Source organism: Macaca fascicularis, chromosome 20 (assembly GCF_037993035.2).
Source record: "Macaca fascicularis isolate 582-1 chromosome 20, T2T-MFA8v1.1".
Lineage (NCBI taxonomy): Eukaryota > Metazoa > Chordata > Mammalia > Primates > Cercopithecidae > Macaca > Macaca fascicularis.
Window position 1 is genome coordinate 33,414,543 of NC_088394.1, and position 72,089 is coordinate 33,486,631.

Consider the following 72,089-nt stretch of genomic DNA (forward strand, 5'->3'; position numbering starts at 1 on the left):
CACTAAGTTACATCTGTATTTCGTGTATCTCTTTGCTCGCCTTATTTCTGTGGAATCTGAGAACAGATATTACGGATCTCTTTGAAGACTATAGGGCCAAAGGAAATATCCTCCGATAACAAAAAGAAAGAAGCTTTCTGAGAAACTTCTTGGTGTTCTGTGAAATCATCTCACAGAGTTACATCGTTCCCCTCAAGAAGCCTTTAGCTAAGACAGTTCTTGTGGAATTGGCAAAGTGATATTTGGAAGCCCATAGAGGGCTATGGTGAAAAAGGAAATATCCTCAGATGAAATCTGGAAAGAAGCTTTCTGAGAAACTGCTCTGTGACGTGTGACTTCCACTCATAGAGTTACATCTGTATTTCGTGGATCTCTTTGCTAGTCTTATTTCTGTTGAATCTGAGAACAGATATTAAGGATCCCTGAGAAGACTATAGGGCCAAAGGAAATATCGTCCGATAACAAAGAGAAAGAAGCTTTCTGAGAAACTTCTTTGTGTTCTGTGAAATCATCTCACAGAGTTACAGCTTTCCCCTCAAGAAGCCTTTGGCTAAGACATTTCTTGTGGAATTGGCAAAGTGATATTCGGAAGCCCAGAGAGGGCTACGGTGAAAAAGGAAATATCCTCAGATGAAATCTGGAAAGAAGCTTTCGCAGAAACTGCTTAGTGTTCTATTAATTCATCTCACAAAGTTACCTCTGCATTTCGTGGATCTCTTTGCTACCCTTATTTCTGTGGAATCTGAGAACAGATATTTCGGATCCCTTTGAAGACTATAGGGCTAAAGGAAATATCCTCCGATAACAAAGAGAAAGAAGCTTTCTGAGAAACCTCTTTGTGTTCTGTGAAATCATCTCACAGAGTTACAGCTTTCCGCTCAATAAGCCTTTCGCTAAGACAGTTATTGTGGAATTGGCAAAGTGATATTTGGAAGCCCGTAGAGGGCTATGGTGAAAAAGTAAATATCCTCAGATGAAATCTGGAAAGAAGCTTTCAGAGAAACTGCTCTGCTGATGTGTGACTTCCACTCATAGAGTTACATGTGTACTTCGTGGATCTCTTTGCTAGCCTTATTTCTGTGGAATCTGAGAACAGATATTTCGGATCCCTTTGAAGACTACAGGGCCAAAGAAAATATCGTCCGATAACAAAGAGAAAGAAGCTTTCTGAGAAACTTCTTTGTGTTCTGTGAAATCATCTCACAGAGTTACAGCTTTCCCCTCAAGAAGCCTTTCGCTAAGACAGTTCTTGTGGAATTGGCAAAGTGATATTTGGAAGCCCATAGAGGGCTATGGTGAAAAAGGAAATATCCTCAGATGAAATCTGGAAAGAAGCTTTCTGAGAAATTGCTCTGTGCTGTGTGACTTCCACGCACAGAGTTACATCTGTATTTCGTGGATCACTTTGCTAGCCTTATTTCTGTGGAATCTGAGAATAGATATTAAGGATCCCTGAGAAGACTATAGGGCCAAAGGAAATATCCTCTGATAACAAAGAGAAAGAAGCTTTCTGAGAAACTTCTTTGTGTTCTGTGAAATCATCTCACAGAGTTACAGCTTTACCCTCAAGAAGCCTTTCGCTAAGACAGTTCTTGTGGATTTGGCAAAGTGATATTTGGAAGCCCATAGAGGGCTATGGTGAAAAAGGAAATACCCTCAGATGAAATCTGGAAAGAAGCTTTCTGAGAAACTGCTCTGTGATGTGTGACTTCCACTCATAGAGTTACATCTGTATTTCGTGGATCTCTTTGCTAGCCTTATTTCTGTGGAATCTGAGAACAGATATTTCGGATCCCTTTGAAGACTATAGGGCCAAAGGAAATATCCTCCGATAACAAAGAGAAAGAAGCTTTCTGAGAAACCTCTTTGTGTTCTGTGAAATCATCTCACAGAGTTACAGCTTTCCCCTCCAGAAGCCTTTCGCTACGACAGTTCTTGTGGAATTGGCAAAGTGATATTTGGAAGCCCGTAGAGGGCTATGGTGAAAAAGTAAATATCCTCAGATGAAATCTGGAAAGAAGCTTTCAGAGGAACTGCTCTGTGATGTGTGACTTCCACTCACAGAGTTACATCTGTATTTCATGGATCTCTTTGCTAGCCTTATTTCTGTGGAATCTGAGAACAGATATTTCGGATCCCTTTGAAGACTACAGGGCCAAAGGAAATATCCTCCGACAACAAAGAGACAGTAGCTTTCTGAGAAACTTCTTTGTGTTCTGTGAAATCATCTCACAGAGTTACAGCTTTCCCCTCAAGAAGCCTTTCGCTAAGACAATTCTTGTGGAATTGGCAAAGTGATATTTGGAAGCCCATAGAGGGCTATGGTGAAAAAGGAAATATCCTCAGATGAAATCTGGAAAGAAGCTTTCTGAGAAACTGCTTAGTGTTCTGTTAATTCATCTCACCAAGTTACATCTCTATTTCGTGGATCTCTTTGCTAGCCTTATTTCTGTGGAATCTGAGAACAGATATTTCGGATCCCTTTGAAGACTATAGGGCCAAAGGAAATATCGTCCGATAACAAAGAGAAAGAAGCCTTCTGAGAAACTTCTTTGTGTTCTGTGAAATCATCTCACAGAGTTACAGCTTTCCCCTCAAGAAGCCTTTCGCTAAGACAGTTCTTGTGGAATTGGCACAGTGATATTTGGAAGCCCATAGAGGGCTACGGTGAAAAAGGAAGTATCCTCAGATGAAATCTGGAAAGAAACTTTCTCAGAAACTGCTTAGTGTTCTATCAATTCATCTCACATAGTTACCTCTGTGTTTCGTGGATCTCTTTGCTAGCCTTATTTCTGTGGAATCTGAGAACAGATATTAAGGATCCCTGAGAAGACTATAGGGCCAAAGGAAATATCGTCCGATAACAAAGAGAAAGAAGCTTTCTGAGAAACTTCTTTGTGTTCTGTGAAATCATCTCACAGAGTTACAGCTTTCCCCTCAAGAAGCCTTTCGCTAAGGTAGTTCTTGTGGAATTGGCAAAGTGATATTTGGAAGCCCATAGAGGGCTACGGTGAAAAAGGAAATATCCTAAGATGAAATCTGGAAAGAAGCTTTCTCAGAAACTGCTTAGTGTTCTGTTAATTCATCTCACCAAGTTACATCTGTATTTCGTGTATCTCTTTGCTAGCCTTTTTTCTGTGGAATCTGAGAACAGATATTTCGGATCCCTTTGAAGAGTATAGGGCCAAAGGAAATATCCTCCGATAACAAAGAGAAAGAAGCTTTCTGAGAAACTTCTTTGTGTTCTGTGAAATCATCTCACAGAGTTACAGCTTTCCCCTCAAGAAGCCTTTCGCTAAGACAGTTCTTGTGGGATTGGCAAAGTGATATTTGGAAGCCCTTAGAGGGCAATGGTGAAAAAGGAAATATCCTCAGATGAAATCTGGAAAGAAGCTTTCTGAGAAACTGCTCTGTGATGTGTGACTTCCACTCACAGAGTGACATCTGTATTTCGTGGATCTCTTTGCTAGCCTTATTTCTGTGGAATCTGAGAACAGATATTTCGGATGCCTTTGAAGACTATAGGGCCAAAGGAAATATCCTCCGATAACAAAGAGAAAGAAGCTTTCTGAGAAACTTCTTTGTGTTCTGTGAAATCATCTCACAGAGTTACAGCTTTCCCCTCTAGAAGTCTTTCGCTAAGACAGTTCCTGTGGAATTGGCAAAGTGATATTTGGAAGCCCGTAGAGGGCTATGGTGAAAAAGGAAATATCCTCAGATGAGATCTGGAAAGAAGCTTTCTGAGAAACTGCTTAGTGTTCTCTTAATTCATCTCACAGAGCTACATCTGTATTTCGTGGATCTCTTTGCTAGCCTTATTTCTGTGGTATCTGAGAACAGATAATTCGGATCCCTTTGAAGACTATAGGGCAAAAGTAAATATCCTCCGATAACAAAGAGAAAGAAGATTTCTGAGAAACTTCTTTGTGTTCTGTGAAATCATTTCACAGATTTACAGCTTTCCCCTCAAGAAGCCTTTCGCTAAGACAGTTCTTGTGGAATTGGCAAAGTGATATTTGGAAACCCATAGAGGGCTAAGGTGAAAAAGGAAATATCCTCAGATGAAATCTGGAAAGAAGCTTTCTGAGAAACTGCTTAGTGTTCTGTTAATTCATCTCACAAAGTTACATATTTATTTCGTGGATCTCTTTGCGAGCCTTATTTCTGTGGTATCGGAGAACAGATATTTCTGATCCCTTTGAAGACTATAGGGCAAAAAGAAATATCCTTCGATAACATAGAGAAAGAAGCTTTCTGAGAAACTTCTTTGTGTTCTGTGAAATCACATCACAGAGTTACAGCGTTCCCCTCAAGAAGTCTTTCGCTAAGACCGTTCTTGTGGAATTGGCAAAGTGATATTTGGAAGCCCTTCGAGGGCTATGGTGAAAAAGGAAATATCCTCAGATGAAATCTGGAAAGAAGCTTTCTGAGAAACTGCTCTGTGATGTGTGACTTCCACTCACAGAGTTACATCTGTATTTCGTGGATCTCTTTGCTAGCCTTATTTCTGTGGAATCTGAGAACAGATATTTCGGATCCCTTTGAAGACTATAGGGCCAAAGGATATATCCTCCGATAACAAAGAGAAAGAAGCTTTCTGAGAAACTTCTTTGTGTTCTGTGAAATCATATCACAGAGTTACAGCTTTCCCCTCAAGAAGCCTTTCGCTAAGACAGTTCTTGTGGAATTGGCAAAGTGATATTTGGAAGCCCATACAGGGCTATGGTGAAAAAAGGAAATATCCTCAGATGAAATCTGGAAAGAAGCTTTCTGAGAAACTGCTCCGTGATGTGTGACATCCACTCACAGAGTTACATGTGTATTTCGTGGAACTCTTTGCTAGCCTTATTTCTGTGGAATCTGAGAACAGATATTTCGGATCCCTTTGAAGACTATAGGGACAAAGGAAATATCCTCCGATAACAAAGAGAAAGAAGCATTCTGAGAAACTTCTTTGTGTTCTGTGAAATCATCTCACAGAGTTACAGCTTTCCCCTCAAGAAGCCTTTCGCTAAGACAGTTCTTGTGGAATTGGCAAAGTGATATTTGGAAGCCCATAGAGGGCTATGGTAAAAAGGAAATATCCTCAGATGAAATCTGGAAAGAAGCTTTCTGGGAAACTTCTTAGTGTTCACTTAATTCGTCTCACAAATTTACATCTGCATTTCGTGGATCTCTTTGCTAGCCTTATATCTGTTGAATCGGAGAACAGATATTTCGGATCCCTTTGAAGACTATAGGGCCAAAGGAAATATCCTACAATAACAAAGAAATAGAAGCTTTCTGAGAAACTTCTTTGTGTTCTGTGAAATCATCTCACACAGTTACAGCTTTCCGCTCAAGAAGCCTTTCGATAAGACAGTTCTTGTGGAATTGGCAAGGTGATATTTGGAAACCCACAAAGAGCTAAGGTTAAAAAGGAAATATCCTCAGATGAAATTTGGAAAGAAGTTTTCGGAGAAACTGCTTAGTGTTCTGTTAATTCATCTCACAGAGTTACTTCTCTATTTCGTGGATCTCTTTGCTACCCTTATTTCTGTGGAACCTGAGAACAGATATATCGGAACCCTTTGAAGACTATAGGGCCAAAGGAAATATCCTCCGATAACAAAGAGAAAGAAGCTTTCTCAGAAACTTCATTGTGTTCTGTGAAATCATCTCACAGAGTTACAGCTTTCCCCTCAAGAAGCTTTTCGCAAAGACAGTTCTTGTGGAATTGGCAAAGTGATATGTGGAAGCCCATACAGGGCTATGGTGAAAAAGGAAATATCCTCAGATGAAATCTGGAAAGAAGGTTTCTGAGAAACTGCTCTGTGATGTGTGACTTCCACGCACAGAGTTACATCTGTATTTCGTGGATCTCTTTGCTAGCCTTATTTCTGTGGAATCTGAGAACAGATATTTCGGATCCCTTTGAAGACTATAGGGCAAAAGGAAATATCCTCGGATATCAAAGAGAAAGAAGCTTTCTGTGAAACTTCTTTGTGTTCTGTGAAATCATCTCACAGAGTTACAGCTTTCCCCTCAAGAACCCTTTCGCTAAGACAGATCTTGTGGAATTGGCAAAGTGATATTTGGAAGCCCATAGAGGGCTATGGTGAAAAAGGAAATATCCTCAGATGAAATCTGGAAAGAAGGTTTCCGAGAAACTGCTCTGTGATGTGTGACTTCCACTCACAGAGTGACATCTGTATTTCGTGGATCTCTTTGCTAGCCTTATTTCTGTGGAATCGGAGAACAGATATTTCCGGTCCCTTTGAAGACTATAGGGGCAAAGGAAATATCCTCTGATAACAAAGAGAAAGAAGCTTTCTGAGAAACTTCTTTGTGTTCTGTGAAATCATCTCGCAGAGTTACAGCTTTCCCCTCCAGAAGCCTTTCGCTAAGACATTTCCTGTGGAATAGGCAAAGTGATATTTGGAAGCCCCTAGAGGGCTATGGTGAAAAAGGAAATATCCTCAGATGAAATCTGGAAAGAAGCTTTCTGAGAAACTGCTCTGTGATGTGTGACTTCCACTCACAGAGTTACATCTGTATTTCGTGGATCTCTTTGCTAGCCTTATTTCTGTGGAATCTGCGAACAGATATTTCGGATCCCTTTGAAGACTATAGGGCCAAAGCAAATATCCTCTGATAACAAAGAGAAAGAAGCTTTCTGAGAAACTTCTTCGTGTTCTGTGATATCATCTCACAGAGTTACAGCTTTCCGTCAAGAAGCCTTTCGCAAAGACAGTTCATGTGGAATTGGCAAAGTGATATTTGGAAGCCCCTAGAGGGCTATGGTGAAAAAGGAAATATCCTCACATGAAATCTGGAAAGAAGCTTTCTGAGAAACTGCTTTTTGTTCTATTAACTCATCTCACAACGTTACCTCTGTATTTCGTGGATCTCTTTGCTAGCCTTATTTCTGTGGAATCTGAGAACAGATATTTCTGATCCCTTTGAAGACTATAGGGCCAAAGGAAATATCCTCCGATAACAAAGAGAAAGAAGCTTTCTGAGAAACTACTTTGTGTTCTGTGAAATCATCTCACAGAGTTACAGCTTTCCCCTCAAGAAACCTTTCGCTAAGACAGTTCTTGTGGAATTGGCAAAGTGATATTTGGAAGCCCATAGAGGGCTATGGTGAAAAAAAAATATCCTCAGATGAAATCTGGAAAGAAGCTTTCTGAGGAGATTGATTAGTGTTCTATTAATTCATCTGACAAAGTTACCTCTGTATTTCGTGGATCTCTTTGCTAGCCTTATTTCTGTGGAATCTGAGAACAGATATTTCGGATCCCTTTGAAGACAATAGGGCCAAAGGAAATATCCTCCGATAACAAAGAGAAAGAAGCTTTCTGAGAAACTTCTTTGTGTTCTGTGAAATCATCTCACAGAGTTACAGCTTTCCCCTCTAGAAGTCTTTCGCTAAGACAGTTCCTGTGGAATTGGCAAAGTGATATTTGGAAGCCCATAGAGGGCTATGGTGAAAAAGGAAATATCCTCAGATGAAATCTGGAAAGAAGCTTTCTGAGAAACTGCGTAGTGTTCTCTTAATTCATCTCACAGAGCTACATCTGTATTTCGTGGATCTCTTTGCCAGCCTTATTTCTGTGGTATCTGAGAACAGATAATTCGGATCCCTTTGAAGACTATAGGGCAAAAGTAAATATCCTCCGCTAACAAAGAGAAAGAAGATTTCTGAGAAACTTCTTTGTGTTCTGTGAAATCATTTCACAGAGTTACAGCTTTCCCCTCAAGAAGCCTTTCGCTAAGACAGTTCTTGTGGAATTGGCAAAGTGATATTTGGAAGCCCATAGAGGGCTATGGTGAAAAAGGAAATATCCTCAGATGAAATCTGGAAAGAAGCTTTCTGAGAAACTGCTTAGTGTTCTGTTAATTCATCTCACAAGTTACATATTTATTTCGTGGATCTCTTTTCGAGCCTTATTTCTGTGGTATCGGAGAACAGATATTTCTGATCCCTTTGAAGACTATAGGGCCAAAGAAAATATCCTCTGATAACATAGAGAAAGAAGCTTTCTGAGAAACTTCTTTGTGTTCTGTGAAATCACATCACTGAGTTACAGCTTTCCCCACAAGAAGCCTTTCGCTAAGACCGTTCTTGTGGAATTGGCAAAGTGATATTTGGAAGCCCTTAGAGGGCTATGGTGAAAAAGGAAATATCCTCAGATGAAATCTGGAAAGAAGCTTTCTCAGAAACTGCTCTGTGATGTGTGACTTCCACTCACAGAGTTACATCTGTATTTCGTCGATCTCTTTGCTAGCCTTATTTCTGTGGAATCTGAGAACAGATATTTCGGATCCCTTTGAAGACTATAGGGCCAAAGGAAATATCCTCCGATAACAAAGAGAAAGAAGCTTTCTGAGAAACTTCTTTGTGTTCTGTGAAATCATCTCACAGAGTTACAGCTTTCCCCTCAAGAAGCCTTTCGCTAGACAGTTCTTTTGGAATTGGCAAAGTGATATTTGGAAGCCCATACAGGGCTATGGTGAAAAAGGAAATATCCTCAGATGAAATCTGGAAAGAAGCTTTCTGAGAAACTGCTCTGTGATGTGTGACTTCCACTCAGAGAGTTACATCTGTATTTCGTGGATCTCGTTGCTAGCCTTATTTCTGTGGAATCTGAGAACAGATATTTCGGATCCCTTTGAAGAATATAGGGCCAAAGGAAATATCCACTGATAACAAAGAGAAAGAAGCTTTCTGAGAAACTTCTTTGTGTTCTGTGAAATCATCTCACAGAGTTACAGCTTTCCCCTCAAGAACCCTTTCGCAAAGGCACTTCTTGTGGAATTGGCAAAGTGATATTTGGAAACCCTTAGAGGGCTATGGTGAAAAAGGAAATATCCTCAGATGAAATCTGGAAAGAAGCTTTCTGAGAAACTGCTCTGTGATGTTTAACTTCCACTCACAGAGTTACATCTGTATTTCGTGGATTTCTTTGCTAGCCTTATTTCTGTGGTATCTGAGAACAGATATTTCTGATCCCTTTGAAGAGTATAGGGCCAAAGGAAATATCCTCCGATAACAAAGAGAAAGAAGCTTTCGGAGAAACTTCTTTGCGTTCTGTGAAATCATCTCACAGAGTTACAGCTTTCCCCTCAAGAAGCCTTTCGCTAAGACAGTTTTTGTGGAATTGGCAAAGTGATATTTGGAAGCCCATCGAGGGCTATGGTGATAAAAGAAATATCCTCAGATGAAATCTGGAAAGAAGCTTTCTGAGAAACTGCTTAGTGTTCTGTTAATTCATCTCACAGAGTTACATCTGTATTTCGTGGATCTCTTTGCTAGCATTATTTCTGTGGAATCTGAGAACAGATATTTCGGATCCCTTTGATAACTAAAGGGCCAAAGGAAATATCCTCCGATAACAAAGAGAAAGAAGCTTTCTGAGAAACTTCTTTGTGTTCTGTGAAATCATCTCACAGAGTTACAGCTTTCCCCTCAAGAAGAATTTCGCTGATACAGTTCTTGTGGAATTGGCAAAGTGATATTTGGAAGCCCATAGAGGGCTATGGTGAAAAAGGAAGTATCCTCAGATGAAATCTGGAAAGAAGCTTTCTGAGAAACTGCTCTGTGATGTGTGACCTCCACTCACAGAGTTACATCTGTATTTCGTGGATCTCTTTGCTAGCATTATTTCTGTGGAATCTGAGAACAGATATTTCGGATCCCTTTGAAGACTATAGGGCCAAAGGAAATATCCTCTGATAACAAAGAGAAAGAAGCTTTCTGAGAAACTTCTTTGTGTTCTGTGAAATCATATCACAGAGTTACAGCTTTCCCCTCAAGAAGCCTTTCGCAAAGGCACTTCTTGTGGAATTGGCAAAGTGATATTTGGAAGCCCTTAGAGGGCTATGGTGAAAAAGGAAATATCCTCAGATGAAATCTGGAAAGAAGCTTTCTGAGAAACTGCTCTGTGATTATGGACTTCCACTCACAGAGTTACATCTGTATTTCGTGGATCTCTTTGCTAGCCTTATTTCTGTGGAATCTGAGAACAGATATTTCGGATCCCTTTGAAGACTGTAGGGACAAAGGAAATATCCTCCGATAACAAAGAGAAAGAAGCTTTCTGAGAAACTTCTTTGTGTTCTGTGAAATCATCTCACAGAGTTACAGCTTTCCCCTCAAGAAGACTTTCGCTAAGACAGTTCTTGTGGAATTGGCAAAGTGATATTTGGAAGCCCATAGAGGGCTATGGTGAAAAAGGAAATATCCTCAGATGAAATCTGGAAAGAAGCTTTCTGAGAAACTGCTTAGTGTTCTGTTAATTCATCTCACAGAGCTTCATCTGTATTTCGTGGATCTCTTTGCTAGCCTTATTTCTGTGGAATCTGAGAACAGATATTTCAGATCCCCTAGGAGACTAGGGCAAAAGGAAATATCCTCCGATAACAAAGAGAAAGAAGCTTTCTGAGAAACTTCTTTGTGTTCTGTGAAATCATCTCACAGAGTTACAGCTTTCCCCTCAAGAAGCCCTTCGCTAAGTCAGTTCTTGTGGAATTGGCAAAGTGATATTTGGAAGCCCATAGAGGGCTATGGTAAAAAGGAAATATCCTCAGATGACATCTGGAAAGAAGCTTTCTGGGAAACTTCTTAGTGTTCACTTAATTCGTCTCACAAATTTGCATCTGTATTTCGTGGATATCTTTGCTAGCCTTATATCTGTTGAATCGGAGAAGAGATATTTCGGATCCCTTTGAAGACTATAGGGCCAAAGGAAATATCCTACGATAACAAAGAGAAAGAAGCTTTCTGAGAAACTTCTTTGTGTTCTGTGAAATCATCTCACAGAGTTATAGCTTTCCCCTCAAGAAGCCTTTCGCTAAGACAGTTCTTGTGGAATTCGCAAAGTGATATTTGGGAGCCCCTAGATGGCTATGGTGAAAAAGGAAATATCCTCAGATGAAATCTGGAAAGAAGCTTTCTGAGAAACTGCTCTGTGATATGTGACTTCCACTCACAGAGTTACATCTGTATTTCGTCGATCTCTTTGCTAGCCTTATTTCTGTGGAATCTGAGAACAGATATTTCGGATCCTTAGAAGACTATAGGGCCAAAGGAAATATCCTGCGATAACAAAGAGAAAGAAGCTTTCTGAGAAACTTCTTTGTTTTCTGTGAAATCATCTCAGAGAGTTACAGCTTTCCCCTCAAGAAGCCTTTCGCTAAGACAGTTCTTGTGGAGTTGGCAAAGTGATATTTGGAAGCCCATAGAGGGCGATGGTGAAAAAGGAAATATCCTCAGATGAAATCTGGAAAGAAGCTTTCTGGGAAACTGCTTTTTGTTCTATTAATTCATCTCACACAGTTACCTCTGTATTTCGTGGATCTCTTTGCTTGCCTTATTTCTGCGGAATCTGAGAACAGATATTTCGGATCCTTTTGAAGACTATAGGGCCAAACGAAATATCCTCCGATAAAAAAGAGAAAGAAGCTTTCTGAGAAACTTCTTTGTGTTCTGTGAAATCATCTCACAGAGTTACAGCTTTCCCCTCTAGAAGTCTTTCGCTAAGACAGTTCCTGTGGAATTGGCAAAGTGATATTTGGAAGCCCATAGAGGGCTATTCTGAAAAAGGAAATATCCTCAGATGAAATCTGGAAAGAAGCTTTCTGAGAAACTGCTTAGTGTTCTCTTAATTCATCTCACAGAGCTACATCTGTATTTCGTGGATCTCTTTGCTAGCCTTATTTCTGTGGAATCTGACAACAGATAATTCGGATCCCTTTGAAGACTATAGGGCAAAAGTAAATATCCTCCGATAACAAAGAGAAAGAAGCTTTCTCAGAAACTTCTTTGGGTTCTGTGAAATCATTTCACAGAGTTACAGCTTTCCCCTCAAGAAGCCTTTCGCTAAGACAGTTCTTGTGGAATTGGCAAAGGGATATTTGGAAGCCCATAGAGGGCTATGGTGAAAAAGGAAATATCCTCAGATGAAATCTGGAAAGAAGCTTTCTGAGAAACTGCTCCGTGATGTGTGACTTCCACTCACAGAGTTACATGTGTATTTCGTGGATCTCTTTGCTAGCCTTATTTCTGTGGAATCTGAGAAGAGATATTTCGTATCCCTTTTAAGACTATAGGGCCAAAGGAAATATCCACTGATAACAAAGAGAAAGAAGCTTTCTGAGAAACTTCTTTGTGTTCTGTGAAATCATCTCACAGAGTTACAGCTTTCCCCTCAAGAACCCTTTCGCAAAGGCACTTCTTGTGGAATTGGCAAAGTGATATTTGGAGGCCCTTAGAGGGCTATGGTGAAAAAGGAAATATCCTCAGATGAAATCTGGAAAGAAGCTTTATGAGAAACTGCTCTGTGATGTTTAACTTCCACTCACAGAGTTACATCTGTATTTCGTGGATCTCTTTGCTAGCCTTATTTCTTTGGAATCTGAGAACAGATATTTCGGATCCCTTTGATAACTAAAGGGCCAAAGGAAATATCCTCCGATAACAAAGAGAAAGAAGCTTTCTGAGAAACTTCTTTGTGTTCTGTGAAATCATCTCACAGAGTTACAGCTTTCCCCTCAAGAAGAATTTCGCTGAGACAGTTCTTGTGGAATTGGCAAAGTGATATTTGGAAGCCCATTGAGGGCTACGGTGAAAAAGGAAGTATCCTCAGATGAAATCTGGAAAGAAGCTTTCTGAGAAACTGCTCTGTGGTGTGTGACTTCCACTCACAGAGTTACATCTGTATTTCGTGGATCTCTTTGCTAGCATTATTTCTGTGGAATCTGAGAACAGATATTTCGGATCCCTTTGAAGACTATAGGGCCAAAGGAAATATCCTCTGATAACAAAGAGAATGATGCTTTCTGAGAAACTTCTTTGTGTTCTGTGAAATCATCTCACAGAGTTACAGCTTTCCCCTCAAGAACTCTTTCGCAAAAACACTTCTTGTGGAATTGGCAATGTGATATTTGGAAGCCCTTAGAGGGCTATGGTGAAAAAGGAAATATCCTCAGATGAAATCTGGAAAGAAGCTTTCTGAGAAACTGCTCTGTGATTATGGACTTCCACTCACAGAGTTACATCTGTATTTCGTGGATCTCTTTGCTAGCCTTATTTCTGTGGAATCTGAGAACAGATATTTCGGATCCCTTTGAAGAGTATAGGGCCAAAGGCAATATCCTCCTATAACAAAGAGAAAGAAGCTTTCTGAGAAACTTCTTTGTGTTCTGTGAAATTATCTCACAGAGTTACAGCTTTCCCCTCAAGAAGCCTTTCGCTAAGACCGTTCTTGTGTAATTGGCAAAGTGATATTTGGAAGCCCATAGAGTGCTATGGTGAAAAAGGAAATATCCTCAGATGAAATCTGGAAAGAAGCTTTCTGAGAAACTGCTTAGTGTTCTGTTAATTCATCTCACAGAGCTTCATCTGTATTTCGTGAATCTCTTTACTAGCATTATTTCTGTGGAATCGGAGAACAGATATTTCTGATCCCTTTGGACACTATAGGGCAAAAGGAAATATCCTCCGATAACAAAGAGAAAGAAGCTTTCTGAGAAACTTCTTTGTGTTCTGTGAAATCATCTCACAGAGTTACAGCTTTCCCCTCAAAAAGCCTTTCGATAAAACAGTTCTTGTGGAATTGGCAAAGTGATATTTGGAACCCTACAGAGGGCTATGGTGAAAAAGGAAATATCCTCAGATGAAATCTGGAAAGAAGCTTTCTGAGAAACTGCTTAGTGTTCTGTTAATTCATCTCACAGAGTTACATCTGTATTGCGTGGATCTCTTTGCTAGCCTTATTTCTGTGGAATCTGAGAACAGATATTTCGGATCCCTTTGAAGACTATAGGGCCAAAGGAAATATCCTCCGATAACAAAGAGAAAGAAGCTTTCTGAGAAACTTCTTTTTGTTCTGTGAAATCATCACACAGAGTTACAGCTTTCCCCTCAAGAACCCTTGCGCAAAGGCACTTCTTGTGGAATTGGAAAAGTGATATTTGGAAGCCCTTAGAGGGCTATGGTGAAAGAGGAAATATCCTCAGATGAAATCTGGAAAGAAGCTTTCTGAGAAACTGCTCTGTGATGTGTGAATTCCACTCACAGAGTTAAATCTATATTTCGTGGATCTCTTTGCTAGCCTTATTTCTGTCGAATCTGAGAACAGATATTTCGGATCCCTTTGAAGACTATAGGGCCAAAGGAAATATCCTCCGATAACAAAGAGAAAGAAGCTTTCTGAGAAACTTCTTTGTGTTCTGTGAAATCATGTCACAGAGTTACAGCTTTCCCCTCAAGAACCCTTTCGCAAAGGCACTTCTTGTGGAATTGGCAAAGTGATATTTGGAAGCCCGTAGAGGGCTATGGTGAAAAAGGAAATATCCTCAGATGAAATCTGGAAAGAAGCTTTCTGAGAAACTGCTCTGTGATGTGTGACTTCCACTCACAGAGTAACATCTGTATTTCGTCGATCTCTTTGCTAGCATTATTTCTGTGGAATCTGAGAACAGATATTTCGGATCCCTTTGAAGAGTATAGGGCCAAAGGAAATATCCTCCTATAACAAAGAGAAAGAAGCTTTCTGAGAATCTTCTTTGTGTTCTGTGAAATCATCTCACAGAGTTACAGCTTTCCCCTCAAGAAGCCTTTCGCTAAGACAGTTCTTGTGGAATTGGCAAAGTGATATTTGAAAGCCCATAGAGGGCTATGGTGAAAAAGGAAATATCCTCAGATGAAATCTGGAAAGAAGCTTTCTGAGAAACTACTTAGTGTTCTGTTAATTCATCTCACAAAGTTACATCTGTATTTCCTGGATCTCTTTGCTAGCCTTATTTCTGTGGAATCAGAACACAGATATTTCGGATCCCTTTGAAGACTATAGGGCCAAAGGAAATATCCTCTGATAACAAAGAAAAAGAAGCTTTCTGAGAAACTTCTTTGTGTTCTGTGAAATCATCTCACAGAGTTACAGCTTTCCCCTCAAGAAGCCCTTCGCTAAGTCAGTTCTTGTGGAATTGGCAAAGTGATATTTCGAAGCCCATAGAGGGCTATGATGAAAAAGGAAGTATCCTCAGATGAAATCTGTAAAGAAGCTTTCTGAGAAACTGCTCTGTGTTGTGTGACTTCCACTCACAAAGTGACATCTGTATTTCGTGGATCTCTTTTCTAGCCTTATTTCTGTGGAATCTGAGAACAGATATTTCGGATCCCTTTGAAGACTACAGGGCCAAAGGAAATATCCTCCGATAACAAAGAGAAAGAATCTCTCTGAGAAACTTCTTTGTGTTCTGTGAAATCATATCACAGAGTTACAGCTTTCCCCTCAAGAAGCCTTTCGCTATGACAGTTCTTGTGGAATTGGCAAAGTGATATTTGCAAGCCCCTAGAGGGCTATGGTGAAAAAGGAAATATCCTCAGATGAAATCTGGAAAGAAGCTTTCTGAGAAACTGCTCTGTGATGTGTGACTTCCACTCACAGAGTTACATCTGTATTTTGTCGATCTCTTTGCTAGCCTTATTTCTGTGGAATATGAGAACAGATATTTCGGATCCTTAGAAGACTATAGGGCCAAAGGAAATATCCTGCGATAACAAAGAGAAAGAAGCTTTCTGAGAAACTTCTTTGTTTTCTGTGAAATCATCTCAGAGAGTTACAGCTTTCCCCTCAAGAAGCCTTTCGCTAAGACAGTTCTTGTGGAATTGGCAAAGTGATATTTGGAAGCCCATAGAGGGCGATGGTGAAAAAGGAAATATCCTCAGATGAAATCTGGAAAGAAGCTTTCTGAGAAACTGCTTTTTGTTCTATTAATTCATCTCACACAGTTACCTCTGTATTTCGTGGATCTCTTTGCTAGCCTTATTTCTGCGGAATCTGAGAACAGATATTTCGGATCCCTTTGAAGACTATAGGGCCAAAGGAAATATCCTCCGATAACAAAGAGAAAGAAGCTTTCTGAGAAACTTCTTTGTGTTCTGTGAAATCATCTCACAGAGTTACAGCTTTCCCCTCTAGAAGTCTTTCGCTAAGACAGTTCCTGTGGAATTGGCAAAGTGATATTAGGAAGCCCATAGAGGGCTATTCTGAAAAAGGAAATATCCTCAGATGAAATCTGGAAAGAAGCTTTCTGAGAAACTGCTTAGTGTTCTCTTAATTCATCTCACAGAGCTACATCTGTATGTCGTGGATCTCTTTGCTAGCCTTATTTCTGTGGAATCTGACAACAGATAATTCGGATCCCTTTGAAGAATATAGGGCAAAAGTAAATATCCTCCGATAACAAAGAGAAAGAAGCCTTCTCAGAAACTTCTTTGTGTTCTGTGAAATCATTTCACAGAGTTACAGCTTTCCGCTCAAGAAGCCTTTCGCTAAGACAGTTCTTGTGGAATTGGAAAAGTGATATTTGGAAGCCCATAGAGGGCTATGGTGAAAAAGGAAATATCCTCAGATGAAATCTGGAAAGAAGCTTTCTGAGAAACTGCTCCGTGATGTGTGACTTCCACTCACAGAGTTACATGTGTATTTCGTGGATCTCTTTGCTAGCCTTATTTCTGTGGAATCTGAGAAGAGATATTTCGTATCCCTTTTAAGACTATAGGGCCAAAGGAAATATCCACTGATAACAAAGAGAAAGAAGCTTTCTGAGAAACTTCTTTGTGTTCTGTGAAATCATCTCACAGAGTTACAGCTTTCCCCTCAAGAACCCTTTCGCAAAGGCACTTCTTGTGGAATTGGCAAAGTGATATTTGGAGGCCCTTAGAGGGCTATGGTGAAAAAGGAAATATCCTCAGATGAAATCTGGAAAGAAGCTTTATGAGAAACTGCTCTGTGATGTTTAACTTCCACTCACAGAGTTACATCTGTATTTCGTGGATCTCTTTGCTAGCCTTATTTCTTTGGAATCTGAGAACAGATATTTCGGATCCCTTTGATAACTAAAGGGCCAAAGGAAATATCCTCCGATAACAAAGAGAAAGAAGCTTTCTGAGAAACTTCTTTGTGTTCTGTGAAATCATCTCACAGAGTTACAGCTTTCCCCTCAAGAAGAATTTCGCTGAGACAGTTCTTGTGTAATTGGCAAAGTGATATTTGGAAGCCCATTGAGGGCTATGGTGAAAAAGGAAGTATCCTCAGATGAAATCTGGAAAGAAGCTTTCTGAGAAACTGCTCTGTGGTGTGTGACTTCCACTCACAGAGTTACATCTGTATTTCGTGGATGTCTTTGCTAGCATTATTACTGTGGAATCTGAGAACAGATATTTCGGATCCCTTTGAAGACTATAGGGCCAAAGGAAATATCCTCTGATAACAAAGAGAATGAAGCTTTCTGAGAAACTTCTTTGTGTTCTGTGAAATCATCTCACAGAGTTACAGCTTTCCCCTCAAGAACTCTTTCGCAAAGGCACTTCTTGTGGAATTGCCAATGTGATATTTGGAAGCCCTTAGAGGGCTATGGTGAAAAAGGAAATATCCTCAGATGAAATCTGGAAAGAAGCTTTCTGAGAAACTGCTCTGTGATTATGGACTTCCACTCACAGAGTTACATCTGTATTTCGTGGATCTCTTTGCTAGCCTTATTTCTGTGGAATCTGAGAACAGATATTTCGGATCCCTTTGAAGAGTATAGGGCTAAAGGAAATATCCTCCGATAACAAAGAGAAAGAAGCTTTCTGAGAAACTTCTTTGTGTTCTGTGAAATCATCTCACAGAGTTACAGCTTTCCCCTCAAGAAGCCTTTCCCTAAGACAGTTCTTGTGGAATTGGCAAAGTGATATTTGGAAGCCCATAGAGGGCTACGGTGAAAAAGGAAATATCCTCAGATGAAATCTGGAAAGAAACTTTCTCAGAAACTGCTTAGTGTTCTATTAATTCATCTCACAAAGTTACCTCTGTGTTTCGTGGATCTCTTTGCTAGCCTTATTTCTGTGGAATCTGAGAACAGATATTTCGGATCCCTTTGAAGACTATAGGGCCAAAGGAAATATCCTCCGATAACAAAGAGAAAGAAGCTTTCTGAGAAACCTTTTTGTGTTCTCTGAAATCATCTCACAGAGTTACAGCTTTCCCCTCAAGAAGCCTTTCGCTAAGACAGTTCTTGTGGAATTGGCAAAGTGATATTTGGAAGCCCGTAGAGGGCTATGGTGAAAAAGTAAATATCCTCAGATGAAATCTGGAAAGAAGCTTTCTGAGAAACTGCTCTGTGATGTGTGACTTCCACTCACAGAGTTACATCTGTATTTCTTGGTTCTCTTTGCTAGCCTTATTTCTGTGGAATCTGAGAACAGATATTTCGAGTCCCTTTGAAGACTATATTGCCAAAGGAAATATCCTCTGATAACAAAGAGAAAGAAACTTTCTGAGAAACTTCTTTATGTTCTGTGAAATCATCTCACAGAGTTACAGCTTTCCCCTCAAGAACCCTTTCGCAAAGACACTTCTTGTGGAATTGGCAAAGTGATATTTGGAAGCCCATAGAGGGCAATGGTGAAACAGGATACATCCTCAGATGAAATCTGGAAAGAAGCTTTCTGAGAAACTGCTCTGTGATTATTGACTTCCACTCACAGAGTTACATCTGTATTTCGTGGATCTCTTTGCTAGCCTTATTTCTGTGGAATCTGAGAACAGATATTTCGGATCCCTTTGAAGAATATAGGGCCAAAGGAAATATCCTCCGATAGCAAAGAGAAAGAAGCTTTCTGAGAAACTTCTTTGTGTTCCGTGAAATCATCTCACAGAGTTACAGCTTTCCCCTCAAGAAGCCTTTCGCTAAGACAGTTCTTGTGGAATTGGCAAAGTGATATTTGGAAGCCCACAGAGGGCTATGGAGAAAAAGGAATTATCCTCAGATGAAATCTGGAAAGTAGCTTTCTGAGAAACTGCTTAGTGTTCTGTTATTTCATCTCACTAAGTTACATCTGTATTTCGTGTATCTCTTTGCTCGCCTTATTTCTGTGGAATCTGAGAACAGATATTACGGATCTCTTTGAAGACTATAGGGCCAAAGGAAATATCCTCCGATAACAAAAAGAAAGAAGCTTTCTGAGAAACTTCTTGGTGTTCTGTGAAATCATCTCACAGAGTTACATCGTTCCCCTCAAGAAGCCTTTAGCTAAGACAGTTCTTGTGGAATTGGCAAAGTGATATTTGGAAGCCCATAGAGGGCTATGGTGAAAAAGGAAATATCCTCAGATGAAATCTGGAAAGAAGCTTTCTGAGAAACTGCTCTGTGACGTGTGACTTCCACTCATAGAGTTACATCTGTATTTCGTGGATCTCTTTGCTAGCCTTATTTCTGTTGAATCTGAGAACAGATATTAAGGATCCCTGAGAAGACTATAGGGCCAAAGGAAATATCGTCCGATAACAAAGAGAAAGAAGCTTTCTGAGAAACTTCTTTGTGTTCTGTGAAATCATCTCACAGAGTTACAGCTTTCCCCTCAAGAAGCCTTTGGCTAAGACATTTCTTGTGGAATTGGCAAAGTGATATTCGGAAGCCCAGAGAGGGCTACGGTGAAAAAGGAAATATCCTCAGATGAAATCTGGAAAGAAGCTTTCGCAGAAACTGCTTAGTGTTCTTTTAATTCATCTCACAAAGTTACCTCTGCATTTCGTGGATCTCTTTGCTACCCTTATTTCTGTGGAATCTGAGAACAGATATTTCGGATCCCTTTGAAGACTATAGGGCTAAAGGAAATATCCTCCGATAACAAAGAGAAAGAAGCTTTCTGAGAAACCTCTTTGTGTTCTGTGAAATCATCTCACAGAGTTACAGCTTTCCGCTCAATAAGCCTTTCGCTAAGACAGTTATTGTGGAATTGGCAGAGTGATATTTGGAAGCCCGTAGAGGGCTATGGTGAAAAAGTAAATATCCTCAGATGAAATCTGGAAAGAAGCTTTCAGAGAAACTGCTCTGCTGATGTGTGACTTCCACTCATAGAGTTACATGTGTACTTCGTGGATCTCTTTGCTAGCCTTATTTCTGTGGAATCTGAGAACAGATATTTCGGATCCCTTTGAAGACTACAGGGCCAAAGAAAATATCGTCCGATAACAAAGAGAAAGAAGCTTTCTGAGAAACTTCTTTGTGTTCTGTGAAATCATCTCACAGAGTTACAGCTTTCCCCTCAAGAAGCCTTTCGCTAAGACAGTTCTTGTGGAATTGGCAAAGTGATATTTGGAAGCCCATAGAGGGCTATGGTGAAAAAGGAAATATCCTCAGATGAAATCTGGAAAGAAGCTTTCTGAGAAATTGCTCTGTGCTGTGTGACTTCCACGCACAGAGTTACATCTGTATTTCGTGGATCACTTTGCTAGCCTTATTTCTGTGGAATCTGAGAATAGATATTAAGGATCCCTGAGAAGACTATAGGGCCAAAGGAAATATCCTCTGATAACAAAGAGAAAGAAGCTTTCTGAGAAACTTCTTTGTGTTCTGTGAAATCATCTCACAGAGTTACAGCTTTACCCTCAAGAAGCCTTTCTCTAAGACAGTTCTTGTGGATTTGGCAAAGTGATATTTGGAAGCCCATAGAGGGCTATGGTGAAAAAGGAAATACCCTCAGATGAAATCTGGAAAGAAGCTTTCTGAGAAACTGCTCTGTGATGTGTGACTTCCACTCATAGAGTTACATGTGTATTTCGTGGATCTCTTTGCTAGCCTTATTTCTGTGGAATCTGAGAACAGATATTTCGGATCCCTTTGAAGACTATAGGGCCAAAGGAAATATCCTCCGATAACAAAGAGAAAGAAGCTTTCTGAGAAACCTCTTTGTGTTCTGTGAAATCATCTCACAGAGTTACAGCTTTCCCCTCCAGAAGCCTTTCGCTACGACAGTTCTTGTGGAATTGGCAAAGTGATATTTGGAAGCCCGTAGAGGGCTATGGTGAAAAAGTAAATATCCTCAGATGAAATCTGGAAAGAAGCTTTCAGAGGAACTGCTCTGTGATGTGTGACTTCCACTCACAGAGTTACATCTGTATTTCATGGATCTCTTTGCTAGCCTTCTTTCTGTGGAATCTGAGAACAGATATTTCGGATCCCTTTGAAGACTACAGGGCCAAAGGAAATATTCTCCGACAACAAAGAGACAGTAGCTTTCTGAGAAACTTCTTTGTGTTCTGTGAAATCATCTCACAGAGTTACAGCTTTCCCCTCAAGAAGCCTTTCGCTAAGACAATTCTTGTGGAATTGGCAAAGTGATATTTGGAAGCCCATAGAGGGCTATGGTGAAAAAGGAAATATCCTCAGATGAAATCTGGAAAGAAGCTTTCTGAGAAACTGCTTAGTGTTCTGTTAATTCATCTCACCAAGTTACATCTCTATTTCGTGGATCTCTTTGCTAGCCTTATTTCTGTGGAATCTGAGAACAGATATTTCGGATCCCTTTGAAGACTATAGGGCCAAAGGAAATATCGTCCGATAACAAAGAGAAAGAAGCCTTCTGAGAAACTTCTTTGTGTTCTGTGAAATCATCTCACAGAGTTACAGCTTTCCCCTCAAGAAGCCTTTCGCTAAGACAGTTCTTGTGGAATTGGCACAGTGATATTTGGAAGCCCATAGAGGGCTACGGTGAAAAAGGAAGTATCCTCAGATGAAATCTGGAAAGAAACTTTCTCAGAAACTGCTTAGTGTTCTATCAATTCATCTCACATAGTTACCTCTGTGTTTCGTGGATCTCTTTGCTAGCCTTATTTCTGTGGAATCTGAGAACAGATATTAAGGATCCCTGAGAAGACTATAGGGCCAAAGGAAATATCGTCCGATAACAAAGAGAAAGAAGCTTTCTGAGAAACTTCTTTGTGTTCTGTGAAATCATCTCACAGAGTTACAGCTTTCCCCTCAAGAAGCCTTTCGCTAAGGTAGTTCTTGTGGAATTGGCAAAGTGATATTTGGAAGCCCATAGAGGGCTACGGTGAAAAAGGAAATATCCTAAGATGAAATCTGGAAAGAAGCTTTCTCAGAAACTGCTTAGTGTTCTGTTAATTCATCTCACCAAGTTACATCTGTATTTCGTGTATCTCTTTGCTAGCCTTTTTTCTGTGGAATCTGAGAACAGATATTTCGGATCCCTTTGAAGAGTATAGGGCCAAAGGAAATATCCTCCGATAACAAAGAGAAAGAAGCTTTCTGAGAAACTTCTTTGTGTTCTGTGAAATCATCTCACAGAGTTACAGCTTTCCCCTCAAGAAGCCTTTCGCTAAGACAGTTCTTGTGGGATTGGCAAAGTGATATTTGGAAGCCCTTAGAGGGCAATGGTGAAAAAGGAAATATCCTCAGATGAAATCTGGAAAGAAGCTTTCTGAGAAACTGCTCTGTGATGTGTGACTTCCACTCACAGAGTGACATCTGTATTTCGTGGATCTCTTTGCTAGCCTTATTTCTGTGGAATCTGAGAACAGATATTTCGGATGCCTTTGAAGACTATAGGGCCAAAGGAAATATCCTCCGATAACAAAGAGAAAGAAGCTTTCTGAGAAACTTCTTTGTGTTCTGTGAAATCATCTCACAGAGTTACAGCTTTCCCCTCTAGAAGTCTTTCGCTAAGACAGTTCCTGTGGAATTGGCAAAGTGATATTTGGAAGCCCGTAGAGGGCTATGGTGAAAAAGGAAATATCCTCAGATGAGATCTGGAAAGAAGCTTTCTGAGAAACTGCTTAGTGTTCTCTTAATTCATCTCACAGAGCTACATCTGTATTTCGTGGATCTCTTTGCTAGCCTTATTTCTGTGGTATCTGAGAACAGATAATTCGGATCCCTTTGAAGACTATAGGGCAAAAGTAAATATCCTCCGATAACAAAGAGAAAGAAGATTTCTGAGAAACTTCTTTGTGTTCTGTGAAATCATTTCACAGATTTACAGCTTTCCCCTCAAGAAGCCTTTCGCTAAGACAGTTCTTGTGGAATTGGCAAAGTGATATTTGGAAACCCATAGAGGGCTAAGGTGAAAAAGGAAATATCCTCAGATGAAATCTGGAAAGAAGCTTTCTGAGAAACTGCTTAGTGTTCTGTTAATTCATCTCACAAAGTTACATATTTATTTCGTGGATCTCTTTGCGAGCCTTATTTCTGTGGTATCGGAGAACAGATATTTCTGATACCTTTGAAGACTATAGGGCAAAAAGAAATATCCTTCGATAACATAGAGAAAGAAGCTTTCTGAGAAACTTCTTTGTGTTCTGTGAAATCACATCACAGAGTTACAGCGTTCCCCTCAAGAAGTCTTTCGCTAAGACCGTTCTTGTGGAATTGGCAAAGTGATATTTGGAAGCCCTTCGATGGCTTTGGTGAAAAAGGAAATATCCTCAGATGAAATCTGGAAAGAAGCTTTCTGAGAAACTGCTCTGTGATGTGTGACTTCCACTCACAGAGTTACATCTGTATTTCGTGGATCTCTTTGCTAGCCTTATTTCTGTGGAATCTGAGAACAGATATTTCGGATCCCTTTGAAGACTATAGGGCCAAAGGATATATCCTCCGATAACAAAGAGAAAGAAGCTTTCTGAGAAACTTCTTTGTGTTCTGTGAAATCATCTCACAGAGTTACAGCTTTCCCCTCAAGAAGCCTTTCGCTAAGACAGTTCTTGTGGAATTGGCAAAGTGATATTTGGAAGCCCATACAGGGCTATGGTGAAAAAAGGAAATATCCTCAGATGAAATCTGGAAAGAAGCTTTCTGAGAAACTGCTCCGTGATGTGTGACATCCACTCACAGAGTTACATGTGTATTTCGTGGAACTCTTTGCTAGCCTTATTTCTGTGGAATCTGAGAACAGATATTTCGGATCCCTTTGAAGACTATAGGGACAAAGGAAATATCCTCCGATAACAAAGAGAAAGAAGCATTCTGAGAAACTTCTTTGTGTTCTGTGAAATCATCTCACAGAGTTACAGCTTTCCCCTCAAGAAGCCTTTCGCTAAGACAGTTCTTGTGGAATTGGCAAAGTGATATTTGGAAGCCCATAGAGGGCTATGGTAAAAAGGAAATATCCTCAGATGAAATCTGGAAAGAAGCTTTCTGGGAAACTTCTTAGTGTTCACTTAATTCGTCTCACAAATTTACATCTGCATTTCGTGGATCTCTTTGCTAGCCTTATATCTGTTGAATCGGAGAACAGATATTTCGGATCCCTTTGAAGACTATAGGGCCAAAGGAAATATCCTACAATAACAAAGAAATAGAAGCTTTCTGAGAAACTTCTTTGTGTTCTGTGAAATCATCTCACACAGTTACAGCTTTCCGCTCAAGAAGCCTTTCGATAAGACAGTTCTTGTGGAATTGGCAAGGTGATATTTGGAAACCCACAAAGAGCTAAGGTTAAAAAGGAAATATCCTCAGATGAAATTTGGAAAGAAGTTTTCGGAGAAACTGCTTAGTGTTCTGTTAATTCATCTCACAGAGTTACTTCTCTATTTCGTGGATCTCTTTGCTACCCTTATTTCTGTGGAACCTGAGAACAGATATATCGGAACCCTTTGAAGACTATAGGGCCAAAGGAAATATCCTCCGATAACAAAGAGAAAGAAGCTTTCTCAGAAACTTCATTGTGTTCTGTGAAATCATCTCACAGAGTTACAGCTTTCCCCTCAAGAAGCTTTTCGCAAAGACAGTTCTTGTGGAATTGGCAAAGTGATATGTGGAAGCCCATACAGGGCTATGGTGAAAAAGGAAATATCCTCAGATGAAATCTGGAAAGAAGCTTTCTGAGAAACTGCTCTGTGATGTGTGACTTCCACGCACAGAGTTACATCTGTATTTCGTGGATCTCTTTGCTAGCCTTATTTCTGTGGAATCTGAGAACAGATATTTCGGATCCCTTTGAAGACTATAGGGCAAAAGGAAATATCCTCGGATATCAAAGAGAAAGAAGCTTTCTGTGAAACTTCTTTGTGTTCTGTGAAATCATCTCACAGAGTTACAGATTTCCCCTCAAGAACCCTTTCGCTAAGACAGATCTTGTGGAATTGGCAAAGTGATATTTGGAAGCCCATAGAGGGCTATGGTGAAAAAGGAAATATCCTCAGATGAAATCTGGAAAGAAGGTTTCCGAGAAACTGCTCTGTGATGTGTGACTTCCACTCACAGAGTGACATCTGTATTTCGTGGATCTCTTTGCTAGCCTTATTTCTGTGGAATCGGAGAACAGATATTTCCGGTCCCTTTGAAGACTATAGGGGCAAAGGAAATATCCTCTGATAACAAAGAGAAAGAAGCTTTCTGAGAAACTTCTTTGTGTTCTGTGAAATCATCTCACAGAGTTACAGCTTTCCCCTCCAGAAGCCTTTCGCTAAGACATTTCCTGTGGAATAGGCAAAGTGATATTTGGAAGCCCCTAGAGGGCTATGGTGAAAAAGGAAATATCCTCAGATGAAATCTGGAAAGAAGCTTTCTGAGAAACTGCTCTGTGATGTGTGACTTCCACTCACAGAGTTACATCTGTATTTCGTGGATCTCTTTGCTAGCCTTATTTCTGTGCAATCTGCGAACAGATATTTCGGATCCCTTTGAAGACTATAGGGCCAAAGCAAATATCCTCTGATAACAAAGAGAAAGAAGCTTTCTGAGAAACTTCTTCGTGTTCTGTGATATCATCTCACAGAGTTACAGCTTTCCGTCAAGAAGCCTTTCGCAAAGACAGTTCTTGTGGAATTGGCAAAGTGATATTTGGAAGCCCCTAGAGGGCTATGGTGAAAAAGGAAATATCCTCACATGAAATCTGGAAAGAAGCTTTCTGAGAAACTGCTTTTTGTTCTATTAACTCATCTCACAACGTTACCTCTGTATTTCGTGGATCTCTTTGCTAGCCTTATTTCTGTGGAATCTGAGAACAGATATTTCTGATCCCTTTGAAGTCTATAGGGCCAAAGGAAATATCCTCCGATAACAAAGAGAAAGAAGCTTTCTGAGAAACTACTTTGTGTTCTGTGAAATCATCTCACAGAGTTACAGCTTTCCCCTCAAGAAACCTTTCGCTAAGACAGTTCTTGTGGAATTGGCAAAGTGATATTTGGAAGCCCATAGAGGGCTATGGTGAAAAAAAAATATCCTCAGATGAAATCTGGAAAGAAGCTTTCTGAGGAGATTGATTAGTGTTCTATTAATTCATCTCACAAAGTTACCTCTGTATTTCGTGGATCTCTTTGCTAGCCTTATTTCTGTGGAATCTGAGAACAGATATTTCGGATCCCTTTGAAGACAATAGGGCCAAAGGAAATATCCTCCGATAACAAAGAGAAAGAAGCTTTCTGAGAAACTTCTTTGTGTTCTGTGAAATCATCTCACAGAGTTACAGCTTTCCCCTCTAGAAGTCTTTCGCTAAGACAGTTCCTGTGGAATTGGCAAAGTGATATTTGGAAGCCCATAGAGGGCTATGGTGAAAAAGGAAATATCCTCAGATGAAATCTGGAAAGAAGCTTTCTGAGAAACTGCGTAGTGTTCTCTTAATTCATCTCACAGAGCTACATCTGTATTTCGTGGATCTCTTTGCCAGCCTTATTTCTGTGGTATCTGAGAACAGATAATTCGGATCCCTTTGAAGACTATAGGGCAAAAGTAAATATCCTCCGCTAACAAAGAGAAAGAAGATTTCTGAGAAACTTCTTTGTGTTCTGTGAAATCATTTCACAGAGTTACAGCTTTCCCCTCAAGAAGCCTTTCGCTAAGACAGTTCTTGTGGAATTGGCAAAGTGATATTTGGAAGCCCATAGAGGGCTATGGTGAAAAAGGAAATATCCTCAGATGAAATCTGGAAAGAAGCTTTCTGAGAAACTGCTTAGTGTTCTGTTAATTCATCTCACAAGTTACATATTTATTTCGTGGATCTCTTTTCGAGCCTTATTTCTGTGGTATCGGAGAACAGATATTTCTGATCCCTTTGAAGACTATAGGGCCAAAGGAAATATCCTCTGATAACATAGAGAAAGAAGCTTTCTGAGAAACTTCTTTGTGTTCTGTGAAATCACATCACAGAGTTACAGCTTTCCCCACAAGAAGCCTTTCGCTAAGACCGTTCTTGTGGAATTGGCAAAGTGATATTTGGAAGCCCTTAGAGGGCTATGGTGAAAAAGGAAATATCCTCAGATGAAATCTGGAAAGAAGCTTTCTCAGAAACTGCTCTGTGATGTGTGACTTCCACTCACAGAGTTACATCTGTATTTCGTCGATCTCTTTGCTAGCCTTATTTCTGTGGAATCTGAGAACAGATATTTCGGATCCCTTTGAAGACTATAGGGCCAAAGGAAATATCCTCCGATAACAAAGAGAAAGAAGCTTTCTGAGAAACTTCTTTGTGTTCTGTGAAATCATCTCACAGAGTTACAGCTTTCCCCTCAAGAAGCCTTTCGCTAGACAGTTCTTTTGGAATTGGCAAAGTGATATTTGGAAGCCCATACAGGGCTATGGTGAAAAAGGAAATATCCTCAGATGAAATCTGGAAAGAAGCTTTCTGAGAAACTGCTCTGTGATGTGTGACTTCCACTCAGAGAGTTACATCTGTATTTCGTGGATCTCTTTGCTAGCCTTATTTCTGTGGAATCTGAGAACAGATATTTCGGATCCCTTTGAAGAATATAGGGCCAAAGGAAATATCCACTGATAACAAAGAGAAAGAAGCTTTCTGAGAAACTTCTTTGTGTTCTGTGAAATCATCTCACAGAGTTACAGCTTTCCCCTCAAGAACCCTTTCGCAAAGGCACTTCTTGTGGAATTGGCAAAGTGATATTTGGAAACCCTTAGAGGGCTATGGTGAAAAAGGAAATATCCTCAGATGAAATCTGGAAAGAAGCTTTCTGAGAAACTGCTCTGTGATGTTTAACTTCAACTCACAGAGTTACATCTGTATTTCGTGGATTTCTTTGCTAGCCTTATTTCTGTGGTATCTGAGAACAGATATTTCTGATCCCTTTGAAGAGTATAGGGCCAAAGGAAATATCCTCCGATAACAAAGAGAAAGAAGCTTTCGGAGAAACTTCTTTGCGTTCTGTGAAATCATCTCACAGAGTTACAGCTTTCCCCTCAAGAAGCCTTTCGCTAAGACAGTTTTTGTGGAATTGGCAAAGTGATATTTGGAAGCCCATCGAGGGCTATGGTGATAAAAGAAATATCCTCAGATGAAATCTGGAAAGAAGCTTTCTGAGAAACTGCTTAGTGTTCTGTTAATTCATCTCACAGAGTTACATCTGTATTTCGTGGATCTCTTTGCTAGCATTATTTCTGTGGAATCTGAGAACAGATATTTCGGATCCCTTTGATAACTAAAGGGCCAAAGGAAATATCCTCCGATAACAAAGAGAAAGAAGCTTTCTGAGAAACTTCTTTGTGTTCTGTGAAATCATCTCACAGAGTTACAGCTTTCCCCTCAAGAAGAATTTCGCTGATACAGTTCTTGTGGAATTGGCAAAGTGATATTTGGAAGCCCATAGAGGGCTATGGTGAAAAAGGAAGTATCCTCAGATGAAATCTGGAAAGAAGCTTTCTGAGAAACTGCTCTGTGATGTGTGACCTCCACTCACAGAGTTACATCTGTATTTCGTGGATCTCTTTGCTAGCATTATTTCTGTGGAATCTGAGAACAGATATTTCGGATCCCTTTGAAGACTATAGGGCCAAAGGAAATATCCTCTGATAACAAAGAGAAAGAAGCTTTCTGAGAAACTTCTTTGTGTTCTGTGAAATCATATCACAGAGTTACAGCTTTCCCCTCAAGAAGCCTTTCGCAAAGGCACTTCTTGTGGAATTGGCAAAGTGATATTTGGAAGCCCTTAGAGGGCTATGGTGAAAAAGGAAATATCCTCAGATGAAATCTGGAAAGAAGCTTTCTGAGAAACTGCTCTGTGATTATGGACTTCCACTCACAGAGTTACATCTGTATTTCGTGGATCTCTTTGCTAGCCTTATTTCTGTGGAATCTGAGAACAGATATTTCGGATCCCTTTGAAGACTGTAGGGACAAAGGAAATATCCTCCGATAACAAAGAGAAAGAAGCTTTCTGAGAAACTTCTTTGTGTTCTGTGAAATCATCTCACAGAGTTACAGCTTTCCCCTCAAGAAGACTTTCGCTAAGACAGTTCTTGTGGAATTGGCAAAGTGATATTTGGAAGCCCATAGAGGGCTATGGTGAAAAAGGAAATATCCTCAGATGAAATCTGGAAAGAAGCTTTCTGAGAAACTGCTTAGTGTTCTGTTAATTCATCTCACAGAGCTTCATCTGTATTTCGTGGATCTCTTTGCTAGCCTTATTTCTGTGGAATCTGAGAACAGATATTTCAGATCCCCTAGGAGACTAGGGCAAAAGGAAATATCCTCCGATAACAAAGAGAAAGAAGCTTTCTGAGAAACTTCTTTGTGTTCTGTGAAATCATCTCACAGAGTTACAGCTTTCCCCTCAAGAAGCCCTTCGCTAAGTCAGTTCTTGTGGAATTGGCAAAGTGATATTTGGAAGCCCATAGAGGGCTATGGTAAAAAGGAAATATCCTCAGATGACATCTGGAAAGAAGCTTTCTGGGAAACTTCTTAGTGTTCACTTAATTCGTCTCACAAATTTGCATCTGTATTTCGTGGATATCTTTGCTAGCCTTATATCTGTTGAATCGGAGAAGAGATATTTCGGATCCCTTTGAAGACTATAGGGCCAAAGGAAATATCCTACGATAACAAAGAGAAAGAAGCTTTCTGAGAAACTTCTTTGTGTTCTGTGAAATCATCTCACAGAGTTATAGCTTTCCCCTCAAGAAGCCTTTCGCTAAGACAGTTCTTGTGGAATTCGCAAAGTGATATTTGGGAGCCCCTAGATGGCTATGGTGAAAAAGGAAATATCCTCAGATGAAATCTGGAAAGAAGCTTTCTGAGAAACTGCTCTGTGATATGTGACTTCCACTCACAGAGTTACATCTGTATTTCGTCGATCTCTTTGCTAGCCTTATTTCTGTGGAATCTGAGAACAGATATTTCAGATCCTTAGAAGACTATAGGGCCAAAGGAAATATCCTGCGATAACAAAGAGAAAGAAGCTTTCTGAGAAACTTCTTTGTTTTCTGTGAAATCATCTCAGAGAGTTACAGCTTTCCCCTCAAGAAGCCTTTCGCTAAGACAGTTCTTGTGGAGTTGGCAAAGTGATATTTGGAAGCCCATAGAGGGCGATGGTGAAAAAGGAAATATCCTCAGATGAAATCTGGAAAGAAGCTTTCTGGGAAACTGCTTTTTGTTCTATTAATTCATCTCACACAGTTACCTCTGTATTTCGTGGATCTCTTTGCTAGCCTTATTTCTGCGGAATCTGAGAACAGATATTTCGGATCCTTTTGAAGACTATAGGGCCAAACGAAATATCCTCCGATAAAAAAGAGAAAGAAGCTTTCTGAGAAACTTCTTTGTGTTCTGTGAAATCATCTCACAGAGTTACAGCTTTCCCCTCTAGAAGTCTTTCGCTAAGACAGTTCCTGTGGAATTGGCAAAGTGATATTTGGAAGCCCATAGAGGGCTATTCTGAAAAAGGAAATATCCTCAGATGAAATCTGGAAAGAAGCTTTCTGAGAAACTGCTTAGTGTTCTCTTAATTCATCTCACAGAGCTACATCTGTATTTCGTGGATCTCTTTGCTAGCCTTATTTCTGTGGAATCTGACAACAGATAATTCGGATCCCTTTGAAGACTATAGGGCAAAAGTAAATATCCTCCGATAACAAAGAGAAAGAAGCTTTCTCAGAAACTTCTTTGGGTTCTGTGAAATCATTTCACAGAGTTACAGCTTTCCCCTCAAGAAGCCTTTCGCTAAGACAGTTCTTGTGGAATTGGCAAAGGGATATTTGGAAGCCCATAGAGGGCTATGGTGAAAAAGGAAATATCCTCAGATGAAATCTGGAAAGAAGCTTTCTGAGAAACTGCTCCGTGATGTGTGACTTCCACTCACAGAGTTACATGTGTATTTCGTGGATCTCTTTGCTAGCCTTATTTCTGTGGAATCTGAGAAGAGATATTTCGTATCCCTTTTAAGACTATAGGGCCAAAGGAAATATCCACTGATAACAAAGAGAAAGAAGCTTTCTGAGAAACTTCTTTGTGTTCTGTGAAATCATCTCACAGAGTTACAGCTTTCCCCTCAAGAACCCTTTCGCAAAGGCACTTCTTGTGGAATTGGCAAAGTGATATTTGGAGGCCCTTAGAGGGCTATGGTGAAAAAGGAAATATCCTCAGATGAAATCTGGAAAGAAGCTTTATGAGAAACTGCTCTGTGATGTTTAACTTCCACTCACAGAGTTACATCTGTATTTCGTGGATCTCTTTGCTAGCCTTATTTCTTTGGAATCTGAGAACAGATATTTCGGATCCCTTTGATAACTAAAGGGCCAAAGGAAATATCCTCCGATAACAAAGAGAAAGAAGCTTTCTGAGAAACTTCTTTGTGTTCTGTGAAATCATCTCACAGAGTTACAGCTTTCCCCTCAAGAAGAATTTCGCTGAGACAGTTCTTGTGGAATTGGCAAAGTGATATTTGGAAGCCCATGGAGGGCTACGGTGAAAAAGGAAGTATCCTCAGATGAAATCTGGAAAGAAGCTTTCTGAGAAACTGCTCTGTGGTGTGTGACTTCCACTCACAGAGTTACATCTGTATTTCGTGGATCTCTTTGCTAGCATTATTTCTGTGGAATCTGAGAACAGATATTTCGGATCCCTTTGAAGACTATAGGGCCAAAGGAAATATCCTCTGATAACAAAGAGAATGATGCTTTCTGAGAAACTTCTTTGTGTTCTGTGAAATCATCTCACAGAGTTACAGCTTTCCCCTCAAGAACTCTTTCGCAAAAATACTTCTTGTGGATTTGGCAATGTGATATTTGGAAGCCCTTAGAGGGCTATGGTGAAAAAGGAAATATCCTCAGATGAAATCTGGAAAGAAGCTTTCTGAGAAACTGCTCTGTGATTATGGACTTCCACTCACAGAGTTACATCTGTATTTCGTGGATCTCTTTGCTAGCCTTATTTCTGTGGAATCTGAGAACAGATATTTCGGATCCCTTTGAAGAGTATAGGGCCAAAGGCAATATCCTCCTATAACAAAGAGAAAGAAGCTTTCTGAGAAACTTCTTTGTGTTCTGTGAAATTATCTCACAGAGTTACAGCTTTCCCCTCAAGAAGCCTTTCGCTAAGACCGTTCTTGTGTAATTGGCAAAGTGATATTTGGAAGCCCATAGAGTGCTATGGTGAAAAAGGAAATATCCTCAGATGAAATCTGGAAAGAAGCTTTCTGAGAAACTGCTTAGTGTTCTGTTAATTCATCTCACAGAGCTTCATCTGTATTTCGTGAATCTCTTTACTAGCATTATTTCTGTGGAATCGGAGAACAGATATTTCTGATCCCTTTGGAGACTATAGGGCAAAAGGAAATATCCTCCGATAACAAAGAGAAAGAAGCTTTCTGAGAAACTTCTTTGTGTTCTGTGAAATCATCTCACAGAGTTACAGCTTTCCCCTCAAAAAGCCTTTCGATAAAACAGTTCTTGTGGAATTGGCAAAGTGATATTTGGAACCCTACAGAGGGCTATGGTGAAAAAGGAAATATCCTCAGATGAAATCTGGAAAGAAGCTTTCTGAGAAACTGCTTAGTGTTCTGTTAATTCATCTCACAGAGTTACATCTGTATTGCGTGGATCTCTTTGCTAGCCTTATTTCTGTGGAATCTGAGAACAGATATTTCGGATCCCTTTGAAGACTATAGGGCCAAAGGAAATATCCTCCGATAACAAAGAGAAAGAAGCTTTCTGAGAAACTTCTTTTTGTTCTGTGAAATCATCACACAGAGTTACAGCTTTCCCCTCAAGAACCCTTGCGCAAAGGCACTTCTTGTGGAATTGGAAAAGTGATATTTGGAAGCCCTTAGAGGGCTATGGTGAAAGAGGAAATATCCTCAGATGAAATCTGGAAAGAAGCTTTCTGAGAAACTGCTCTGTGATGTGTGAATTCCACTCACAGAGTTAAATCTATATTTCGTGGATCTCTTTGCTAGCCTTATTTCTGTCGAATCTGAGAACAGATATTTCGGATCCCTTTGAAGACTATAGGGCCGAAGGAAATATCCTCCGATAACAAAGAGAAAGAAGCTTTCTGAGAAACTTCTTTGTGTTCTGTGAAATCATGTCAAAGAGTTACAGCTTTCCCCTCAAGAACCCTTTCGCAAAGGCACTTCTTGTGGAATTGGCAAAGTGATATTTGGAAGCCCGTAGAGGGCTATGGTGAAAAAGGAAATATCCTCAGATGAAATCTGGAAAGAAGCTTTCTGAGAAACTGCTCTGTGATGTGTGACTTCCACTCACAGAGTAACATCTGTATTTCGTCGATCTCTTTGCTAGCATTATTTCTGTGGAATCTGAGAACAGATATTTCGGATCCCTTTGAAGAGTATAGGGCCAAAGGAAATATCCTCCTATAACAAAGAGAAAGAAGCTTTCTGAGAAACTTCTTTGTGTTCTGTGAAATCATCTCACAGAGTTACAGCTTTCCCCTCAAGAAGCCTTTCGCTAAGACAGTTCTTGTGGAATTGGCAAAGTGATATTTGAAAGCCCATAGAGGGCTATGGTGAAAAAGGAAATATCCTCAGATGAAATCTGGAAAGAAGCTTTCTGAGAAACTACTTAGTGTTCTGTTAATTCATCTCACAAAGTTACATCTGTATTTCCTGGATCTCTTTGCTAGCCTTATTTCTGTGGAATCAGAACACAGATATTTCGGATCCCTTTGAAGACTATAGGGCCAAAGGAAATATCCTCTGATAACAAAGAGAAAGAAGCTTTCTGAGAAACTTCTTTGTGTTCTGTGAAATCATCTCACAGAGTTACAGCTTTCCCCTCAAGAAGCCCTTCGCTAAGTCAGTTCTTGTGGAATTGGCAAAGTGATATTTTGAAGCCCATAGAGGGCTATGATGAAAAAGGAAGTATCCTCAGATGAAATCTGGAAAGAAGCTTTCTGAGAAACTGCTCTGTGTTGTGTGACTTCCACTCACAAAGTGACATCTGTATTTCGTGGATCTCTTTTCTAGCCTTATTTCTGTGGAATCTGAGAACAGATATTTCGGATCCCTTTGAAGACTACAGGGCCAAAGGAAATATCCTCCGATAACAAAGAGAAAGAATCTCTCTGAGAAACTTCTTTGTGTTCTGTGAAATCATATCACAGAGTTACAGCTTTCCCCTCAAGAAGCCTTTCGCTATGACAGTTCTTGTGGAATTGGCAAAGTGATATTTGCAAGCCCCTAGAGGGCTATGGTGAAAAAGGAAATATCCTCAGATGAAATCTAGAAAGAAGCTTTCTGAGAAACTGCTCTGTGATGTGTGACTTCCACTCACAGAGTTACATCTGTATTTTGTCGATCTCTTTGCTAGCCTTTTTTCTGTGGAATATGAGAACAGATATTTCGGATCCTTAGAAGACTATAGGGCCAAAGGAAATATCCTGCGATAACAAAGAGAAAGAAGCTTTCTGAGAAACTTCTTTGTTTTCTGTGAAATCATCTCAGAGAGTTACAGCTTTCCCCTCAAGAAGCCTTTCGCTAAGACAGTTCTTGTGGAATTGGCAAAGTGATATTTGGAAGCCCATAGAGGGCGATGGTGAAAAAGGAAATATCCTCAGATGAAATCTGGAAAGAAGCTTTCTGAGAAACTGCTTTTTGTTCTATTAATTCATCTCACACAGTTACCTCTGTATTTCGTGGATCTCTTTGCTAGCCTTATTTCTGCCGAATCTGAGAACAGATATTTCGGATCCCTTTGAAGACTATAGGGCCAAAGGAAATATCCTCCGATAACAAAGAGAAAGAAGCTTTCTGAGAAACTTCTTTGTGTTCTGTGAAATCATCTCACAGAGTTACAGCTTTCCCCTCTAGAAGTCTTTCGCTAAGACAGTTCCTGTGGAATTGGCAAAGTGATATTAGGAAGCCCATAGAGGGCTATTCTGAAAAAGGAAATATCCTCAGATGAAATCTGGAAAGAAGCTTTCTGAGAAACTGCTTAGTGTTCTCTTAATTCATCTCACAGAGCTACATCTGTATGTCGTGGATCTCTTTGCTAGCCTTATTTCTGTGGAATCTGACAACAGATAATTCGGATCCCTTTGAAGAATATAGGGCAAAAGTAAATATCCTCCGATAACAAAGAGAAAGAAGCTTTCTCAGAAACTTCTTTGTGTTCTGTGAAATCATTTCACAGAGTTACAGCTTTCCGCTCAAGAAGCCTTTCGCAAAGACAGTTCTTGTGGAATTGGAAAAGTGATATTTGGAAGCCCATAGAGGGCTATGGTGAAAAAGGAAATATCCTCAGATGAAATCTGGAAAGAAGCTTTCTGAGAAACTGCTCCGTGATGTGTGACTTCCACTCACAGAGTTACATGTGTATTTCGTGGATCTCTTTGCTAGCCTTATTTCTGTGGAATCTGAGAAGAGATATTTCGTATCCCTTTTAAGACTATAGGGCCAAAGGAAATATCCACTGATAACAAAGAGAAAGAAGCTTTCTGAGAAACTTCTTTGTGTTCTGTGAAATCATCTCACAGAGTTACAGCTTTCCCCTCAAGAACCCTTTCGCAAAGGCACTTCTTGTGGAATTGGCAAAGTGATATTTGGAGGCCCTTAGAGGGCTATGGTGAAAAAGGAAATATCCTCAGATGAAATCTGGAAAGAAGCTTTCTGAGAAACTGCTCTGTGATGTTTAACTTCCACTCACAGAGTTACATCTGTATTTCGTGGATCTCTTTGCTAGCCTTATTTCTTTGGAATCTGAGAACAGATATTTCGGATCCCTTTGATAACTAAAGGGCCAAAGGAAATATCCTCCGATAACAAAGAGAAAGAAGCTTTCTGAGAAACTTCTTTGTGTTCTGTGAAATCATCTCACAGAGTTACAGCTTTCCCCTAAAGAAGAATTTCGCTGAGACAGTTCTTGTGTAATTGGCAAAGTGATATTTGGAAGCCCATTGAGGGCTATGGTGAAAAAGGAAGTATCCTCAGATGAAATCTGGAAAGAAGCTTTCTGAGAAACTGCTCTGTGGTGTGTGACTTCCACTCACAGAGTTACATCTGTATTTCGTGGATCTCTTTGCTAGCATTATTACTGTGGAATCTGAGAACAGATATTTCGGATCCCTTTGAAGACTATAGGGCCAAAGGAAATATCCTCTGATAACAAAGAGAATGAAGCTTTCTGAGAAACTTCTTTGTGTTCTGTGAAATCATCTCACAGAGTTACAGCTTTCCCCTCAAGAACTCTTTCGCAAAGGCACTTCTTGTGGAATTGCCAATGTGATATTTGGAAGCCCTTAGAGGGCTATGGTGAAAAAGGAAATATCCTCAGATGAAATCTGGAAAGAAGCTTTCTGAGAAACTGCTCTGTGATTATGGACTTCCACTCACAGAGTTACATCTGTATTTCGTGGATCTCTTTGCTAGCCTTATTTCTGTGGAATCTGAGAACAGATATTTCGGATCCCTTTGAAGAGTATAGGGCCAAAGGCAATATCCTCCTATAACAAAGAGAAAGAAGCTTTCTGAGAAACTTCTTTGTGTTCTGTGAAATCATCTCACAGAGTTACAGCTTTCCCCTCAAGAAGCCTTTCGCTAAGACCGTTCTTGTGGAATTGGCAAAGTGATATTTGGAAGCCCATAGAGTGCTATGGTGAAAAAGGAAATATCCTCAGATGAAATCTGGAAAGAAGCTTTCTGAGAAACTGCTTAGTGTTCTGTTAATTCATCTCACAGAGCTTCATCTGTATTTCGTGAATCTCTTTACTAGCATTATTTCTGTGGAATCGGAGAACAGATATTTCTGATCCCTTTGAAGACTATAGGGCAAAAGGAAATATCCTCCGATAACAAAGAGAAAGAAGCTTTCTGAGAAACTTCTTTGTGTTCTGTGAAATCATCTCACAGAGTTACAGCTTTCCCCTCAAGAAGCCTTTCGATAAAACAGTTCTTGTGGAATTGGCAAAGTGATATTTGGAACCCCACAGAGGGCTATGGTGAAAAAGGAAATATCCTCAGATGAAATCTGGAAAGAAGCTTTCTGAAAAACTGCTTAGTGTTCTGTTAATTCATCTCACAGAGTTACATCTGTATTTCGTGGATCTCTTTGCTAGCCTTATTTCTGTGGAATCGGAACACAGATATTTCGGATCCCTTTGAAGACTATAGGGCCAAAGGAAATATCCTCCGATAACAAAGAGAAAGAAGCTTTCTGAGAAACTTCTTTGTGTTCTGTGAAATCATCTCACAGAGTTACAGCTTTCCCCTCAAGAAGCCCTTCGCTAAGTCAGTTCTTGTGGAATTGGCAAAGTGATATTTCGAAGCCCATAGAGGGCAATGATGAAAAAGGAAGTATCCTCAGATGAAATCTGGAAAGAAGCTTTCTGAGAAACTGCTCTGTGTTGTGTGACTTCCACTCACAAAGTGACATCTGTATTTCGTGGATCTCTTTGCTAGCCTTATTTCTGTGGAATCTGAGAACAGATATTTCGGATCCCTTTGAAGACTACAGGGCCAAAGGAAATATCCTCCGATAACAAAGAGAAAGAATCTCTCTGAGAAACTTCTTTGTGTTCTGTGAAATCATCTCAGAGAGTTACAGCTTTCCCCTCAAGAAGCCTTTCGCTAAGACAGTTCTTGTGGAATTGGCAAAGTGATATTTGCAAGCCCCTAGAGGGCTATGGTGAAAAAGGAAATATCCTCAGATGAAATCTGGAAAGAAGCTTTCTGAGAAACTGCTTAGTGTTCTGTTAATTCATCTCACAAAGTTACATCTGTATTTCGTGGATCTCTTTGCTAGCCTTATTTCTGTGGAATCGGAACACAGATATTTCGGATACCTTTGAAGACTATAGGGACAAAGGAAATATCCTCCGATAACAAAGAGAAAGAAGCTTTCTGAGAAACTTCTTTGTGTTCTCTGAAATCATCTCACAGAGTTACAGCTTTCCCCTCAAGAAGCCTTTCGCTAAGACAGTTCTTTTGGAATTGGCAAAGTGATATTTGGAAGCCCATAGAGGGCTATGGTGAAAAAGGAAGTATCCTCAGATGAAATCTGAAAAGAAGCTTTCTGAGAAACTGCTCTGTGATGTGTGACTTCCACTCACAGAGTTACATCTGTATTTCGTGGATTTCTTTGCTAGCATTATTTCTGTGGAATCTGAGAACGGATATTTCGGATCCCTTTCAAGTCTATAGGGCCAAAGGAAATATCCTCTGATAACAAAGAGAAAGAAGATTTCTGAGAAACTTCTTTGTGTTTTGTGAAATCATCTCACACAGTGACAGCGTTCCCCTCAAGAACCCTTTCGCAAAGGCACTTCTTGTGGAATTGGCAAAGTGATATTTGGAAGCCCTTAGAGGGCTATGGTGAAAAAGGAAATATCCTCAGATGAAATCTGGAAAGAAGCTTTCTGAGTAACTGCTCTGTGATTATTGACTTCCACTAACAGAGTTACATCTGTATTTCGTGGATCTCTTTGCTAGGCTTATTTCTGTGAAATCTGAGAACAGATATTTCGGATCCCTTAGAAGACTATAGGGCAAAAGGAAATATCCTCCGATAACAAAGGGAAAGAAGCTTTCTGAGAAACTTCTTTGTGTTCTGTGAAATCATCTCACAGAGTTACAGCTTTCCCCTCAAGAAGCCTTTCGCTAAGACAGTTCTTGTGGAATTGGCAAAGTGATATTTGGAAGCCCGTAGAGGGCTATCGTGAAAAAGGAAATATCCTCAGATGAAATCTGGAAGAAGCTTTCTGGGAAACTTCTTAGTGATCACTTAATTCATCTCACAAAGTTACATCTGTATTTCTTGGATCTCTTTGCTAGCCTTATATCTGTTGAATCGGAGAACAGGTATTTCGGATCCCTTTGAGGACTATAGGGCCAAAGGAAATATCCTATGATAACAAAGAAAAAGAAGCTTCATGAGAATCCTCTTTGTGTTCTGTGAAATCATCTCACAGAGTTACAGCTTTCTCCTCAAGAAGCCTTTCGCTAAGACAGTTCTTGTGGAATTGGCAAAGTGATATTTGGAAACCCACAGAGGGCTATGTTGAAAAAGGAAATATCCTCAGATGAAATCTTGAAAGAAGCTTTCTGAGAAACTGCTTAGTGTTCTATTAATTCATCTCACAACGTTACATCTGTATTTCATGCATCTCTTTGCTAGCCTTATTTCTGTGGAATCGGAGAACAGATATTTCGGATCCCTTTGAAGACTATAGGGCCAAAGGAAATATCCTCCGATAACAAAGAGAAAGAAGCTTTCTGAGAAACTTCTTTGTGTTCTGTGAAATCATCTCACAGAGTTACAGCATTCCCCTCTAGAAGACTTTTGCTAAGACAGTTCTTGTGGAATTGGCAAAGTGATATTTGGGAGCCCCTAGAGGGTTATGGTGAAAAAGGAAATATCCTCAGATGAAATCTGGAAAGAAGCTTTCTGAGAAACTGCTCTCTGATGTGTGAGTTCCACTCACAGAGTTACACCTTTATTTCGTGGATCTCTTTGCTAGCCTTATTTCTGTGGAATCGGAGAACAGATATTTCGGATCCCTTTGAAGACTATAGGGCCAAAGGAAATATCCTCCGATAACCAAAAGAAAGAAGCTCTCTGAGAAACTTCTTCGTGTTCTGTGAAATCATATCACAGAGTTACAGCTTTCCCCTCAAGAAGCCTTTTGCTAAGACAGTTCTTGTGAAATTGGCAAAGTGATATTTGGAAGCCCATAGAGGGCTATGGTGAAAAAGAAATATCCTCAGATGAAATCTGGAAAGATGCTTTCTGAGAAACTGCTCTGTGATGTGTGACTTCCACTCACAGAGTTACATCTGTATTTCGTCGATCTCTTTGCTATCCTTATTTCTGTGGAATCTGAGAACAGATATTTCGGATCCCTTTGAAGACTATAGGGCCAAAGGAAATATCCTCCGATAACAAAGAGAAAGAGGCTTCCTGAGAAACTTCTTTGTGTTCTGTGAAATCATCTCAGAGAGTTACAGCTTTCCCCTCAAGAAGCCTTTCGCTAAGACAGTTCTTGTGGAATTGGCAAAGTGATATTTGGAAGCCCATAGAGGGCTATGGTGAAAAAGGAAATATCCTCAGATGAAATCTGGAAAGAAGCTTTCTGAGAAACTGCTTAGTGTTCTGTTAAATCATCTCACAAAGTTACATCTATATTTCGTGGATCTCTTTGCTAACCTTAATTCTGTGGAATCGGAACACAGATATTTCGGATCCCTTTGAAGACTATAGGGCCAAAGGAAATATCCTCCGATAACAAAGAGAAAGAAGCTTTCTGAGAAACTTCTTTGTGTTCTGTGAAATCTTCTCAAAGAGTTACAGCTTTCCCCTCAAGAAGCCTTTCGCAAAGGCACTTCTTGTGGAATTGGCAAAGTGATATTTGGAATCCCTTAGAGGGCTATGGTGAAAAAGGAAATATCCTCAGATAAAATCTGGAAAGAAGTTTTCCGAGAAACTGCTTAGTGTTCTGTTAATTCATCTCACAAAGTTACATCTGTATTTCGTGGATCTCTTTGCTAGCCTTATTTTTGTGGAATCTGAGAACAGATATTTCGGATCCCTTAGAAGACTATAGGGCCATAGGAAATATCCTCCGATAACAAAGAGAAAGAAGCTTTCTGAGAAACTTCTTTGTGTTCTGTGAAATCATCTCACAGAGTTACAGCTTTCCCCTCAAGAAGCCTTTCGCTAAGACAGTTCTTGTGGAATTGGCAAAGTGATATTTGGAAGCCCATAGAGGGCTCTGGTGAAAAAGGAAATATCCTCAGATGAAATCTGGAAAGAAGCTTTCTGAGAAACTGCTTAGTGTTCTATTAACTCATCTCACAAAGTTACCTCTGTATTTCGTGGATCTACTTGCTAGCCTTATTTCTGTGGAATCTGAGAACAGATATTTCGGATCCCTTTGAAGACTACAGGGCCAAAGGAAATATCCTCCGATAACAAAGAGAAAGAAGCTTTCTGAGAACCTTCTTTGTGTTCTGTGAAATCATCTCACAGAGTTACAGCTTTCCCCTCAAGAAGCCTTTCGCTAAGACAGTTCTTGTGGAATTGGCAAAGTGATATTTGGAAGCCCGTAGAGGGCTATGCTGAAAAAGGAACTATCCTCAGATGAAATCTGGAAAGAAGCTTTCTGAGACACTGCTTAGTGTTCTGTTAATTCATCTCACAAAGTTACATATGTATTTCGTGAATCTCTTTGATAGAATTATTTCTGTGGAATCGGAGAACAGATATTTCGGATCCCTTTGAAGACTAAAGGGCCAAAGGAAATATCCTCCGATAACAAAGAGAAAGAAGCTTTCTGAGAAACTTCTTTGTGTTCTGTGAAATCATCTCACAGAGTTACAGCTTTCCCCACAAGAAGCCTTTCGCTAAGACAGTTCTTGTGGAATTGGCAAAGTGATATTTGGAAGCCCATAGAGGGCTGTGTTGAAAAAGGAAGTATCCTCAGATGAAATCTGGAAAGAAGCCTTCTGAGAAGCTGCTCTGTGATGTGTGACTTCCACTCACAGAGTGACATCTGTATTTCGTGGATCTCTTTGCTAGCCTTATTTCTGTGGAATCTGAGAACAGATATTTCGGATGCCTTTGAAGACTATAGGGCCAAAGGAAATATCCTCCGATAACAAAGAGAAAGAAGCTTTCTGAGAAACTTCTTTGTGTTCTGTGAAATCATCTCACAGAGTTACAGCTTTCCTCTCTAGAAGTCTTTCGCTAAGACAGTTCCTGTGGAATTGGCAAAGTGATATTTGGAAGCCCATAGAGGGCTATGGTGAAAAAGGAAATATCCTCAGATGAGATCTGGAAAGAAGCTTTCTGAGAAACTGCTTAGTGTTCTCTTAATTCATCTCACAGAGCTACATCTGTATTTCGTGGATCTCTTTGCTAGCCTTATTTCTGTGGTATCTGAGAACAGATAATTCGGATCCCTTTGAAGACTATAGGGCAAAAGTAAATATCCTCCGATAACAAAGAGAAAGAAGATTTCTGAGAAACTTCTTTGTGTTCTGTGAAATCATTTCACAGATTTACAGCTTTCCCCTCAAGAAGCCTTTCGCTAAGACAGTTCTTGTGGAATTGGCATAGTGATATTTGGAAACCCATAGAGGGCTAAGGTGAAAAAGGAAATATCCTCAGATGAAATCTGGAAAGAAGCTTTCTGAGAAACTGCTTAGTGTTCTGTTAATTCATCTCACAAAGTTACATATTTATTTCGTGGATCTCTTTGCGAGCCTTATTTCTGTGGTATCGGAGAACAGATATTTCTGATCCCTTTGAAGACTATAGGGCAAAAAGAAATATCCTTCGATAACATAGAGAAAGAAGCTTTCTGAGAAACTTCTTTGTGTTCTGTGAAATCACATCACAGAGTTACAGCGTTCCCCTCAAGAAGTCTTTCGCTAAGACCGTTCTTGTGGAATTGGCAAAGTGATATTTGGAAGCCCTTCGAGGGCTATGGTGAAAAAGGAAATATCCTCAGATGAAATCTGGAAAGAAGCTTTCTGAGAAACTGCTCTGTGATGTGTGACTTCCACTCACAGAGTTACATCTGTATTTCGTGGATCTCTTTGCTAGCCTTATTTCTGTGGAATCTGAGAACAGATATTTCGGATCCCTTTGAAGACTATAGGGCCAAAGGATATATCCTCCGATAACAAAGAGAAAGAAGCTTTCTGAGAAACTTCTTTGTGTTCTGTGAAATCATCTCACAGAGTTACAGCTTTCCCCTCAAGAAGCCTTTCGCTAAGACAGTTCTTGTGGAATTGGCAAAGTGATATTTGGAAGCCCATACAGGGCTATGGTGAAAAAAGGAAATATCCTCAGATGAAATCTGGAAAGAAGCTTTCTGAGAAACTGCTCCGTGATGTGTGACATCCACTCACAGAGTTACATGTGTATTTCGTGGAACTCTTTGCTAGCCTTATTTCTGTGGAATCTGAGAACAGATATTTCGGATCCCTTTGAAGACTATAGGGACAAAGGAAATATCCTCCGATAACAAAGAGAAAGAAGCATTCTGAGAAACTTCTTTGTGTTCTGTGAAATCATCTCACAGAGTTACAGCTTTCCCCTCAAGAAGCCTTTCGCTAAGACAGTTCTTGTGGAATTGGCAAAGTGATATTTGGAAGCCCATAGAGGGCTATGGTAAAAAGGAAATATCCTCAGATGAAATCTGGAAAGAAGCTTTCTGGGAAACTTCTTAGTGTTCACTTAATTCGTCTCACAAATTTACATCTGTATTTCGTGGATCTCTTTGCTAGCCTTATATCTGTTGAATCGGAGAACAGATATTTCGGATCCCTTTGAAGACTATAGGGCCAAAGGAAATATCGTACAATAACAAAGAAATAGAAGCTTTCTGAGAAACTTCTTTGTGTTCTGTGAAATCATCTCACACAGTTACAGCTTTCCGCTCAAGAAGCCTTTCGATAAGACAGTTCTTGTGGAATTGGCAAGGTGATATTTGGAAACCCACAAAGAGCTAAGGTTAAAAAGGAAATATCCTCAGATGAAATTTGGAAAGAAGTTTTTGGAGAAACTGCTTAGTGTTCTGTTAATTCATCTCACAGAGTTACTTCTCTATTTCGTGGATCTCTTTGCTACCCTTATTTCTGTGGAACCTGAGAACAGATATATCGGAACCCTTTGAAGACTATAGGGCCAAAGGAAATATCCTCCGATAACAAAGAGAAAGAAGCTTTCTCAGAAACTTCATTGTGTTCTGTGAAATCATCTCACAGAGTTACAGCTTTCCCCTCAAGAAGCTTTTCGCAAAGACAGTTCTTGTGGAATTGGCAAAGTGATATGTGGAAGCCCATACAGGGCTATGGTGAAAAAGGAAATATCCTCAGATGAAATCTGGAAAGAAGCTTTCTGAGAAACTGCTCTGTGATGTGTGACTTCCACGCACAGAGTTACATCTGTATTTCGTGGATCTCTTTGCTAGCCTTATTTCTGTGGAATCTGAGAACAGATATTTCGGATCCCTTTGAAGACTATAGGGCAAAAGGAAATATCCTCGGATATCATAGAGAAAGAAGCTTTCTGTGAAACTTCTTTGTGTTCTGTGAAATCATCTCACAGAGTTACAGCTTTCCCCTCAAGAAGTCTTTCGCTAAGACAGATCTTGTGGAATTGGCAAAGTGATATTTGGAAGCCCATAGAGGGCTATGGTGAAAAAGGAAATATCCTCAGATGAAATCTGGAAAGAAGCTTTCTGAGGAGATTGATTAGTGTTCTATTAATTCATCTCACAAAGTTACCTCTGTATTTCGTGGATCTCTTTGCTGGCCTTATTTCTGTGGAATCTGAGAACAGATATTTCGGATCCCTTTGAAGACAATAGGGCCAAAGGAAATATCCTTTGATAACAAAGAGAAAGAAGCTTTCTGAGAAACTTCTTTGTGTTCTGTGAAATCATCTCACAGAGTTACACCTTTCCCCTCTAGAAGTCTTTCGCTAAGACAGTTCCTGTGGAATTGGCAAAGTGATATTTGGAAGCCCATAGAGGGCTATGGTGAAAAAGGAAATATCCTCAGATGAAATCTGGAAAGAAGCTTTCTGAGAAACTGCGTAGTGTTCTCTTAATTCATCTCACAGAGCTACATCTGTATTTCGTGGATCTCTTTGCCAGCCTTATTTCTGTGGTATCTGAGAACAGATAATTCGGATCCCTTTGAAGACTATAGGGCAAAAGTAAATATCCTCCGCTAACAAAGAGAAAGAAGATTTCTGAGAAACTTCTTTGTGTTCTGTGAAATCATTTCACAGAGTTACAGCTTTCCCCTCAAGAAGCCTTTCGCTAAGACAGTTCTTGTGGAATTGGCAAAGTGATATTTGGAAGCCCATAGAGGGCTATGGTGAAAAAGGAAATATCCTCAGATGAAATCTGGAAAGAAGCTTTCTGAGAAACTGCTTAGTGTTCTGTTAATTCATCTCACAAGTTACATATTTATTTCGTGGATCTCTTTGCGAGCCTTATTTCTGTGGTATCGGAGAACAGATATTTCTGATCCCTTTGAAGACTATAGGGCAAAAAGAAATATCCTTCGATAACATAGAGAAAGAAGCTTTCTGAGAAACTTCTTTGTGTTCTGTGAAATCACATCACAGAGTTACAGCGTTCCCCTCAAGAAGTCTTTCGCTAAGACCGTTCTTGTGGAATTGGCAAAGTGATATTTGGAAGCCCTTCGAGGGCTATGGTGAAAAAGGAAATATCCTCAGATGAAATCTGGAAAGAAGCTTTCTGAGAAACTGCTCTGTGATGTGTGACTTCCACTCACAGAGTTACATCTGTATTTCGTGGATCTCTTTGCTAGCCTTATTTCTGTGGAATCTGAGAACAGATATTTCGGATCCCTTTGAAGACTATAGGGCCAAAGGATATATCCTCCGATAACAAAGAGAAAGAAGCTTTCTGAGAAACTTCTTTGTGTTCTGTGAAATCATCTCACAGAGTTACAGCTTTCCCCTCAAGAAGCCTTTCGCTAAGACAGTTCTTGTGGAATTGGCAAAGTGATATTTGGAAGCCCATACAGGGCTATGGTGAAAAAAGGAAATATCCTCAGATGAAATCTGGAAAGAAGCTTTCTGAGAAACTGCTCCGTGATGTGTGACATCCACTCACAGAGTTACATGTGTATTTCGTGGAACTCTTTGCTAGCCTTATTTCTGTGGAATCTGAGAACAGATATTTCGGATCCCTTTGAAGACTATAGGGACAAAGGAAATATCCTCCGATAACAAAGAGAAAGAAGCATTCTGAGAAACTTCTTTGTGTTCTGTGAAATCATCTCACAGAGTTACAGCTTTCCCCTCAAGAAGCCTTTCGCTAAGACAGTTCTTGTGGAATTGGCAAAGTGATATTTGGAAGCCCATAGAGGGCTATGGTAAAAAGGAAATATCCTCAGATGAAATCTGGAAAGAAGCTTTCTGGGAAACTTCTTAGTGTTCACTTAATTCGTCTCACAAATTTACATCTGTATTTCGTGGATCTCTTTGCTAGCCTTATATCTGTTGAATCGGAGAACAGATATTTCGGATCCCTTTGAAGACTATAGGGCCAAAGGAAATATCGTACAATAACAAAGAAATAGAAGCTTTCTGAGAAACTTCTTTGTGTTCTGTGAAATCATCTCACACAGTTACAGCTTTCCGCTCAAGAAGCCTTTCGATAAGACAGTTCTTGTGGAATTGGCAAGGTGATATTTGGAAACCCACAAAGAGCTAAGGTTAAAAAGGAAATATCCTCAGATGAAATTTGGAAAGAAGTTTTTGGAGAAACTGCTTAGTGTTCTGTTAATTCATCTCACAGAGTTACTTCTCTATTTCGTGGATCTCTTTGCTACCCTTATTTCTGTGGAACCTGAGAACAGATATATCGGAACCCTTTGAAGACTATAGGGCCAAAGGAAATATCCTCCGATAACAAAGAGAAAGAAGCTTTCTCAGAAACTTCATTGTGTTCTGTGAAATCATCTCACAGAGTTACAGCTTTCCCCTCAAGAAGCTTTTCGCAAAGACAGTTCTTGTGGAATTGGCAAAGTGATATGTGGAAGCCCATACAGGGCTATGGTGAAAAAGGAAATATCCTCAGATGAAATCTGGAAAGAAGCTTTCTGAGAAACTGCTCTGTGATGTGTGACTTCCACGCACAGAGTTACATCTGTATTTCGTGGATCTCTTTGCTAGCCTTATTTCTGTGGAATCTGAGAACAGATATTTCGGATCCCTTTGAAGACTATAGGGCAAAAGGAAATATCCTCGGATATCATAGAGAAAGAAGCTTTCTGTGAAACTTCTTTGTGTTCTGTGAAATCATCTCACAGAGTTACAGCTTTCCCCTCAAGAAGTCTTTCGCTAAGACAGATCTTGTGGAATTGGCAAAGTGATATTTGGAAGCCCATAGAGGGCTATGGTGAAAAAGGAAATATCCTCAGATGAAATCTGGAAAGAAGCTTTCTGAGGAGATTGATTAGTGTTCTATTAATTCATCTCACAAAGTTACCTCTGTATTTCGTGGATCTCTTTGCTGGCCTTATTTCTGTGGAATCTGAGAACAGATATTTCGGATCCCTTTGAAGACAATAGGGCCAAAGGAAATATCCTTTGATAACAAAGAGAAAGAAGCTTTCTGAGAAACTTCTTTGTGTTCTGTGAAATCATCTCACAGAGTTACACCTTTCCCCTCTAGAAGTCTTTCGCTAAGACAGTTCCTGTGGAATTGGCAAAGTGATATTTGGAAGCCCATAGAGGGCTATGGTGAAAAAGGAAATATCCTCAGATGAAATCTGGAAAGAAGCTTTCTGAGAAACTGCGTAGTGTTCTCTTAATTCATCTCACAGAGCTACATCTGTATTTCGTGGATCTCTTTGCCAGCCTTATTTCTGTGGTATCTGAGAACAGATAATTCGGATCCCTTTGAAGACTATAGGGCAAAAGTAAATATCCTCCGCTAACAAAGAGAAAGAAGATTTCTGAGAAACTTCTTTGTGTTCTGTGAAATCATTTCACAGAGTTACAGCTTTCCCCTCAAGAAGCCTTTCGCTAAGACAGTTCTTGTGGAATTGGCAAAGTGATATTTGGAAGCCCATAGAGGGCTATGGTGAAAAAGGAAATATCCTCAGATGAAATCTGGAAAGAAGCTTTCTGAGAAACTGCTTAGTGTTCTGTTAATTCATCTCACAAGTTACATATTTATTTCGTGGATCTCTTTTCGAGCCTTATTTCTGTGGTATCGGAGAACAGATATTTCTGATCCCTTTGAAGACTATAGGGCCAAAGGAAATATCCTCTGATAACATAGAGAAAGAAGCTTTCTGAGAAACTTCTTTGTGTTCTGTGAAATCACATCACAGAGTTACAGCTTTCCCCACAAGAAGCCTTTCGCTAAGACCGTTATTGTGGAATTGGCAAAGTGATATTTGGAAGCCCTTAGAGGGCTATGGTGAAAAAGGAAATATCCTCAGATGAAATCTGGAAAGAAGCTTTCTCAGAAACTGCTCTGTGATGTGTGACTTCCACTCACAGAGTTACATCTGTATTTCGTCGATCTCTTTGCTAGCCTTATTTCTGTGGAATCTGAGAACAGATATTTCGGATCCCTTTGAAGACTATAGGGCCAAAGGAAATATCCTCCGATAACAAAGAGAAAGAAGCTTTCTGAGAAACTTCTTTGTGTTCTGTGAAATCATCTCACAGAGTTACAGCTTTCCCCTCAAGAAGCCTTTCGCTAGACAGTTCTTTTGGAATTGGCAAAGTGATATTTGGAAGCCCATACAGGGCTATGGTGAAAAAGGAAATATCCTCAGATGAAATCTGGAAAGAAGCTTTCTGAGAAACTGCTCTGTGATGTGTGACTTCCACTCAGAGAGTTACATCTGTATTTCGTGGATCTCTTTGCTAGCCTTATTTCTGTGGAATCTGAGAACAGATATTTCGGATCCCTTTGAAGAATATAGGGCCAAAGGAAATATCCACTGATAACAAAGAGAAAGAAGCTTTCTGAGAAACTTCTTTGTGTTCTGTGAAATCATCTCACAGAGTTACAGCTTTCCCCTCAAGAACCCTTTCGCAAAGGCACTTCTTGTGGAATTGGCAAAGTGATATTTGGAAACCCTTAGAGGGCTATGGTGAAAAAGGAAATATCCTCAGATGAAATCTGGAAAGAAGCTTTCTGAGAAACTGCTCTGTGATGTTTAACTTCCACTCACAGAGTTACATCTGTATTTCGTGGATTTCTTTGCTAGCCTTATTTCTGTGGAATCTGAGAACAGATATTTCTGATCCCTTTGAAGAGTATAGGGCCAAAGGAAATATCCTCCGATAACAAAGAGAAAGAAGCTTTCGGAGAAACTTCTTTGCGTTCTGTGAAATCATCTCACAGAGTTCCAGCTTTCCCCTCAAGAAGCCTTTCGCTAAGACAGTTTTTGTGGAATTGGCAAAGTGATATTTGGAAGCCCATAGAGGGCTATGGTGAAAAAGGAAATATCCTCAGATGAAATCTGGAAAGAAGCTTTCTGAAAAACTGCTTAGTGTTCTGTTAATTCATCTCACAGAGTTACATCTGTATTTCGTGGATCTCTTTGCTAGCCTTATTTCTGTGGAATCGGAACACAGATATTTCGGATCCCTTTGAAGACTATAGGGCCAAAGGAAATATCCTCCGATAACAAAGAGAAAGAAGCTTTCTGAGAAACTTCTTTGTGTTCTGTGAAATCATCTCACAGAGTTACAGCTTTCCCCTCAAGAAGCCCTTCGCTAAGTCAGTTCTTGTGGAATTGGCAAAGTGATATTTCGAAGCCCATAGAGGGCAATGATGAAAAAGGAAGTATCCTCAGATGAAATCTGGAAAGAAGCTTTCTGAGAAACTGCTCTGTGTTGTGTGACTTCCACTCACAAAGTGACATCTGTATTTCGTGGATCTCTTTGCTAGCCTTATTTCTGTGGAATCTGAGAACAGATATTTCGGATCCCTTTGAAGACTACAGGGCCAAAGGAAATATCCTCCGATAACAAAGAGAAAGAATCTCTCTGAGAAACTTCTTTGTGTTCTGTGAAATCATCTCAGAGAGTTACAGCTTTCCCCTCAAGAAGCCTTTCGCTAAGACAGTTCTTGTGGAATTGGCAAAGTGATATTTGCAAGCCCCTAGAGGGCTATGGTGAAAAAGGAAATATCCTCAGATGAAATCTGGAAAGAAGCTTTCTGAGAAACTGCTTAGTGTTCTGTTAATTCATCTCACAAAGTTACATCTGTATTTCGTGGATCTCTTTGCTAGCCTTATTTCTGTGGAATCGGAACACAGATATTTCGGATACCTTTGAAGACTATAGGGACAAAGGAAATATCCTCCGATAACAAAGAGAAAGAAGCTTTCTGAGAAACTTCTTTGTGTTCTCTGAAATCATCTCACAGAGTTACAGCTTTCCCCTCAAGAAGCCTTTCGCTAAGACAGTTCTTTTGGAATTGGCAAAGTGATATTTGGAAGCCCATAGAGGGCTATGGTGAAAAAGGAAGTATCCTCAGATGAAATCTGAAAAGAAGCTTTCTGAGAAACTGCTCTGTGATGTGTGACTTCCACTCACAGAGTTACATCTGTATTTCGTGGATTTCTTTGCTAGCATTATTTCTGTGGAATCTGAGAACGGATATTTCGGATCCCTTTCAAGTCTATAGGGCCAAAGGAAATATCCTCTGATAACAAAGAGAAAGAAGATTTCTGAGAAACTTCTTTGTGTTTTGTGAAATCATCTCACACAGTGACAGCGTTCCCCTCAAGAACCCTTTCGCAAAGGCACTTCTTGTGGAATTGGCAAAGTGATATTTGGAAGCCCTTAGAGGGCTATGGTGAAAAAGGAAATATCCTCAGATGAAATCTGGAAAGAAGCTTTCTGAGTAACTGCTCTGTGATTATTGACTTCCACTAACAGAGTTACATCTGTATTTCGTGGATCTCTTTGCTAGGCTTATTTCTGTGAAATCTGAGAACAGATATTTCGGATCCCTTAGAAGACTATAGGGCAAAAGGAAATATCCTCCGATAACAAAGGGAAAGAAGCTTTCTGAGAAACTTCTTTGTGTTCTGTGAAATCATCTCACAGAGTTACAGCTTTCCCCTCAAGAAGCCTTTCGCTAAGACAGTTCTTGTGGAATTGGCAAAGTGATATTTGGAAGCCCGTAGAGGGCTATCGTGAAAAAGGAAATATCCTCAGATGAAATCTGGAAGAAGCTTTCTGGGAAACTTCTTAGTGATCACTTAATTCATCTCACAAAGTTACATCTGTATTTCTTGGATCTCTTTGCTAGCCTTATATCTGTTGAATCGGAGAACAGGTATTTCGGATCCCTTTGAGGACTATAGGGCCAAAGGAAATATCCTATGATAACAAAGAAAAAGAAGCTTCATGAGAATCCTCTTTGTGTTCTGTGAAATCATCTCACAGAGTTACAGCTTTCTCCTCAAGAAGCCTTTCGCTAAGACAGTTCTTGTGGAATTGGCAAAGTGATATTTGGAAACCCACAGAGGGCTATGTTGAAAAAGGAAATATCCTCAGATGAAATCTTGAAAGAAGCTTTCTGAGAAACTGCTTAGTGTTCTATTAATTCATCTCACAACGTTACATCTGTATTTCATGCATCTCTTTGCTAGCCTTATTTCTGTGGAATCGGAGAACAGATATTTCGGATCCCTTTGAAGACTATAGGGCCAAAGGAAATATCCTCCGATAACAAAGAGAAAGAAGCTTTCTGAGAAACTTCTTTGTGTTCTGTGAAATCATCTCACAGAGTTACAGCTTTCCCCGCAAGAAGCTTTTCGCTAAGACATTTCTTGTGGAATTGGCAAAGTGATATTTGGAAGCGCATAGAGGGCTATGGTGAAAAAGGAAATATCCTCAGATGAAATCTGGAAAGAAGCTTTCTGAGACACTGCTTAGTGTTCTGTTAATTCGTCTCAAAAAGTTACATACTTATTTCGTGAATCTCTTTGCTAGCCTTATTTCTGTGGAATCGGAACACAGATATTTCGGATCCCTATGAAGACTATAGGGCAAAAGGAAATATCCTTCGATAACAAAGAGAAAGAAGCTTTCTGAGAAACTTCTTTGTGTTCTGTGAAATCATATCACAGAGTTACAGCTTTCCCCTCAAGAAGCCTTTCGCTAAGACAGTTCTTGTGGAATTGGCAAAGTGATATTTGGAAGCCCATAGAGGGCTATGGTGAAAAAGAAATATCCTCAGATGAAATCTGGAATGATGCTTTCTGAGAAACTGCTCTGTGATGTGTGACTTCCACTCACAGAGTTACATCTGTATTTCGTCCATCTCTTTGCTAGCCTTATTTCTGTGGAATCTGAAAACAGATATTTCGGATCCCTTTGAAGACTATAGGGCCAAAGGAAATATCCTCCGATAACAAAGAGAAAGAGGCTTCCTGAGAAACTTCTTTGTGTTCTGTGAAATCATCTCAGAGAGTTACAGCTTTCCCCTCAAGAAGCCTTTCGCTAAGACAGTTGTTGTGGAATTGGCAAAGTTATTTTTGGAAGCCCATAGAGGGCAATGGGGAAAAAGGAAATATCCTCAGATGAAATCTGGAAAGAAGCTTTCTGAGAAACTGCTTAGTGTTCTGTTAATTCATCTCACAAAGTTACATCTGTATTTCGTGGATCTCTTTGCTAGCCTTATTTCTGTGGAATCGGAACACAGATATTTCGGATCCCTTTGAATACTATAGGGCCAAAGGAAATATCCTCCGATAAAAAAGAGAAAGAAGCTTTCTGAGAAACTTCTTTGTGTTCTGTGAAATCTTCTCAAAGAGTTACAGCTTTCCCCTCAAGAAGCCTTTCGCTAAGACAGTTCTTGTGGAATTGGCAAAGTGATATTTGGAAGCCCATAGAGGGCTATGGTGATAAAGGAAATATCCCCAGATGAAATCTGGAAAGAAGCTTTCTGAGAAACTGCTTAGTGTTCTGTTAATTCATCTCACAAAGTTACATCTGTATTTCGTCGATCTCTTTGCTAGCCTTATTTCTGTGGAATCGGAACACAGATATTTCGGATCCCTTTGAAGACTATAGGGCCAAAGGAAATATCCTCCGATAACAAAGAGAAAGAAGCTTTCTGAGAAACTACTTTGTGTTCTGTGAAATCTTCTCAAAGAGTTACAGCTTTCCCCTCAAGAAGCCTTTCGCTAAGACAGTTCTTGTGGAATTGGCAAAGTGATATTTGGAAGCCCATAGAGGGCAAAGTTGATAAAGGAAATATCCTCAGATGAAATCTGGAAAGAAGCTTTCTGAGAAACTGCTTAGTGTTCTGTTAATTCATCTCACAGAGTTACATCGGTATTTCGTGTCTTTCTTTGCTAGCCTTATTTCTGTGGAATCTGAGAACAGATATTTCGGAACCCTTTGAAGACTAAAGGGCCAAAGGAAATATCCTCCGATAACAAATAGAAAGAAGCTTTCTGAGAAACTGCTTTGTGTTCTGTGAAATCATCTCACAGAGTTACAGCTTTCCCCTCAAGAAGCCTTTGGCTAAGACAGTTCTTGTGGAATTGGCAAAGTGATATTTGGAAGCGCATAGAGGGCTATGATGAAAAAGGAAGTATCCTCAGATGAAATCTGGAAAGAAGATTTCTGAGAAACTGCTCTGTGATATGTGACTTCCACTCACAGAGTTACATCTGTATTTCGTCGATCTCTTTGCTAGCCTTATTTCTATGGAATCTGAGAACAGATATTTCAGATCCCTTTGAAGGCTATAGGGCCAAAGGAAATATCCTCTGATAACAAAGAGAAAGAAGCTTTCTGAGAAACTTCTTTTTGTTCTGTTAAATCATCTCACAGAGTTACAGCTTTCCCCTCAAGAACCCTTTCACAAAGGCACTTCTTGTGGAATTGGCAAAGTGATATTTGGAGCCCTTAGAGGGCTATGGTGAAAAAGGAAATATCCTCAGATGAAATCTGGAAAGAAGCTTTCTGAGAAACTGCTCTGTGATGTGTGACTTCCACTCACAGAGTAACATCTGTATTTCGTGGATCTCTTTGCTAGCCTTATTTTTTGTGGAATCTGAGAACAGATATTTCGGATCCCTTTGAAGACTATAGGGCCAAAGGAAATATACTCCGATAACAAAGAGAAAGAAGCTTTCTGAGAAACTTCTTTGTGTTCTGTGAAATCATCTCACAGAGTTACAGCTTTCCCCTCAAGAAGCCTTTCGCTAAGACAGTTCTTGAGGAATTGGCAAAGTGATATTTGGAAGCCCATAGAGGGCTATGGTGAAAAAGGAAATATCCTCAGATGAAATCTGGAAAGAAGCTTTCTGAGAAAATGCTTAGTGTTCGTTAATTCATCTCACAGAGCTACATCTGTATTTCGTGGATCTCTTTGCTAGCCTTATTTCTGTGGAATCTGAGAACAGATATTTCGGATCCCTTTGAAGACTATAGGGCCAAAGGAAATATCCTCCGATAACAAAGAGAAAGAAGCTTTCTGAGAAACTTCTTTGTGTTCTGTGAAATCATCTCACAGAGTTACAGCTTTCCCCTCAAGAAGCCTTTCGCTAAGACAGTTCTTGTGGAATTGGCAAAGTGATATTTGGAAGCCCATAGAGGGCTATGATGAAAATGGAAGTATCCTCAGATGAAATCTGGAAAGAAGCTTTCTGAGAAACTGCTCTGTGATATGTGACTTCCACTCACAGAGTTACATCTGTATTTCGTCGATCTCTTTGCTAGCCTTATTTCTGTGGAATCTGAGAACAGATATTTCGGATCCCGTTGAAGACTATAGGGCCAAAGGAAATATCCTCCTATAACAAAGAGAAAGAAGCCTTCTGAGAAACTTCTTTGTGTTCTGTGAAATCATCTCACAGAGTTACAGCTTTCCCCTCAAGAAGTCTTTCGCTAAGACAGTTCTTGTGGAATTGGCAAAGTGATATTTGGAAGCCCATAGACGGCTATGGTGAAAACGGAAATATCCTCAGATGAAATTTGGAAAGAAGCTTTCTGAGAAACTGCTTAGTGTTCTGTTAATTCATCTCACAAAGTTACATCTGTATTTCGTGGATCTCTTTGCTACCCTTATTTCTGTGGCATCGGAACACAGATATTTCGGATCCCTTTGAAGACTATAGGGGCAAAGGAAATATCCACTGATAACAAAGAGAAAGAAGCTTTCTGAGAAACTTCTTTGTGTTCTGTGAAATCATCTCACAGAGTTACAGCTTTCCCCTCAAGAAGCCTTTCGCTAAGACACTTCTTGTGGAATTGGCAAAGTGATATTTGGAAGCCCATAGAGAGCGAAGGTGATAAAGGAAATATCCTCAGATGAAATCTGGAAAGAAGCTTTCTGAGAAACTGCTTAGTGTTCTGTTAATTCATCTCACAGAGTTACATCTGTATTTCGTGTCTCCCTTTTCAAGCCTTATTTCTGTGGAATCTGAGAACAGATATTTCGGATCCCTTTGAAGACTAAAGGCCAAAGGAAATATCCTCCAATAACAAAGAGAAAGAAGCTTTATGAGAAACCTCTTTGTGTTCTGTGAAATCATCTCACAGAGTTACAGCTTTCTCCTCAGGAAGCCTTTCGCTAAGACAGTTCTTGTGGAATTGGCAATGTGATATTTGGAAGCATATAGAGGGCTTTGATGAAAATGGAAGTATCCTCAGATGAAATCTGGAAAGAAGCTTTCTGAGAAACTGCTCTGTGATATGTGACTTCCACTCACAGAGTTACATCTGTATTTCGTCGATCTCTTTGCTAGCCATATTTCTGTGGAATCTGAGAACAGATATTTCGGATCCCGTTGAAGACTATAGGGCCAAAGGAAATATCCTCCGATAACAAAGAGAAAGAAGCTTTTTGAGAAACTTCTTTGTGTTCTGTGAAATCATCTCAGAGAGTTACAGCTTTCCCCTCAAGAAGCCTTTCGCTAAGACATTTCTTGTGGAATTGGCAAAGTGATATTTGGAAGCCCATAGAGGGCTGTGGTGAAAAAGGAAGTATACTCAGATGAAATCTGGAAAGAAGCTTTCTGAGAAACTGCTCTGTGATGTGTGACTTCCACTCACAGAGTTAAATCTGTATTTCGTGGATCTCTTTGCTTGCATTATTTCTGTGTAATCTGAGAACAGATATTTCGGATCCCTTTGAAGACTATAGGGCCAAAGAAAATATCCTCTGATAACAAAGAGAAAGAAGCTTTCTGAGAAACTTCTTTGTGTTCTGTGAAATCATCTCACAGAGTTACAGCGTTCCCCTCAAGAACCCTTTCGCAAAGTCACTGCTTGTGGAATTGGCAAAGTGATATTTGGAAGCACTTAGAGGGCTATGGTGAAAAAGGAAATATCCTCAGATGAAATCTGGAAAGAAGCTTTCTGAGAAACTGATTAGTGTTCTGTTAATTCATCTCACAGAGTTACATCTGTATTTCGTGGATCTCTTTGCTAGCCTTATTTCTGTGGAATCTGAGAACAGATATTTCGGATCCCTTTGAAGACTATAGGGCCAAAGGAAATATACTCCGATATCAAAGAGAAAGAAGCTTTCTGAGAAACTTCTTTGTGTTCTGTGAAATCATCTCACAGTGTTACAGCTTTCCCCTAAAGAAGCCTTTCGCTAAGACAGTTCTTTTGGAATTGGCAAAGTGATATTTCGGAGCCCCTAGAGGGCTATGGTGAAAAAGGAAATATCCTCAGATGAAATCTGGAAAGAAGCTTTCTGAGAAACTGCTCTCTGATGTGTGACTTCCACTCACAGAGTTACATCTGTATTTCGTGGATCTCTTTGCTAGCCTTATTTCTATGGAATCTGAGAACAGATATTTCGGATCCCTTAGAAGACTATAGGGCCAAAGGAAACATCCTCCGATAACAAAGAGAAAGAAGCTTTCTGAGAAACTTCTTTGTGTTCTGTGAAATCATCTCACAGAGTTACAGCTTTCCCCTCAAGAAGCCTTTCGCTAAGACACTTCTTGTGGAATTGGCAAAGTGATATTTGGAAGCCCATAGAGAGCGAAGGTGATAAAGGAAATATCCTCAGATGAAATCTGGAAATAAGCTTTCTGAGAAACTGCTTAGTGTTCTCTTAATTCATCTCACAGAGTTACATCTGTATTTCGTGTCTCCCTTTTCTAGCCTTATTTCTGTGGAATCTGACAACAGATATTTCGGATCCCTTTGAAGACTATAGGGCCAAAGGAAATATCCTCTGATAACAAAGAGAAAGAAGCTTTCTGAGAAACTTCTTTGTGTTCTGTGAAATCATCTCACAGAGTTACAGCTTTCCCCTCAAGAAGCCTTTCGTTAAGACAGTTCTTGTGGAATTGGCACAGTGATATTTGGAACCCATAGAGGGCTGTGGTGAAAACGGAAGTAACCTCAGATGAAATCTGGAAAGAAGCTTTCTAAGAAACTGCTCTGTGATGTGTGACTTCCACTCACAGAGTTACATCTGTATTTCGTGGATCTCTTCGCTAGCATTATTTCTGTGGAATCTGAGAAAGGATATTTCTGTTCCCTTTGAAGACTATAGGGCCAAAGGAAATATCCTCTGATAACAAAGAGAAAGAAGCTTTCTGAGAAACTTCTTGGTGTTCTGTGAAATCATCTCACAGAGTTACAGCGTTCCCCTCAAGAACCCTTTCGCAAAGTCACTTCTTGTGGAATTGGCAAATTGATATTTGGAAGCCCATAGAGGGCTATGGTGAAAAAGGAAATATCCTCAGATGAAATCTGGAAAGAAGCTTTCTGAGAAACTGCTCTGTGATTATTGACTTCCACTCACAGAGTTACAACTGTATTTCGTCGATCTCTTGGCTAGCCTTATTTCTGTGGAATCTGAGAACAGATATTTCGGATCTCTTTGAAGACTATAGGGCGAAAGGAAATATCCTCCGATACCAAAGAGAAAGAAGCTTTCTGAGAAACTTCTTTGTGTTCTGTGAAATCATCTCCCAGAGTTACAGCTTTCCCCTCAAGAAGCCTTTCGCTAAGACAGTTCTTGTGGAATTGGCAAAGTGATATTTGGAAGCCCATAGAGGGCTATGGTGAAAATGGAAATATCCTCAGATGAAATCTGGAAAGAAGCTTTCCGAGAAACTGCTTAGTGTTCTTTTAATTCATCTCACAAAGTTACATATGTATTTCGTGGATCTCTTTGCTAGCCTTATTTCTGTGGAATCGGAGAAAAGATATTTCGGATCCCTTAGAAGACTATAGGGCCAAAGGAGATATCCTCCGATAACAAAGAGAAAAAAGCTTTCTGAGAAACTTCTTTGTGTTCCCTGAAATCATCTCAGAGAGTTACAGCTTTCCCCTCAAGAAGCCTTTCGCTAAGACAGTTCTTGTGGAATTGGCAAAGTGATATTTGGAAGCCCATAGAGGGCTATGGTGAAAAAGGAAATAGCCTCAGATGAAATCTGGAAAGAAGCTTTCTGAGAAACTGCTTAGGGTTCTGTTAATTCATCTCACAAAGTTACATCTGTATTTCGTGGATCTCTTTGCTAGCCTTATTTCTGTGGAATGGGAACACAGATATTTCGGATCCCTTTGAAGACTATAGGGCCAAAGGAAATATCCTCCATAACAAACAGAAAGAAGCATTCTGAGAAACTTCTTTGTGTTCTGTGAAATCATCTCACAGAGTTACAGCTTTCCCCTCAAGAAGCCTTTCGCTAAGACACTTCTTGTGGAATTGGCAAAGTGATATTTGGAAGCCCATAGAGAGCGAAGGTGATAAAGGAAATATCCTCAGATGAAATATGGAAATAAGCTTTCTGAGAAACTGCTTAGTGTTCTGTTAATTCATCTCACAGAGTTACATATGTATTTCGTGTCTCCCATTTCTAGCCTTATTTCTCTGGAATCTGAGAACAGATATTTCGGATCCCTTTGAAGACTAAAGGGCCAAAGGAAATATCCTCCGATAACAAAGAGAAAGAAGCTTTCTGAGAAACTTCTTTGTGTTCTGTGAAATCATCTCACAGAGTTACAGCTTTCCCCTCAAGAAGCCTTTCGCTAAGACAGTTCTTGTGGAATTGGCAAAGTGATATTTGGAAGCCCATAGAGGGCTGTGGTGAAAAAGGAAGTATCCTCAGATGAAATCTGGAAAGAAGCTTTCTGAGAAAATGCTCTGTGATGTGTGACTTCCACTCACAGAGTTACATCTGTATTTCGTGGATCTCTTTGCTAGCACTATTTCTGTGGAATCTGAGAACAGATATTTCGGATCCCTTTGAAGACTATAGGGCCAAAGGGAATATCCTCTGATAACAAAGAGAAAGAAGCTTTCTGAGAAACTTCTTTGTGTTCTGTGAAATCATCTCGCAGAGTTACAGCGTTCTCCTCAAGAACCCTTTCGCAAAGTCACTTCTTGTGGAATTGGCAAAGTGATATTTGGAAACCCTTAGAGGGCTATGGTGAAAAAGGAAATATCCTCAGATGAAATCCGGAAAGCAGCTTTCTGAGAAACTGCTCTGTGATTATTGACTTCCACTCACAGAGTTACATCTGTATTTCGTGGATCTCTTTGCTAGCCTTATTTCTGTGGAATCTGAGAACAGATATTTCGGATCCTTTTGAAGACTATAGGGCGAACGGAAATATCCTCCGATAACAAAGAGAAAGAAGCTTTCTGAGAAACTTCTTTGGGTTCTGTGAAATCATCTCACAGAGTTACAGCTTTCCCCTCAAGAAGACTTTCGCTAAGACAGTTCTTGTGGAATTGGCAAAGTGATATTTGGAAGCCCATAGAGGGCTATGGTGAAAAAGGAAATATCCTCAGATGAAATCTGGAAAGAAGATTTCTGAGAAAATCCTTAGTGTTCTGTTAATTCATCTCACAGAGTTACATCTGTATTTCGTGGATCTCTTTCCTAGCCTTATTTCTGTGGAATCTGAGAACAGATATTTCGGATCCCTTTGAAGACTATAGGGCCAAAGGGAATATCCTCTGATAACAAAGAGAAAGAAGCTTTCTGAGAAACTTCTTTGTGTCCTGTGAAATCATCTCACAGAGTTACAGCGTTCCCGTCAAGAACCCTTTCGCAAAGTCAATTCTTGTGGAATTGGCAGAGCGATATTTGGAGGCCCTTAGAGTGCTATGGTGAAAAAGGAAATATCCTCAGATGAAATCTGGAAAGAAGCTTTCTGAGAAACTACTCTGTGATTATTGACTTCCACTCACAGAGCTACATCTGTATTTCGTGGATCTCTTCGCTAGCCTTATTTCTGTGGAATCTGAGAACAGATATTTCGGATCCCTTTGAAGACTATAGGGCCAAAGGAAATATCCTCCGATAACAAAGAGAAAGAAGCTTTCTGAGAAACTTCTTTGTGTTCTGTGAAATCATCTCACAGAGTTACAGCTTTCCCCTCAAGAAGCCTTTCGCTAAGACAGTTCTTGTGGAATTGGCAAAGTGATATTTGGAAGCCCATAGAGGGCTATGGTGAAAAAGGAAATATCCTCTGATGAAAACTGGAAAGAAGCTTTCTGAAAAACCGCTTAGTGTTCTGTTAATTCATCTCACAGAGGTACACCTGTATTTCGTGGATCTCTTTGCTAGCCTTATTTCTGTGGAATCTGAGAACAGATATTTCGGATCCCTTAGAAGACTATAGGGCAAAACGAAATATCCTCCGATAACAAAGAGAAAGAAGCTTTCTGAGAAACTTCTTTGTGTTCTATGAAATCATCTCACAGAGTTACAGCTTTACCCTCAAGAAGCCTCTCGCTAAGACAGTTCTTGTGGAATTGGCAAAGTGATATTTGGAAGCCCATAGAGGGCTACGGTGAAAAAGGAAATATCCTCATATGAAATCTGGAAAGAAGCTTTCTGGGAAACTTCTTAGTGTTCACATAATTCATCTCACAAAGTTACATCTGTATTTCGTGGATCTCTTTGCTAGCCTTATATCTGTTGAATCGGAGAACAGATATTTCGGATCCCTTTGAAGACTATAGGGCCAAAGGAAATATCCTACGATAACAAAGAGAAAGAAGCTTTATGAGAAACCTCTTTGTGTTCTGTGAAATCATCTCACAGAGTTACAGCTTTCTCCTCAAGAAGCCTTTCGCTAAGACAGTTCTTGAGGAATTGGCAAAGTGATATTTGGAAGCCCTTAGAGGGCTATGGTGAAAAAGGAAATATCCTCAGATGAAATCTGGAAAGAAGCTTTCTGAGAAACTGCTTAGTGTTCTGTTAATTCATCTCACAAAGTTACATCTGTATTTCGTGGATCTCTTTGCTAGCCTTATTTCTGTGGAATCTGAGAACAGATATTTCGGATCCCTTTGAAGACTATAGGGCCAAAGGAAATATACTCCGATAACAAAGAGAAAGAAGCTTTCTGAGAAACTTCTTCGTGTTCTGTGAAATCATCTCACAGACTTACAGCTTTCCCCTCAAGAAGCCTTTCGCTAAGACAGTTCTTGTGGAATTGGCAAAGTGATATTTGGGAGCCCCTAGAGGGCTGTGGTGAAAAAGGAAATATCCTCATATGAAATCTGGAAAGAAGCTTTCTGGGAAACTTCTTAGTGTTCACGTAATTCATCTCACAAAGTTACATCTGTATTTCATGGATCTCTTTGCTAGCCTTATTTCTGTGGAATCTGAGAACAGATATTTCGGATCCCTTTGAAGACTATAGGGCAAAAGTAAATATCCTCCGATAACAAAGAGAAAGAAGCTTTCTGAGAAACTTCTTTGTGTTCTGTGAAATCATCTGACAGAGTTACAGCTCTCCCCTCAAGAAGCCTTTCGCTAAGACAGTTCTTGTGGAATTGGCAAAGTGATATTTGGAAGCCCATAGAGGGCTATGCTGAAAAAGGAAATATCCTCAGATGAAATCTGGAAAGAAGCTTTCTGTGAAACTGCTTAGTGTTTTGTTAATTCATCTCACAAACTTACATATGTATTTCGTGGATCTCTTTGCTAGTCTTATTTCTGTGGAATCGGAGAACAGATATTTCGGATCCCTTTCAAGACTATAGGGCAAAAGGAAATATCCTCCGATAACAAAGAGAAAGAAGCTTTCTGAGAAACTTCTTTGTGTTCTGTGAAATCATATCACAGAGTTACAGCTTTCCCCTCAAGAAGACTTTCGCAAAGACAGTTCTTGTGGAATTGGCAAAGTGATATTTGGAAGCCCACAGAGAGCTATGGTGAAAAAGGAAATATCTTCAGATGAAATCTGGAAAGAAGCTGTCTGCGAAACTGCTTAGTGTTCTGTTAATTCATCTCACAGAGTTACATCTGTATTTCGTGGATCACTTGGCTAGCCTTATTTCTGTGGAATCTGAGAACAGATATTTCGGATCCCGTTGAAGACTATAGGGCCAAAGGAAATATCCTCCGATAACAAAGAGAAAGAAGCTTTCTGAGAAACTTCTTTGTGTTCTGTAAAATCATCTCCCAGAGTTACAGCTTTCCCCTCAAGAAGCCTTTCGCTAAGACAGTTCTTGTGGAATTGGCAAAGTGATATTTGGAAGCCCATAGAGGGCTATGGTGAAAATGGAAATATCCTCAGATGAAATCTGGAAAGAAGCTTTCCGAGAAACTGCTTAGTGTTCTTTTAATTCATCTCACAAAGTTACATATGTATTTCGTGGATCTCTTTGCTAGCCTTATTTCTGTGGAATCGGAGAAAAGATATTTCGGATCCCTTAGAAGACTATAGGGCCAAAGGAGATATCCTCCGATAACAAAGAGAAAGAAGCTTTCTGAGAAACTTCTTTGTGTTCCCTGAAATCATCTCAGAGAGTTACAGCTTTCCCCTCAAGAAGCCTTTGGCTAAGACAGTTCTTGTGGAATTGGCAAAGTGATATTTGGAAGCCCATAGAGGGCTATGGTGAAAAAGGAAATAGCCTCAGATGAAATCTGGAAAGAAGCTTTCTGAGAAACTGCTTAGGGTTCTGTTAATTCATCTCACAAAGTTACATCTGTATTTCGTGGATCTCTTTGCTAGCCTTATTTCTGTGGAATGGGAACACAGATATTTCGGATCCCTTTGAAGACTATAGGGCCAAAGGAAATATCCTCCATATCAAAGAGAAAGAAGCATTCTGAGAAACTTCTTTGTGTTCTGTGAAATCATCTCACAGAGTTACAGCTTTCCCCTCAAGAAGCGTTTCTCTAAGACAGTTCTTGTGGAATTGGCAAAGTGATGTTTGGAAGCCCATAGAGGGCAATGATGAAAAAGGAAGTATCCTCAGATGAAATCTGGAAAGAAGCTTTCTGAGAAACTGCTCTGTGATATGTGACTTGCACTCACAGAGTTACATCTGTATTTCGTCGATCTCTTTGCTAGCCTTATTTCTGTTGAATCTGAGAACAGATATTTCGGATCCCTTTGAAGAATACAGGGCCAAAGGAAATATCCTCCGATAACAAAGAGAAAGAAGCTTTCTGAGAAACTTCTTTGTGTTCTGTGAAATCATCTCACAGAGTTACAGCTTTCCCCTCAAGAAGCCTTTCGCTAAGACACTTCTTGTGGAATTGGCAAAGTGATATTTGGAAGCCCATAGAGAGCGAAGGTGATAAAGGAAATATCCTCAGATGAAATCTGGAAATAAGCTTTCTGAGAAACTGCTTAGTGTTCTGTTAATTCATCTCACAGAGTTACATCTGTATTTCGTGTCTCCCATTTCTAGCCTTATTTCTCTGGAATCTGAGAACAGATATTTCGGATCCCTTTGAAGACTAAAGGGCCAAAGGAAATATCCTCCGATAACAAAGAGAAAGAAGCTTTCTGAGAAACTTCTTTGTGTTCTGTTAAATCATCTCAGAGAGTTACAGCTTTCCCCTCAAGAAGCCTTTCGCTAAGACAGTTCTTGTGGAATTGGCAAAGTGATATTTGGAAGCCCATAGAGGGCTGTGGTGAAAAAGGAAGTATCCTCAGATGAAATCTGGAAAGAAGCTTTCTGAGAAAATGCTCTGTGATGTGTGACTTCCACTCACAGAGTTACATCTGTATTTCGTGGATCTCTTTGCTAGCACTATTTCTGTGGAATCTGAGAACAGATATTTCGGATCCCTTTGAAGACTATAGGGCCTAAGGAAATATCCTCTGATAACAAAGAGAAAGAAGCTTTCTGAGAAACTTCTTTGTGTTCTGTGAAATCATCTCACAGAGTTACAGCGTTCTCCTCAAGAACCCTTTCGCAAAGTCACTTCTTGTGGAATTGGCAAAGTGATATTTGGAAACCCTTAGAGGGCTATGGTGAAAAAGGAAATATCCTCAGATGAAATCCGGAAAGCAGCTTTCTGAGAAACTGCTCTGTGATTATTGACTTCCACTCACAGAGTTACATCTGTATTTCGTGGATCTCTTTGCTAGCCTTATTTCTGTGGAATCTGAGAACAGATATTTCGGATCCTTTTGAAGACTATAGGGCGAACGGAAATATCCTCCGATAACAAAGAGAAAGAAGCTTTCTGAGAAACTTCTTTGTGTTCTGTGAAATCATCTCACAGAGTTACAGCTTTCCCCTCAAGAAGCCTTTCGCTAAGACAGTTCTTGTGGAATTGGCAAAGTGATATTTGGAAGCCCATAGAGGGCTAAGGTGAAAAAGGAAATATCCTCAGATGAAATCTGGAAAGAAGATTTCTGAGAAAATCCTTAGTGTTCTGTTAATTCATCTCACAGAGTTACATCTGTATATCGTGGATCTCTTTCCTAGCCTTATTTCTGTGGAATCTGAGAACAGATATTTCGGATCCCTTTGAAGACTATAGGGCAAAAGGAAATATCCTACGATAACAAAGAGAAAGAAGCTTTCTGAGAAACTTCTTTGTGTTCTGTGAAATCATCTCACAGAGTTACAGCTTTTCCCTGAAGAAGCCTTTCCCTAAGACAGTTCTTGTGGAATTGGCAAAGTGATATTTCGGAGCCTCTAGAGGGCTATGGTGAAAAAGGAAATATCCTCAGATGAAATCTGGAAAGAAGCTTTCTGGGAAAGTTCTTAGTGTTCACTTAATTCATCTCACAAAGTTACATCTGTATTTCGTGGATCTCTTTGTAGCCTTATATCTGTTGAATCGGAGAACAGATATTTCGGATCCCTTTGAAGACTATAGGGCCAAAGTAAATATCCTACGATAACAAAGAGAAAGAAGCTTTGTGAGAAACCTCTTTGTTTTCTGTGAAATCATCTCACAGAGTTACAGCTGTCTCCTGAAGAAGCCTTTCGCTAAGACAGTTCCTGTGGAATTGGCAAAGTGATATTTGGAAGCCCATAGAGGGCTATGATGAAAAAGGAAGTATCCTCAGATGAAATCTGGAAAGAAGTTTTCTGAGAAACTGCTTAGCGTTCTGTTAATTCATCTCACAAAGATATATATGTATTTCGTGGATCTCTTTGCTAGCCTTATTTCTGTGGAATCTGAGAACAGATATTTGGATCCCTTTGAAGACTATAAGGCCAAGGGAAATATCCTCCGATAACAAAGAGAAAGAAGCTTTCTGAGAAACTTCTTTGTGTTCTGTGAAATCATCTCACAGAGTTTCAGCTTTGCCCTCAAGAAGCCTTTCGCTAAGACAGTTCCTGTGTAATTGGCAAAGTGATATTTGGAAGCCCATAGAGGGCTGTGGTGAAAAAGGAAGTATCCTCAGATGAAATCTGGAAAGAAGCTTTCTGAGAAACTGCTCTGTGATGTGTGACTTCCACTCACAGAGTTACATCTGTATTTCGTGGAACTCTTTGCTAGCATTATTTCTGTGGAATCTGAAAACAGATATTTCGGATCCCTTTGAAGACTATACGGCCAAAGGAAATATCCTCTGATAACAAAGAGAAAGAAGCTTTCTGAGAAACTTCTTTGTGTCCTGTGAAATCATCTCACAGAGTTACAGCGTTCCCGTCAAGAACCCTTTCGCAAAGTCAATTCTTGTGGAATTGGCAGAGCGATATTTGGAGGCCCTTAGAGGGCTATGGTGAAAAAGGAAATATCCTCAGATGAAATCTGGAAAGAAGCTTTCTGAGAAACTACTCTGTGATTATTGACTTCCACTCACAGAGTTACATCTGTATTTCGTGGATCTCTTTGCTAGCCTTATTTCTGTGGAATCTGAGAACAGATATTTCGGATCCCTTTGAAGACTATAGGGCCAAAGGAAATATCCTCCGATAACAAAGAGAAAGAAGCTTTCTGAGAAACTTCTTTGTGTTCTGTGAAATCATCTCACAGAGTTACAGCTTTCCCCTCAAGAAGCCGTTCGCTAAGACAGTTCTTGTGGAATTGGCAAAGTGATATTTGGAAGCCCATAGAGGGCTATGGTGAAAAAGGAAATATCCTCTGATGAAAACTGGAAAGAAGCTTTCTGAGAAACCGCTTAGTGTTCTGTTAATTCATCTCACAGAGGTACACCTGTATTTCGTGGATCTCTTTGCTAGCCTTATTTCTGTGGAATCTGAGAACAGATATTTCGGATCCCTTAGAAGACTATAGGGCAAAAGGAAATATCCTCCGATAACAAAGAGAAAGAAACTTTCTGAGAAACTTCTTTGTGTTCTGTGAAATCATCTCACAGAGTTACAGCTTTACCCTCAAGAAGCCTTTCGCTAAGACAGTTCTTGTGGAATTGGCAAAGTGATATTTGGAAGCCCATAGAGGGCTACGGTGAAAAAGGAAATATCCTCATATGAAATCTGGAAAGAAGCTTTCTGGGAAACTGCTTAGTGTTCACATAATTCATCTCACAAAGTTACATCTGTATTTCGTGGATCTCTTTGCTAGCCTTATATCTGTTGAATCGGAGAACAGATATTTCGGATCCCTTTGAAGACTATAGGGCCAAAGGAAATATCCTACGATAACAAAGAGAAAGAAGCTTTATGAGAAACCTCTTTGTGTTCTGTGAAATCATCTCACAGAGTTACAGCTTTCTCCTCAAGAAGGCTTTCGCTAAGACAGTTCTTGTGGAATTGGCAAAGTGATATTTGGAAGCCCTTAGAGGGCTATGGTGAAAAAGGAAATATCCTCAGATGAAATCTGGAAAGAAGCTTTCTGAGAAACTGCTTAGTGTTCCGTTAATTCATCTCACAAAGTTACATCTGTACTTCGTGGATCTCTTTGCTAGCCTTATTTCTGTGGAATCTGAGAACAGATATTTCGGATCCCTTTGAAGACATTAGGGCCAAAGGAAATATCCTCCGATAACAAAGAGAAAGAAGCTTTCTGAGAAACTTCTTTGAGTTCTGTGAAATCATCTCACAGAGTTACAGCGTTCCCCTCAAGAACCCTTTCGAAAAGGCACTTCTTGTGGAATTGGCAAAGTGATATTTGGAAGCCCTTAGAGGCCTATGTTGAAAAAGGAAATATCCTCAGATGAAATCTGGAAAGAAGCTTTCTGAGATACTGCTCTGTGATTATTGACTTCCACTCACAGAGTTACATCTGTATTTCGTGGATATCTTTCCTAGCCTTATTTCTGTGGAATCTGAGAACAGATATTTCAGATCCCTTTGAAGACTATAGGGCCAAAGGAAATATCCTCCGATAACAAAGAGAAAGAAGCTTTCTGAGAAACTTCTTTGTGTTCTGTGAAATCATCTCAGAGAGTTACAGCTTTCCCCTCAAGAAGCCTTTCGCTAAGACAGTTCTTGTGGAATTGGCAAAGTGATATTTGGAAGCCCATAGAGGGCTATGGTGAAAAAGGAAATATCCTCAGATGAAATCTGGAAAGAAGCTTTCTGAGAAACTGCTTAGTGTTCTGTTAATTCATCTCAAAGAGCTACATCTGTATTTCGTGGATCTCTTTGCTAGCCTTATTTCTGTTGAATCTGAGAACAGATATTTCGGATCCCTTAGAAGACTATAGGGCAAAAGGAAATATCCTCCGATAACAAAGAGAAAGAAGCTTTCTGAGAAACTTCTTTGTGTTCTGTGAAATCATCTCACAGAGTTACAGCTTTCCCCTCAAGAAGCCTTTCGCTAAGACAGTTCTTGTGGAATTGGCAAAGTGATATTTGGAAGCCCATAGAGGGCTATGGTTAAAAAGGAAATATCCTCAGATGAAATCTGGAAAGAAGCTTTCTGGGAAACTTCTTAGAGTTCACTTAATTCATCTCACAAAGTTACATCTGTATTTCGTGGATATCTTTGCTAGCCTTATATCTGTTGAATCGGAGAACAGATATTTCGGATCCCGTTGAAGACTATAGGGCCAATGTAAATATCTTCCGATAACAAAGAGAAAGAAGCTTTATGAGAAACCTCTTTGTGTTCTGTGAAATCATCTCACAGAGTTACAGCTTTCCCCTCAAGAAGCCTTTCCCTAAGACAGTTCTTGTGGAATTGGCAAAGTGATATTTCGGAGCCCCTAGAGGGCTATGGTGAAAAAGGAAATATCCTCAGATGACATCTGGAAAGAAGCTTTCTGATAAACTGCTCTCTGATGTGTGACTTCCACTCACAGAGTTACATCTGTATTTCGTGGATCTCTTTGCTAGCCTTATTTCTGTGGAATCTGAGAACAGATATTTCGGATCCCTTTGAAGACTATAGGGCCAAAGGAAATATCCTCCGATAACAAAGAGAAAGAAGCTTTCTTAGAAACTTCTTTGTGTTCTGTGAAATCATCACACAGAGTTACAGCTTTCCCCTCAAGAAGCCTTTCGCTAAGACAGTTCTTGTGGAATTGGCAAAGTGATATTTGGAATCCCATAGAGGGCTATGGTGAAAAAGGAAATATCCTCAGATGAAATCTGTAAAGAAGTTTTCTGAGAAACTGCTTAGTGTTCTGTTAATTCATCTCACAAAGTTACATCTGTATTTCGTGAATCTCTTTGCTAGCCTTATTTCTGCGGAATCTGAGAACAGATATTTCGGATCCCTTAGAAGACTATAGGGCAAAAGGAAATATCCTACGATAACAAAGAGAAAGAAGCTTTCTGAGAAACTTCTTTGTGTATTGTGAAATCATCTCACAGAGTTACAGCTTTCCCCTCAAGAAGCCTTTAGCTAAGACAGTTCTTGTGGAATTGGCAAAGTGATTTTTGGAAGCCCATAGAGGGCTATGGTGAAAAAGGATATATCCTCAGATGAAATCTGGAAAGAAGCTTTCTGGGAAAGTTCTTAGTGTTCACTTAATTCATCTCACAAAGTTACATCTGTATTTCGTGGATATCTTTGCTAGCCTTATATCTGTTGAATCGGAGAACAGATATTTCGAATCCCTTTGAAGACTATAGCGCCAATGTAAATATCTTCCGATAACAAAGAGAAAGAAGCTTTATGAGAAACCTCTTTGTGTTCTGTGAAATCATCCCACAGAGTTACAGCTTTCTCCTCAAGAAGCCTTTCGCTAAGACAGTTCTTGTGGAATTGGCAAAGTGATATTTGGAAACCCACAGAGGTCTATGGTGAAAAAGGAAATATCCTCAGATGAAATCTGGAAAGAAGCTTTCTGAGAAACTGCTTAGTGTTCTGTTAATTCATCTCACAAAGTTACATCTGTATTTTGTGGATCTCTTTGCTAGCCTTATTTCTGTGGAATCTGAGAACAGATATTTCGGATCCCTTACAAGACTATAGGGCCAAAGGAAATATCCTCCGATAACAAAGAGAAAGAAGCTTTCTGAGAAACTTCTTTGTGTTCTGTGAAATCATCTCACAGAGTTACAGCTTTCCCCTCAAGAAGCCTTTCGCTAAGACAGTTCTTGTGGAATTGGCAAAGTGATATTTCGGAGCCCCTAGAGGGCTATGGTGAAAAAGGAAATATCCTCAGATGAAATCTGGAAAGAAGCTTTCTGAGAAACTGCTCTCTGATGTGTGACTTCCACTCACAGAGTTACATCTGTATTCGTGGATCTCTTTGCTAGTCTTATTTCTGTGGAATCTGAGAACAGATATTTCGGATCCCTTAGAAGACTATACGGCCAAAGGAAATATCCTCCGATAACAAAGAGAAAGAAGCTTTCTTAGAAACTTCTTTGTGTTCTGTGAAATCATCACACAGAGTTACAGCTTTCCCCTCAAGAAGCCTTTCGCTAAGACAGTTCTTGTGGAATTGGCAAAGTGATATTTGGAATCCCATAGAGGGCTATGGTGAAAAAGGAAATATCCTCAGATGAAATCTGGAAAGAAGTTTTCTGAGAAACTGCTTAGTGTTCTGTTAATTCATCTCACAAAGTTACATCTGTATTTCGTGGATCTCTTTGCTAGCCTTATTTCTGTGGAATCTGAGAACAGATATTTCGGATCCCTTAGAAGACTATAGGGCGAAAGGAAATATCCTACGATAACAAAGAGAAAGAAGCTTTCTGAGAAACTTCTTTGTGTATTGTGAAATCATCTCACAGAGTTACAGCTTTCCCCTCAAGAAGCCTTTCGCTAAGACAGTTCTTGTGGAATTGGCAAAGTGATATTTGGAAGCCCATAGAGGGCTATGGTGAAAAAGGATATATCCTCAGATGAAATCTGGAAAGAAGCTTTCTGGGAAAGTTCTTAGTGTTCACTTAATTCATCTCCCAAAGTTACATCTGTATTTCGTGGATCTCTTTGCTAGCCTTATATCTGTTGAATCAGAGAACAGATATTTCGGATCCCTTTGAAGACTATAGGGCCAAAGTAAATATCCTACGATAACAAAGAGAAAGAAGCTTTATGAGAAACCTCTTTGTGTTCTGTGAAATCATCTCACAGAGTTACAGCTTTCTCCTCAAGAAGCCTTTCGCTAAGACAGTTCTTGTGGAATTGGCAAAGTGATATTTGGAAGCCCATAGAGGGCTATGATGAAAAAGGAAGTATCCTCAGATGAAATCTGGAAAGAAGTTTTCTGAGAAACTGCTCTGTGATATGTGACTTCCACTCACAGAGTTACATCTGTATTTCGTCGATATCTTTGCTAGCCTTATTTCTGTGGAATCTGAGAACAGATATTTCGGATCCCTTTGAAGACTATAGGGCCAAAGGAAATATCCTCCTATAACAAAGAGAAAGAAGCTTTCTGAGAAACTTCTTTGTGTTCTGTGAAATCATCTCACAGAGTTACAGCTTTCCCCTCAAGAAGTCTTTCGCTAAGACAGTTCTTGTGGAATTGGCAAAGTGAGATTTGGAAGCCCATAGAGGGCTATGGTGAAAAAGGAAATATCCTCAGATGAAATCTGGAAAGAAGCTTTCTGAGAAACTGCTTAGTGTTCTGTTAATTCATCTCACAAAGTTACATCTGTATTTCGTGGATCTCTTTGCTAGCCTTATTTCTGTGGTATCGGAACACAGACATTTCAGATCCCTTTGAAGACTGTTGGGGCAAAGGAAATATCCTCCGATAACAAAGAGAAAGAAGCTTTCTGAGAAACTTCTTTGTGTTCTGTGAAATCATCTCACAGAGTTACAGCTTTCCCCTCAAGAAGCCTTTCGCTAAGACACTTCTTGTGGAATTGGCAAAGTGATATTTGGAAGCCCATAGAGGGCTATGGTGAAAAAGGAAATATCCTCAGATGAAATCTGGAAAGAAGCTTTCTGGGAAACTTCCTAGAGTTCACTTAATTCATCTCACAAAGTTACATCTGTATTTCGTGGATCTCTTTGCTAGCCTTATATCTCTTGAATCGGAGAACAGATATTTCGAATCCCTTTGAAGACTATAGGGCCAATGTAAATATCCTACGATAACAAAGAGAAAGAAGCTTTATGAGAAACCTCTTTGTGTTCTGTGAAATCATCTCAGAGAGTTACAGCTTTCTTCTCAAGAAGCCTTTCGCTCAGACAGTTCTTGTGGAATTGGCAAAGTGATATTTGGAAACCCACAGAGGTCTATAGTGAAAAAGGAAATATCCTCAGATGAAATCTGGAAAGAAGCTTTCTGAGAAACTGCTTAGTGTTCTGTTAATTCATCTCACAAAGTTACATCTGTATTTCGTGGATCTCTTTGCTAGCCTTATTTCTGTGGAATCTGAGAACAGATATTTCGGATCCCTTTGAAGACTATAGGGCCAAAGGATATATCCTCCGATAACAAAGAGAAAGAAGCTTTCTGAGAAACTTCTTTGTGTTCTGTGAAATCATCTCACAGAGTTACAGCTTTCCCCTCAAGAAGCCTTTCGCTAAGACAGTTCTTCTGGAATTGGCAAAGTGATATTTGGAAGCCCATAGAGGGCTATGCTGAAAAAGGAAGTATCCTCAGATGAAATATGGAAAGAAGCTTTCTGAGAAAATGCTTAGTGTTCTGTTAATTCATCTCACAAAGTTACATATGTATTTCGTGAATCTCTTTGCTAGCCTTAATTCTGTGGAATCGGAGAACAGATATTTCGGATCCCTTTGAAGACTATAGGGCAAAAGGAAATATCCTCTGATAACAAAGAGAAAGAAGCTTTCTGAGAAACTTCTTTGTGTTCTGTGAAATCAAATCACAGAGTTACAGCTTTCCCCTCAAGAAGCCTTTCGCTAAGACAGTTCTTGTGGAATTGGCAAAGTGATATTTGGAAGCCCTTAGAGGGCTATGGTGAAAAAGAAAATATCCTCAGATGAAATCTGGAAAGAAGCTTTCTGAGAAACTGCTCTGTGATGTGTGACTTCCACTCACAGAGTTACATCTGTATTTCGTCGATCTCTTTGCTAGCCTTATTTCTGTGGAATCTGAGAACAGATATTTCGGATCCCTTTGAA